The sequence below is a fragment of the Manis javanica genome, chromosome 2, assembly GCF_040802235.1.
Source record: "Manis javanica isolate MJ-LG chromosome 2, MJ_LKY, whole genome shotgun sequence".
Taxonomy (NCBI): Eukaryota; Metazoa; Chordata; class Mammalia; order Pholidota; family Manidae; genus Manis; species Manis javanica.
The window spans coordinates 142,155,269-142,227,357 of NC_133157.1; positions in this window are offsets into that span (position 1 = coordinate 142,155,269).

Below are 72,089 nucleotides of genomic sequence, written 5' to 3' on the forward strand. Positions count from 1 at the left end.
ATTTCAAATTACCTTTGCTTCATTACCTTATGAAATCTCCACCTCTGGGTGGGTTTAAGTGTCACTTTTGAACATATAGTATATATATGTAGTAACATCTTACCATGCTATGCAGACACAGGAGATACACAATTGCTAAATGTACATAAGCCTCCTCTATGGACTTTGTACTCCATCTGGAAGCAGGGACACAGATTTGAGCCCTCCCTCCTAGGTCCCTGTTAGGCCACCTGACAATAATACTTGCTCTCTGCAAAAAGATCGGTGCCTTGGTGACTGATTTTCTGATGCACACATGCAAATGGGCCCAATCTGGCTTTCTAAGGACTGGAACCATGAATCACAAGGATCCTCTTCTTGCGAAACTTGCAGGAAGTTTGATTTGAGGGACTGGAGACCTATAGGGCCTTGGGAATCACCGAGGAGAGATCATAGAAGTGCCCCTTTCAGGGTCCATATTCTACAGTGTGGGAGACTATTCTCATGGCTTTTGCTTCTCCTAGAAGCCAGCTAATTGTGTAAGGTGAGCACCAATGTTTTTATTTTTAAAAAAAAGAAGAAAATTAGAACATCAACAGCTCATGGCTAAAAACACAACAATTTGGTTTTATGTATAGAAATATATATGAAAATGATTCCTCCATTTCCCATTCTACTTCCACTTTTCTGAAATAAACACACTTAAGCTAAATATTTGATGCAGGCCCTCATACATATACTCCCAGGTTTTCTATTAATAGAGAAATAACTATAAATACAAACAGGCCTCACATGACACTTTTTGACTTGCTTTTTGCATGTTGATTATGACTATTTTACCATGGTAATATATTACATATATAATACATGTTTACATACATGCTAAACATTTATATACATTGAATATACATATATTATTTCAATAGCTATATGGGATTCTAACACATATGATATCTTCATGCCCACATTTCATTTTCTCTATTGGGAAAAAAGTAATGCATAAACTATTTGTTGTTTTGGACTGAATTGCTGCTCATTTCAGACAAACCAGTCACATACCTCTTTTCCCTATCAGTTGAATGGCTGATTAAATTATCCAAAGTGGTTCAAAATTAGGTTGTAACTTAAATATGAGGAAGTTATAACATTTGAGACTAATTTTTAAATAAGGAGACCAATGTTTTCATAGCATTTCATAGCAGACTCTAAGGGCTGTCCCGCACTTGAAAGGTCACCTGGAGAGCCACCCGCTCTTGCACAAATCTCTCCATCTTTCAAGCCAAGAGGCCAGTAAGCCTCTGTTTGCATATGACCAATGACAGGGAAGTCTCTGTTTCCGGAAGGGATAAATTGTTTTGAGACAACATGTTACAGTGGGAGAAAGTATGGGTTTGGGAGTTATACCTGGGTTTGAACTCCCTTCTTTTAAATCACTCGATTTAGACATTAGACACATTACTAAAATGTCTCTATACTGGCTACATTGTGGCTTATGTTAAAACCATGTACTCAGACTTAAAGCCCTGCTCTTGATAGGGAAAGCTTTTGGAATTTAGAAAATCCCTTTCCATCTCTACAGAGCCCAGCCGGGGATTTCAATTCTATTGCCTCACTGTAGCTCAAAAGAAGTCTAACAAGAAGCTCAGAGCCAACTCAGGGCACTTTGTGCTTGGTTGTGTTGTCCCTGTCCTGAGGAAATGAATGACATTCATGTAACGGGGGGAGCTTTAGGGCAACAGAATTTGCAGGGACTGAAAGATATTATCATCCTCCGTGCTTGGCTGAGCTGCGCTACCCATGAGCTTCAAGGACACCCATGTCTGGAAGGAGCCCAGATCATTGTTTCCTGCCCTCATCTCTTTTTCGAGGTTCAATCCTATGATGTCAGCTGTTAAAGACAGTTATCTGTATCTGTATTCGCCAATTCTACACATGTGCTGATTACCTTTTTTGTGCCAGATTGATGCTGGAGATGAAAAGATCAATAAGATACTGCCTTTTCTTAAAAGTTAAACTGAGGCATATGAAAATTTTTAAGAGTCTGGGTGAAAATCAATTATAATCAGGCAGTGGGAAACTGGAAGTGGTCAGGAGTGTTCCTATGGGGGAATGGCTCTCAGAGAGAGAAGCTGGAAGCAATGTAAGTAAATTCTGATTGGCTGCAGCCTAAGCCTGGTTGGCTGCCTGGGGCTGGTTGCCCTTCGATTTTGATTTTTTAACCTCGAGACATTTACAGGCTTAGATTTTGGGTTACATAAGCTCATGAGGCATTAGAATCACCTCAGTCTGATGGTCTCCTTGTTTAATTAATTTAACACCTGTTCTCAAGGACTTCCAGGAGAGACAGACCTGATTACAGCGAATCAGGACCATGTACGAAAGCCAGGAAATGCGGTAGCACATGACACTTAGACCAAGCCTCTGAGTTAGCAGTCAGATCTTGTGAGTGGGTGGGGTGACAGGTATCAGTAACTGAGTCTTGGATAGAAGAGAAATAAAGGAAAGAGCATCCCAGGCACAGCCATCAAATCTGGGACACTTGGGCAACATCTGTTTCTTGGAGGTCTCAGACAGTGCTGTGTGAGTCGTGTCCTGAGTATATGCAGACAGTGATGAGACGTGAAGGCAAGGCGGCTTTTACTGCTGCCATAATGAAACTACTTCACACACAGTATTTTCAAACAACAGAAGTTTTTTATCTCTCAGTTCTGTCAGTCAGAAGCCCAGCAGAGGCATCTCAGCTGTGTTCACTGCTTAGAGGCTCATGAGGCTGATACAAATTGCTGGCAGGGCTTTGTTTTTCTCTGAAGGCTCTGGAGAAAAATGTGCTTCCAAGCTCATTTAGATTGTTGGCAGAATCTAGTTTCTTCTGTGTAGGATCCAGGTCCCCATTTCCTTGCTGGCTGTCAGCTGGGGGTCACCTTTAGCTCCTGAAGGTCTCTCTCTGGTTCTTCCACATAATCTCCTACGTCTCAGAACCAGCAATGGAATATCAAATCCTTCTCATGCTTAGAAGCTCTCTGACTTCTCTGCCTTCCTCTTCTGCTTCCAGGCAGACAGCTTTCTACTTAAGGTGCTCATGTGATTAGATAGGGGCCTTCCCACATACTCCAAAATAATCTCCCCATCTTCAGGGTCCTTAATTTAGTCACATCTGCAAAGCCCCTTTTGCCATGGGGATAAGGACATGGGCATCTCTGGGACCATTATTTGGCCCACCACACAGAGAGCACCAGTACTAAGAGATACTCTCAAGGGACATATGTGAGTGTGTGTGTGTGTGTGTGTGTGTGTGTGTGTGTGTGTAGGACTTTTAGCAGGAAAGTACATTAATAAATGGATTTTAATACAAATCCTCTAGATATAGAGGACAATGAATGGTAGAGAGGGAAGAAATGTGGTAGGAGGGAGAGAGGCTGGAAGGCAGGGGTAGGATTCTAAGCAAAAAATGCCAGTAGCCTGAATTCAGGTAATTGGGTAAAATGAGAACAAGTAAAAGTATTTAAGGTTACTAATGAAGTAGAAAAACAGGTATGAAAACCCATTCATGAAATGGAAAGTTTGAGAGAAGTTAAGGATGACACATCTAGGTGTCTGAATGATGTACTTTTGATACTTTCCTTTAAATATACCCATTGGCAATGAGGCTTTAGGCTTTGGAGGGTGGATCTGATTTTTGGAAATACCTAATATTTGAGGCCAAGACAGCTTTTCTCAACCACAAAGCCATCTTAGGTCTGAGTTTGTTTATGGATGTTCCAAAGAGATCTTTCTAATAAAGATCTCAACAATGTTCACTTTAAGACTGTGTGAGCCTGGGAGCTACAAAGCAGGGACATCGTATCATGCAGTGTTGAGGTCTAAGTGCAGGAGGAGAACATGGGGTCCTTTGAGGCATGACTGCCAGAACTACGTTCCATACTACAGTTGGTTTCTCAATCCGGGAAGAGATGGCAGGTTGAGGAACTTACTTCAGGGAACATGATGTCTATGCTAGATTCAAGTTTTGCCTTTATCTCCTGGAGTAGGAATTTGCTATTCTTGGCCTAAATCTTGGGCCAAATCTCAGCCCTTCTCTAGTCAGATCAGATGATGGGATGTTTCAGGGGAAGTGATATTTTCCCATTTCTGCTTGATAATCTGCCAAAGGTGAGTGCATGAAATTCTAATGGAACAATATCTGCACTTTTCCTTTCTGATTTTTTTTCTCTCATTCCTGCAGGATTCACCTTGCAGGGATATTTAGTTCTCTGGGAAGCCTCTTGGCCCACCATGGCTAGGATAAGTGCCCCTTCTGTGTGTATCCATAGAACCCTGTATGTGCTTCCCAAATAACATCACACTATAAAGTGCTTGCTTTCTCATCTGTTTTCATGTGACACTTGAGATTCTTGAGGTCAGGGGAACTGCCCTTCATTACTGTGCTATTATCATTTATAAGAAATCTTGGTCAAATGATTAAGACACAAATTATCCCATAGACATGAGATTTAATACCCTTTATCATACTCATATCAAGATAGAGTTCTCTGAACTTCACCATTTTAAAATCAGGTTAGTTTTACCCAATATTCTGTTAGACAAATCACTAATAATGGGAATAGATACAACTCTTTTCATTTTGATTTTACTTGCAATATTACCTGTTGCCCCCCATACATCCTCCCATTATTACTCCTTAGAGAAACTACTGTAAATATTTAATATGTGTTCTTCTGTACCATTTAAGATTGGGTTTGATTCTGTGCAACACTATCATAAATAACTATAACATCTGTAGACTCTCAAAATTACACTGCCTTAAAAGAAACAGAATTCTCTTTCTCATAAAATGAATCTGGAGGTAGTCAGTGAGGACTGGAAAGGTAATCATTAATGGCTCAACAATTTTCAGGGGCTTGGGACACTTGTATCCATGTAACCTCTAATTTCAGCCATATCTTCATTCCAGCCAATGGGATGAAGAAAGAGGAGAGGAAGATTCCATCTCTTAAGTTTTAAGGAGCTCCCCTAATACCTCCCAAGCATTGCTGCTTGCATCTCATTGACCAGAAACCTGGCTAATGGCTGTGCCTGGCAACTAGGGAAACAGAGAAATATGCACTTAACTGGGTGGCAATATGCCTTGAACACAAACACTGTGTCCTTTCACTTGTTTCAGTTTTTGTTTTGTTTTGTTTTGCTTCTGAACAGCCAAGGGGAACACAGGGTGTTCAAAATACCACTCCCTGTCATATACCCTCCAATTATTTTAGATTTAAGATATTAATATTTACATTAAGCTGTTACATTAATATGTTAAATATTAGTATTTGTTTTAAATATGTTAATATGAAAGGTATTTATTTTTACACCATTAGGTCATATGATACCTTTTGCTCTGATTTTAATATTATCAGTTTAAAAAATTCTGTGACTGAATAATTTATCAAAGTCTGTAAGTGCCATTACCAAGTTAACCATTTGTATCTTTTCTGTTCATTATATGTTTGCCCTACTGGGGTAATAGCTCCAGATTTATCTTTGGGATCCACTGGTGGTTTCCAATATAAACCCACTGTTCTACCACCCACAGTCCTTGGTCCAGAAGCTGTAAGGAATGGAGTCCTGGCCAATCAGTGCCTTGGCTTCCTCTGGCCTCAGTGGTAGATCTGAGATGGTTGTGTCACCATCAAAGTCAATGAATGATGGCGAGATATTTGCTAAGGTCTCTGGAACTGAAAGGGGGTAATCCTTTCCCTTTGAAGTGTACCTGAGAACATGTCACTGAAACTCCCAGCTCCATGTGGCTGCTGTGCAAGGCATGTGAGAATGAGACCCCATGTACAGAGGACAGCAGGGATGAAAGATGAAACCAAGCCACTGTGATTTTATTCAAGTCCTGATCAAGCCTTTCCTGAAGTCAGTCCTACCTCTGGACTTTTTCATACATGGGATAATTTGTCAATAAATTTCATGTTGATTAAGCCAATTTGGTTTGGGTATTCTGTCACTTATGACATTTAATTAGAAGGAGTTGATTCAAAATTATCATTAGAAAAAGATGGTGAGAAATTACTAATGATATTTTCCCCAGTGTTTCTGATAGGAGAATGGTACCCTCTTTTATTATAAAAGCCTACACATTTCTATGAAATTGTCATCTGAATTAGAGAAGCAAAACTTTTTGTGAAAAGAATCAGAAATGCTTCAAGTGATATGAAAAGCAGTAATCATGTTGGAAATGTCTGTATGACTGGAACGGTTCCATCTTAAACTCCTAGTGTTTTTGCAATCCCAAGGGCATTTCCAAAGTCAGATAGGAGGGACTACACAATTAGAGATTTAAAGTGACCTTCTGTCTTTTAGGCACGAAGTAGATTTTCTTCCCTGCACCCCTTGCTCCTCCCTCCCCTGACAAATACCCTTAATCTCAGCACAGGCAGATTGGGGGCTTGACTTTCATCACACACTGACAGCTTTTCGTTTATCTTACATGAGAAATGGACAAAAGGAAACACAAAACAGATGAATGTACAAAAGTATGAATAAACAACTCTTGCAGCTGGGTAACAGATGGCTGCAGGGCCTTCATGACTAAACACATTGATTTGCAAGACTTCTGGAAGGAATACTTGCTAATGTTTTTCTCAAGCAAAAGTTATAGTGATAGAATAAAAATGACCTCATCACTGACTGTAGCTGTCTATAAAAAGAAAACAAAGAAAAGGTGGTTTTAAAGAAGTAAATTAGGGCATCATTGTTGTCACCCTTTACTCTCTCACTCATTTATATTATAATCCTTCCAGCAAACCTTTGGTGGGTGCCCCTGTTGCAAACAGTGGGGTGCTGGGTATGCCAAGAAAGGCGGTAATCCCTTCCCTTTGAAGTGTACCTGAGAACATGTCACTGAAACTCCCAGCTCCATGTGGCTGCTCCTTCCGCCCCAGGAAGTTCTTAGGCAAATTGGGGAGAATGTCTTGCAGATACGTAAGTGATAATTCACCCTGGAAGAGATCCACTGTGAAGGCAGAGACCCAGTAGCATGCAGAAGGCAAACATCACGAGCTGTTGAAGCAAACTAGACTTTGAATCTTGAATAGCTCTGACTTACTTAACTTTTCAGAGCTTCAGTTTTTCCTTGTAAACTTTAAAGATCATACTTACCTTTGCTTACTCAGCCAACATTTATTAAAAGCAGTTTCTGGTCTCCAGACACGTGGAATTGAATGAGAAGGCCAAAGAAGAAGCCCATGCTTCTGGTAGGAAGGTCTGAAGGCCAGCTTGCAGGGTTCAGGGGAGAGAGGCTTTGCAAGGCCCTGCTCACAGGGTTTGGCACCGGGGCTCTAGCACTGCGGGGAAGCCCAGGCCCAGGGTCTGCAGCCCCTCTCCCCACTCCCACCCCTGTGCCCACCTCCCAGCATCCCACTTTGGCCTGCTAGCTGCTCCTTCAGCTTTTATAGCACGAGAAAGACTGGGGCACTGGAGGCGGCTGGACCCTCATCTGGTGACTAGAACTCTCCCTTTGACATTGCTGTCCTTTTTCAGCTAGTTTTGGGAGAGGAGAAAGCATGGGTCACCTGCTGCCTCATGCCTTTGCCCAGGGACTTGGCATCACAGAGCTTTGCCAGGGATAGGCCCCCTCCGTGCTGCTCAGTGCAAGCAACAGCAAGGGGGAGCCCTCCTTAACCTGAAGGAATCTGACATGCAGCCAGCATGCAGTCTGGGCGAGTAAGTCCTTTGCTAAGACCACATAGAAATAGCTGTGTAATCCCCTGCCCACTGCAGCCCTCTGGCCCCTTCCCCTGCGACAGGAAATGACATCCCAACTGCTAATTCCACAGCGCCATCCGCTTGAGTGACAGGCATTATCAGGCAAGCTTTCTTCTCATATTCACTTCCAACCAAAACGTAATACCTTTCTTACTGTCCCCACTTTTTTAGATAAGAAAAATGAGAGTCCAAAGAACAAGCTCTGGCCCAAAGCCATGGCGTTCCTCAAAGGTCAGATGCAGGTTCCAACCCCTACCCCACTCTACTTACTTCCACATGTGACCTTAACCTTCTGTCACCCTGAAGGGGCTTAGTGAAACAAACCAGGAGAGGCACATACAGAGGTATTGCAAGGCAAAAAATTCATTCCAAATTTTATCTTTTTAACTTATTTATTGTTATTGTAATTTTCTATCATTGTGATTATTTGCTGTTGAATAAGCAGCTTAACAAAAGATCAAAGGAAAGGGCCCAAGGACATCCCGGCTATGAGAAACAGACCCTTGTGAGGGGCTCCACATGACTTCCTGACCCTGAAGACCTCACAGGGTCATCAGGGAAGCCAGGGCCTCTGCACCCCCATGGCCCCGTGCTCCCTGCCAGACCTGTGACCCCACTTCCCTCAGGGCCGCAAGAAGCCCACAGGAAGGGGAACTTGAGAGAGTCCACCCTTGTGCTTAGAGGGGTCACTGAGACTATTGAGGTGGCACATAGATTCAGCGACTCACGTTCAGCAGCTTCCGGTCCCATGTGTATTTCAAATTGAGCAGGAAGACAGGACTGATAAGAGCAGTCCCTCCAAATGACCCACAACAGCAGGTGAAGAAGAGCAATGTTTGTGTGCAAGGGACTTCGTCACAGAAGAAAAATATTTCCTTCCCACCCAGTGGCGAAGGACAATTAGTGAGGGACAAGTTGATTTGGGAAAACAAAAGTTAAAATGATTTAGTGTAATGATCAAGAACTTCCTTTAACCATAGACACAGAGTATGATGTAAAGACTGTCCACTGTATTTTAGGTTTGTATTTTAAAGATAGCAGATGGAAAAGCCTATTTCTTTTCTTTTGGGGTTTCCTCTCATTGATTCATTTATAGACATGCAATGAGGTCCTACTCTGTGCCAGGCCTTGTGCCATAAGGATGTAAGATTGGTTTTCCCACCTCAGTCAGGCAAGTAAGTTAATTCAGTTTATAAGAAATTTGCTGAAATGGATGCTTGGGGAACCAGAATGGGCCCACGTGCCACTAAGCGAAGACCCAAGCTCCACGCACAAGGATAGAAGCTCCTTAATTTGGGACCTTGCCCTATGTCTCTCTTCATCTGGCTGCCAACTTGTATCCTTTACAATATCTTTTACTAAACTGGTAAATGTACCTGTTTTCCTGAGTTCTGTGAGCTGCTTTAGCAAATTAATCAAACCTAAGGGGGAGATCAATGGACCCTCCCAGCTATATCCAGTTGCACAGGTCAGAAGCACACGTAACTGCCTGGGACATGTGGCTAACATCTGGAGTGGGGGGTGGAGGGCAGTCTGTAGGATGGGCCCCTTAACATGGGACATCTGATGGTGTCTCCGGTCAGAGAGCATCAGAAATAAGTTCTTCTCTTGGACACGGTGCTGGAGTTGCAGAATTGCTTGGTGTTGTACATGGGAAGACCTCCTCACTCTCTCTCTCTCTCTCCTCTCTCTCTCTCTCACACACACACACACACATGCATTGGTACTGGGTACAGGAACCTAAAAGGAGTTACACTGCACTGTGGAAAAAGACACCTTGCTTCCTGCATCTGAGCACAGGGATAGGACCAATGTTTTGAACTGCACAGCAGACATTTTGAGATGACAAGGCAACAACATGAGAAAAAATTATGCAACCATATGTACTGGTTTGCCTAAGAGTCACAGGTGAATCCTACTGTCCCATTGTAATTTTTGATAGCACACCCTTTCATATTCAAAAGTGCCCTGAATGACACAACAAATTTTTGGTTGGTTCCAGAAAAAGCTTCAGATGCTGAAGCTGATAGAGAAGAAACAACAATAACATCAATGCTGTGGAGTGGCTGGCCCAGCTCTGGATGATTTACCTCTGGATTTCTATTTTAAGTAAAGAGCAATGTCTCATGTTTAAGCCTATGTAAGTCCAGTTTTCTGTTACCTTCAACTAAAAGCTTTCTTTTCTGACAGATCTATCTTCGGTTCAGGGTTTTGGGGATATAGCTAGAACTTGACCATTACACTCAAACTAAACCCTTTCAAAGTTCTAAAAATTTTGGAAAAGCTTTTCTTTCCTGTAACTCCTGAATTGGCATGATAATTACTGAAATGTTGCACAGAAGGCTTCTTTTGTGGTATTTCCAATAGGAACCAGAAGTGGAAGTGTCAAAACTCTCACCAGAAAGCTTGTGAGATGTTCTACCCAAGCTGGCAACCCCAGGTGGCTTGGAAAGTACAAAAAAGAGGTATAAAAACTTCCCTCAGTTCATCTCATTTTCCAACTTACAGACTTTCAGCTTTTCCAAAAAGACAGTAGGCCTCTCATAAAGGCTTAAATTATAACCTTTTCCTTTATTTTGTTTTAAGTACAAACCAAATTGTCAAGGAACTGAGGACTAGGATCCTGAAGGAAAATGTAACACTGTGCTGTCTATTAAATTTGAAAAACATTTATTGGTCAGATCTGTGTATAAGGAAAAAGAAGTGTCATATCTGGAAGAAATTTTCAGGAGAGTAATAATAAGTTATTCAAAACATTTGAAAGTAAGTGATAAATCTGTAGACTTAATTGCACTATGAATTTTATCTATGCCATCTGGTATGGTGTCATATTCCAGGGGACACCCTCCCCACCTCCCCCAGCACAGCTGGACTGCAGAAGGACCCAGTCATGCCCCTCGTTCATCAGCACTGCCTGCTTATTGACCGAAAACTTTCATGTTTGTCACTTGGTTAAATTTGAGATAAATTTCTAATATGATCTAAATATACTTTTTAAATACATTTTCTCATGCTTTATTTTCCAATAGGCATCCTCCTCTCTTCATCCCATGTGTTTCTTCTTTCAGTAATCAAAATCACTGAGATCTGAACATATCTTATAATTACTCAGTCATCTTATAATCCCTTCTCCAACATTACTTCTCCTGGGAGTTCACCTGAAATGAGGTTGCTAGTCTGTTATGCTCACTAACACATAGCCTTTTACTTTTATCAGTTAGGTCACTAATGAGATGTTCGGCTGTACCTTCCTCTAATTAATTCTGCACATAGCTGCCAGAATGCCACCTCAGTCCCAACCTAACTCTGGTTGAAGCCCTCCCATGGTCCCTCATTCCTGGCAGGCAAGGTCTGACCCCACTTCCCACTTAGCAAGACCAACACATCTCTTCCTATCTGGCTCTCAGCTGCTTTTATGGATTCAGATGGCCCCACCTGAGCCATAAGGAACTCCTTTCAGTCCCTGGCTTGGGGGATGCTTCCTCTTCCCTTTCTGCCTTCCAGGTCTTTGTGCTTGGAGTTCCTTCTATCTGAACATTACCTTCATCCCAACAGCCACAGCCTCCACGGACTGGGCCTGCTTATCCTCCAGATCTCAGCTTTAGCGTTGTTTTCTCTGGAAAGCCTTTCCTAACCTGGAATCATTGCTAGGTGGCCCTTCTAGACACTCCCAGACTTTCTTTTATCGGTACTTGGCCCACTGTATAGCGGCTGCCCATTTACTTACTTAGATTCCCTACTAAACTGTAAGACCCTGAGGATGTGTGGTGAGCAGAGTAGTAAGTCCCAGAGATGTCCACATCCTGATCCTGGAAACTGTGAGTGTGTGATGTTACATAACAAAGGGAAATTAAGGTTGCAGATGGAATTAAGGCTGATAACCAGCTAATTTTCAAACAGGGAGATTCTCCTAAATGATCTAGGTGGGCCCCATGTAATCACAAGGGTCCTTAAAAGTAGAATTGTGAGGAAAAGAGGTAAGTCAGAGAAATCTGTGACTACGGAGAATGGCCAGAGAGATGCAAGGCTGCTGGCTCGGGAGGTGGAAGAAGGACTCCATGAACCAAGGAGTATGGCCAGTCTCTAGAAGCTGGAAAAGGCACAGAAATGGATTCTCCCCAGTGTTCTCAGAAGGGAATGTAGCTCTACTGACATGTTGATTTTTGCCCCCTGAGGCCTGTTTTGGACTTCTAACCCACAGAATTGAAAGATAATAAAGTTGTGTTAAGCTACAAAGTACATGGTAATTTGTAACAGCAGCACTAGAAAAAATAATACAGGAAACAAATGCTCTCTTTTTTGCTCATAGTTGTAGCCCAAGGTCTAAAATCATCCCTGGAATGTGTAAATGGCTGGAAAGCCCTTCGCTGAGTAGAACATCGGGCCCAGGAATGGCTCTTGGGGAATGATCCGTACATGTTACTAATTGTGTGCTCACTGCCTCTAGTTGTCCTTCCTGGGAAAGAGGACTCTCAGTTGTGTACTTACTTCCCTATTCCTTTTCTTGCTAAAGAGGAAGAATATTTTTTATTTGAAAGAAGTTAAGATGAACCATACTCTGCAAGTAGTGAGAGGAAGAAAGGTGAGATGTGGAACTGGAGAGAAAGCTCTAGCATCCTAAGGACAGAGTGACTGAAAGGCACAGGAGTCCAGAAGTGTGGCGTAAGGACTCCTGACTGGTGTTACTGAGGGTTATGAACCAGACCTACTTTAATGTTCTTTATCAGACAAAAATGTAAAATGGGATTATTTTAAAATCACTATGCCTATTAAACTGTATGCCTTTCAAAAAGTTTCCTGCCAAGACTGTCCCAAGGCATTCTACATTTATTATACTTTTATGTCTACATTTATTAGCGTTATACTTTTTTTGACACAATAGCACAATAATATGGACACACTGTTAAGTCCATTTTGGGTGAATGAAGTGTAAACAAACTAGGTATGTATCTTTGTCAACTGAACAATAAATATATATTTCTCCAGCTAATTGATCTATTGGGAAGCAACCTCATTATATTTATCACATTCAACATAATGTACAGCAACATGCTAGGATTTATCTGGGCACCTTTAGAATCCTTCATTCATAAGCAAACGCATCTACCCAACAGTCGCAGGGACATCAAAAAGCCCCTGTAAGAATTAGGCTCTGTCATTGTTCCACCCGCAGTTACCTTATACTTCTGTTAGTGGCTTTTCTTTCTCCTTTTTAAAAGTTTAAGTGAGAAGAGGCTTTGCTTACTTAACATAACTTTTAATAAGGAAATATTTTGTGTGTTAAATCTCTCTGCAATTTTATTCAAAATCCAGCCACAAAGAAAACCCCTAAGAATGAAAGGAAACCCTGAAGAAAAGAAATTTCCCAATATTTTGCAACTTAAGAGGAGTGAGGAAAATAAAACTTCCAAAATTCTTAGGATATAGGAAGAAAATAACTACTTTGAATTGTAAGCTTGGAGAAATGTGTGACACCCATTTTCTGTACATTTGCTAAATAGAACAAGATGATTGGAAGAATACAGATGCCAAAGGTTGACTTTTAAGGACACAGTTTGAGTGTCATCATTGTAGCAACGCTGACAGAACAATTTTGTTTCATGTGGGAAAGCCAGCAAGTCCCAGAACAAAACTGGCATCTACAGTATAAATATCTCACCAATATTTATACATGGCGATATGAATATTTAAATAGGATTCCTAAAGTTTCTCTTCCCAGAAATATTGGGCTGGGTTAATCTATTAACCCCTGAAAAGATAGCATATGTAATATGAATTTTTAAGTTCACAGACCTTAGCTCAGAAGCTAAGTCTTCTTTTGTCTCCTTCCAAGAACTTTCTGTCTGTACTAAGGAGTAAGTCAGGAACAACTTGGTTGTCTAACTCACAGATGCCTATTTTCAAAACTGCATTCATGTGTGAGGATAAAGTGTGTACATGTTCAAAGTAAAAGAGCAAAGAAAGGTTTACAACAAAAATCCTTCTTGAAATTGCAATGACAGCTTTTGTTACCATTTGTTAATGACTGGCACCACCCCTAGACTGCCCTATCCCACGGCCGGGCAGGTGATTCTCTTCAACCAGCAATGTGACAGCAGTTTCCTTAGTGTCCACAGTAGAGGTTGGCATATAATAGGATCAATAATCCTTGGTTGAAAACATTAAAGTAAACCTAAACGATCTGACAGAAGCTTGAATACACATATGAGACATGAAGTGTGTGGCATGTCTAAGAAAATGAAATGGGTTATTGCAGAAACTTTACTAGGCTACAGAATGGACACCAGGCTACATGACTCCCAGCTCAGTGCTCGTATTTCCACAGTTGATTAAAACTCTTATTTGAGGAAACTCTTCTAAAAATCTCAAAAGCAAGAGTCTCTCAGGTCAACCAGATTAAAAAGCTCCTACTCCAATCAGATGGATCCAAGGTACCTACGACTTGGCCAGGTTCTGGTGTGGAAGGTAAGGAATGAAGGACAGCTCCTCTGTTAGAAGATGAGGGATGAGTACTATGTGTGGCCTTGGTACCTCAAACAAACAAATTAATAAATAAACAGATGTGGAATGATATCTCCTAGTTACTTCTCTTCCCTTTTAAAACAGTGAGCGGGAAGTGGAGAGGGAAAACAAAATTGCTAAACCTTAAAATTTCATCCACCAACCTATCTACCAGTGGGGAAGCTATGCCACTTCTCATAAAGTTGTGGAGATTAGTGTATAAAGGGCTCACAAAACCCTCCAAATTTTTGTTTTCATTACTGATAGTATCCATAGGCCCCTCTAAATTATTAAATTTCTAGAGAGAAATTCAAGTTCAAGAAATGAAATAAATTCCCTCAAATTAAAGAAAAACTAAAGCCCAGAATTCCCCTTTCCTTGATGTCTCCTGCTCTGTCCCGGTTGGAGGGATCTCTCAAGGAGGCTGCCGGGTGTGAGCTGGCCATCCCGCTGCAGCAGCTACATCCTTGGCTTTCTTCCCAGGAAGTGAGGGGTGGGGGCTTCTTTAGCACCTACAGTTGAGTTAGTGTTAACATGAGCCCTTCGTGGATCTCAACTTCCAATGAATCAACAACTCAACGGGAGATATAGAATACTTGGTTATAGTCTCATATAAGCAAAATTAGAAGCTAGTATGCCATTCTCCAACTATACCCAATGGGTATATCAAATAGATATATGTTCTTGGAAGTAAATAAATATTTCAGTGTAGATCCATACTGCTGTGCACTGTAATGAGCCAAGAGCCATAGCAGTAAAAGAGGAGAGAGAAAGGAGGCAGTCTCCCGGATTTTAGATTTACCATGCCAGCTAATTTCTAAACATGAGCTCCATTGCTGTGAGAAATTTCCTTTCATGCCTTATGTATACCAAATTCCCAGGGAAATATTCATCTTGCAAACCGATTCTGATCTCTAGTTAGGCATTTCCAATACTCTGTCTTCTTGCAAAATTTAGGAATTTGCTACGGTGGGATCCCAGGGCATCTGGCCACCGCATCAACAGTGTTGCTCTGTCTTGGCACCCTGATGGGGAACTAACCACTGGCTCCATTAAGAGACACAGCTTCTAATTGCTCTTATGAACATTTATAACAGAGAAATTTTTCCATTCAAAATTGTTATCACCTTTCTCCACAGAGTCCATGTCTTATGGTCCTCTTTCTACTTTTCTTCATCTCCAGGAAGATCACAAGACATTATGAACTATTAACACTCTTCCTGTTTTGGAATTCCACAGACCAGACTGTGTCCAAGCAGTCTTCCCCTGATTCCTGAAGAATTATGCACAGTGATTCCCTGAACCAAAACTTGTTTGATGTTTCCCAAACCTGTGCTACAAGAGAGCCCAACAAAACAGAATCTGTTCTGTCCAAGGTACTTTTCAAAACATTGCCTTGCTTTGCTTTTTAATTGTCCAAGCCTGGACTAACTTATGTTATGAAAATGGCAATGAAATAGTTTCATTTGCCACTATTTTTTTCTTGCAGCAGAGGATATGACTATTATTCTTCCCCAACTTCTTTCAGGTATGCTCAACTGACTGTGAAAATTTACCTGCTTCCGAGTTAATTCTAAACCTACACTTACAAGTACAAGGCCAAACCAAGCCAATCTTCTTTCCTTCTTTCCTGCCTTCCTCCTTTCCCTTCTTTTCACTTTCCTTTGGAGACAGTACATCATATTCTTAACACATCATTGCAGATTCTACCTCTTAGAGCCTCCCTTAGTGAGATTCACAATGTAAGTGAGTTTGAGTGTATCAAAAGTAACTCCTTATAAAACAAATCCTGCCCACCTTGCAACTGCTAAGAAGAGTAATTCACTCAGAAGTTATTCCATTTTTGATCTAATAAATCATCCAGAACCATATTTAATTTGCTGTTCTTCTGTTACCAAACCTGTCAAACCTGGGTCAACTTGCCCAATGTGCAGTGAAGCAAACACTAATACTGGAGTTCAGTGAAGGAAAGTAGGCATTTACTCCAAGGTGCTTCTAAGTAAGGAGAATAGAGAGCTGATGCTCTAAAGTCTCAAACTCCTCATTGGCTTACAAACAAGTTTTTTTAATGGGAACATTGTGAATAAGCTTCTCAGGATGTGTGTTCAGACATCTTCTAATTGGTTGAGCACTGGATCACCAGGAGATAGTTCAGAAATCTTAACCATCAGCCTTCCGGTCCAACTAGTCTGGGGTCTCCATGCTTGCAGTGAGCCTGAGTCCATCTGGTGGGTCTCACCTCCTGTGGCACCTCTCAAGGACGTGGGTCCAGGCCTTACAGCTCTTAAGGGGAAATTGAAGTCCTATGACACTGATTTATATCTAATCTAAGCTATTATTACTCTTGCCCAACCTGCTTTTCCTCGGCTCCTGCATGTATCCATTGCCCTAATCATTGTTATCTAGTCCCATTCCCACATGCTACCTTGAGGGGCTCAGGGGCTGTAGTGGGAGAAAACGTCTGAGGGGCTTCACCAAGGAGAGGATCCCTGATCAGTTTCATTTCCTGCCTGACTCCCTCCTTTGGCATGTACCATTTTTATTGAGGCCTCCTTAAAGTTCTAATTCCATAACTCACCCTAACTCTTACAGTATGTGATATATCTCCCTCCAGAGGGAAAAATCACTGACGAGCACAAGCTTCATTTAGGCTTGAAGTGCAGGGAATATATCTGCCTCACTCACTGCTTTATACCCAGTGTCTGCAACAGTTCATGGACCATAATAAGTGCTCAGTAAATCTTTTTTGAGAGGGTAAATGAATAATTATGGCATCTTGAAATTCACCTAAGACTGAAATAGTCTATGCTTATCTTTACAGCCAGTCTTTTAATTCTGTCCAGATCTTGTATAACCTTCAAGTGTAACTGTCTTCATTTTTAAGTATTTTTTCTCAGTATTGACTCCCCATATCTGGTTTTAAAAAATAATCTCATAGTGATTCCTGTCTCTAGGTTCCAACTGGTGAAATGATTCTAATCTTCGGTCGGAGACTCCTCATTGGTAATTCAGTATCTCTGCACTATTATCACCTTCCCTGCAGCAGTAACAACTAAAATAGCACCCACTTTCACTCTTCAAGTGAATTATAATTAGGAATAGCTGCATTTTCCTACTTTATAGTTCTCTAACTTGATCTTCAATACCTCCTTTTTCCTCTAAGGGTTTTGACTAGGGTGATCAGGCACTGATCATTGAAAAAGTGATAATTTGAGGTAGACCTAGAAGAATAAATATTTCTTGGAAATATTTGACAATGGAATTTTGACAATATCTTATAAATCTTGTGATTATATCCATTAGCACAATACTTTATAATAAAACAATGAAAGAATAAGTAAATGAGTGAATCAAGGAGATAGTGAAGATAGAGGGAACTGTATGAAGTAAGGCAAACTGAGTTACAATTTGGTGATAACACTAGGAAATATTCAGTGGTCTAGTTCACAGATGGCCTTGAATGTCAGTATAAGAAGTCAGGGCTTCATTTGGTGGACAAGGGTTTTTTTCATTGCAGTGCAATATAAATTATGCTTTAGAAGTGGATGATAGTATGTAGGAAAGGTTAGAGAGAGAAAATATTGGAGGGGAGGGGACCAGCCTGTAGGTTACTTCAGACATACTAAAGAGAGGCATTGAAGACATATATTGGTAGACTAGGAAATGGCAGGAAGCTATACTGAATGCATTTAACAAAATTATAGTGCTTACAAATAATCCGATATGGTGGTATTGGAAATAGTCAAAGATTAAGCCTATGTGTTAAGTCCAAATCAAGGAAACAGGATTTTAATAACAGATAAAAAGAGGCACAAGTAATTTAAGGCAGAATTTCACACTGCCTGTGTTTCTAACCCAGCTCTACAAGTTACCTAACTATGTGATCTTGAAAAAATTATTTTTTGGCTCTGTGCCTCAGTTTTCTCATCAGTAAAATTAGGATAATGGTAGTATTTCTCTTTAAGGATTGTTTTTAGGTTTGAAAGAAAGAATATTCTGTTATATACTTAGTTGGCACATGGAAAGTGCTCAGGATCAGTATAATAAACTATATGTAATAAACTATCAGTTTATTATTAATATTATTGAATTTAAAGTCCTAGTGGCATATCCAAGCAGAGGTGTTTAAGGGAAAGTTAAAAATATATGACCAGGCTTCAGAAGTAATTGTGACTAGTGGTGTGTTAGATTTGGGGGTTAGAATTGACTCTGAAAGTGAGTGAGGTCACCCAGGCAGAGTTAGGAGTATGTGGAACAGGAGGGGACTGGACAAAGATCCCTGGACAGAAGAGTAAACAGAAAAGGAACAATAATAGCACAGATAGTGCAGGTTTATAGAAATTAATACAATGGTGAACGTTAATATAAAAGGCTTCAGAGAAGTAGGTGAAGATCAAGGCCAGGAGAACTGGTAAGTAGGAGCAGTGAGAGGGATGCTTCAGATGCACAGTGCGGCCAGAAACCAGACTTCCAGGATTCAGGGGTTGACTAAGTGGTGAAGGCATAAAGACAGGACTGAATTAGAGACTTTAAGAATTGCCAGGAGGGTACATTTCACATCAAGTTGGTTTAAACAACTGTTGTGATAGTAGCTTCATTGGAAAGGTTATGATCAATTCTACAAATTGTAGAGAATTTTCAAAGGATGCAGGAGTTCCTCAAAAGCAATTTGCTTGTGAGTGTTTTAAAAAATGGAAGAACCCAGAGTAAAGGAAGCTTCTTAGAGAGGTTTGGCATAGTCCAGAGGCTCTACATCCACTGACCTCTCAGCACATGATTAACTTGGTGGTTTATTAGAAAAAGTGCCAATGGGGCAATGAGTAAAAAAATGTATTTTGTCGCTGTGAAAATTCCTGGAAATTCTGGCAAGAGATAAATTTATTAAATGAAATATTGACCATTTTTAGCTACATTGACCAGGCAAATGGCTATACAAGCTTGAAAAGAAGGCTACATATATTACATCTCTTGAATTTGTTGATATAGAGAAAAATTGTTGACAGCTTTAAAAAAGCACACTTTCTGTGACCATGCTACAGTCGTGTCAACAATCTCCTTATTTTCTAGGATAAAAACCAACTGCCCTGTCTTTCAATTTTTACACACAATTTCAGTAACTATAAACTTGGGAAGACTTCGATATAAGTTTTATAGCCTCCTCTTAAAAGACCTAGGTTCACTAAGAAATCTGCCATAACTTATGTACTCTCTCCAGATATGTTCATATCTCTTCACTTAGTCCATGACAGCCGCTCAGTATTCTCTCCTGTATTAGTTCCCAAATGATGTCCACACTATCAAAACTTCCTGGTTCTTCACAGAAAACTACTTGCTTATTTTTCTTTACTCACCTTTTATTCATCAGTTACTTTTTTTTTACATTGATTTCTTGTATAATTTATTATTTACTTTTGTTGAGGGCTTATTACCTATAGACAAAGATTCTCATATAGAGAGATTTGCAAAAATGTCTTTTACAGAGTAAATCTATAACAAGTATGGTTGATTAATGAAAGATAGTTAAAAAAAAAACAAAGTAAACATCTTAATCTTTTTTTCCCAGGAAGTATAAGATTCAGAATGGAAAATTTGGGTTAAAAATCTCTTCGTCTAATGAGCTTAAATCAACTACTGTCACCACCACCAAAATAGCCTTATCTTGCTTGTCATCATCATCATCATATTAGTCAGAAAAACAGAGCCTGTAGGACTGACTTTTGACAAATACATTGGCTCTTTCTGGGTCTCTGTTCTTCTCAGGTCACTGGACTCAGACTGACTACATCACCAGCATTCCTGGGTCTCTAGCTTGCTGACTCACCCCACAGATATAAGGACTTGTCAACCTCCATAATCACATGACCCCATTCCTTGTAGTCAACCTTTATGTTAGATGGTGTAGTTCCAGTATGAGCACAGAGACTGAAAACCAGGAGAATTAACGGTAACATCCATGTGCGAGAAAGCCAGCAGGTTTTGAGAACCAGGAAGAGCTGATGTTCCATGTCAGCTCCAAAGGCAGAAAAAACACCAGCATCTTAGTTCAAAGGCAGTCAGACAGGAGAATCCTTCCTTACTTAGAGGAAAGTCAGACCTTTTGTTCTATTTAGGCCTTTGACTGATGGGATGAAGCCCACCCCTTAGGGAAGGCAATCTGCTTTACTCAGTCTACTTATTTAAATGTTAATCTCACCCAAAAACACCCTCACAGAATAATTTTTAACCAAATATCTGGGAACCCCAGGCCTAGTTAAGCTGACACATAAATTCAGCCATCATAACCATCATCATTACTTAATCATCAATAGCAGACATGATTTATTAAATTTCTGTAGCACACATTGAAAGACTAGTCACCACCAAGGAAACCATGCATCCTCCAGTAAATCATGACCTAAAATGGCACCACCAACAAAATACTTATATTTTGGGGAAAAAAAGTCTTGAAGAAAAAAAATATATGTGACAGGGGAGAGATTATATTCATGAACTTAATAACAAAACTCGACTAAATATTAAACAAAATGTTTGATGGAAAGAAATGCATTTAAAATTAAATCTGAAGTCTGATGAATATTAATTGCTTTCAAAACTCTTTATCTCAGAAAATTCTTATTCTGTATTAGTTATAGTTATTTCTTTGTTTAGAAGTCGGTGATATAAAACTTTATGCAAATTCCAATGCCGAAAGAGCAACACTATACAAATAATAGTGTTCTGGCTAGAACTGTACCATGAGACCATACTTTGAGTTAATGCAAAGAAAAGATGTTATATCAGGAACTATATTTTTTCCTAATGTTTGTTTTTGTTTTGTTTTTCACCCCTTTTGGTTGTGTCCTATGGTAAAGGAGAAACAATAATTTAAAGAGTTGTCAGGGGTAAAGCCTACTTTATAAAAGTATAATGACTTTTACTGGAGAAAGTATATAAACATACAATTCCAGAGATGTAAATGTCCTACTCAAATCTAGGGGCTTTGGGTGGCTAAGTAATACATACTACTATTCTGTTTCATCTGGATCAAAACATTGAAGAGCAACTTTTGAGACTGAATAGGATTAAAAGCTAGGTTTTGATAGATAATAACTGAAATCTTAGGAAGGTCGTGTAAGCTCAGATCCTGAGTTTTTCCACCTATTAAATGGGGAGGATGATGCACAGCTTTCATAAGCATCAGAAATGCAAATATGAACCCCAATGTGGTACCTGTCAGAGGCTCAGTCTTTGACAATAGTTATTCCATAAGTCTATATGCTGCCCGAGTATAAAGGTCATTTCAATATTGCTCATCATTTGTCCCAGTGTATAGCATACCATATATATGTGGTGAACATTTATTGATAAATTAATTAATAATGTTCCAGATTTGTGCAAGATTGAGTTAGGTAGGGAAGCACTCTTCACCAGTGACTGACCAGGAAATAACAACTTTTTAATATTGTAGTCTAATATAAGATCATGTAATGAATAGTTAGTTCATGAAAGTATGAGGGAAACAAACAGGCTGGGCTGCATTTGTCTCTGGGGGAAAACTAATTCTATCCAATAATAATGCATTTAATAGTTCATTTATTTGGGGAACAGTTACTGAACTCCTGCAATGTGGTGCTGGAATATACTTTGGTGGACATAGTGGACATATTTTAACATCACAAGTGTGTTACTACTTTGCATGTGTTACTAGAAATTTAATGAATTGACAGGAGTCAGGTTGATTGTTTATATAAGGCAGTACCAGCAACAGGGAAAAGGATGAGTTTCCTTCCCTGGAAATCTTCAAAACAAGGTACTTACTTGTTTTCCTAGGATAATTTCACTCTGTCTACTCAATCTAAACTAGATAAATCAAATTTACTTTTACATCAGTTGCCTAGAAAATTGAAATTAAAGCTTAATTTTATCTTACACTTTCTACAAGGACTGCTGCTATTATCCAATTCCATTCTCACAATGAAAATACAGGAACTATATATACTCCTCCCTAAAAACAGAGTTACATTCACACATGGCCAACCACACTCTCCTCTGGGGGGTTTGGAACATTTCTGGTAAATGCTGTTCAACTATAACTTTGGTGCAGCTGAAGGCCACCCTTTAACACTGTTCATTTTAATTGGGCACAAATTGAAAGCCGGCAATAATTAAATCAAGGCAACTCCAGACTCTACTTGCCTTAGGCTCCATAAGTTAATGGGAAATCTGCCAAAACTTCTGGCTGGCAAAGTATAAAAGGGTCATAAAGCTTCCCAGACCAATGTTTTTCAAAAGAGGCAATTTTTTTTCTTTACAATTTTATAGGTCTCTTGGGTGTCTTGGGAGGGTATAATTCTCTGACTACTTATAATGGAAATATTTCAGGCTGGATAAAGAAAATGAACTTAATTGGCAAGAAAACATTACACAGGTGGCTTCCCTGCACAAGTCCCTGGAGGTAGTAACAAGTGGATTTAATACTCACTACCTCAATGTTACTCTGACAAAGCAATAAGGTAAAAATGATTCAGAACCTGAAATAGGCCATAAGTTAAACTTTTTCCATATGAATTTGTAGTGTGGCAAATGTGTTTTAGGACAAGTGTTTTGGGAACAGCATATTAGAGAATGAGGAGCGAGAGAGTTTGGGAGATTTTTGGTAAGGACAGACTTGAGAAGCTAGTTTAAGGTGAGGAATGGAAGGGAGAAAAGTGGGGAGAACAGCAGAGGAGACTCCTGAACTGCCCTCCTCACATGGATGTGCTGAGCATGGATGGTGGCATAGGCCATCACAGATGTCTGAGACAGACATCATGGACCACACTGATTGGTGAGGTTCATCTTCTACACAGGACTGGTAAGTAAACACTAGGAAAAGTGATTGTTTTATCTAATGTATGGAAACCAACACAGAGAGTCAAGGAAAATGAAGAAACAGAGGAATATGTTTCAATCAAAAGAACAAGATAAACCTCTAGAAACTGATCTTAATGAAATGGAGATAAGTGACTTACCCAAAGAGAGCTAATGCTCATAAAGATCCTTACTGAAGTGAACAATGAATAACAAAATGAGTATTTCAACAAAGGTAAAATATTAAAAAATATCAAATAGAAACCATAGAGCTAAGGAACACAGTAATTGAACCGAAAATTTCAATGGAAGGATTCAAAATCATGCTAGATTAAATGGAACAAGGATCAACAAACTTGGAGACAGGATGGTGGAATTCATCCCATCAGGGGGGCAAGGGAAGACTTTAAGACATCATTATATGGACCAATATATACATTATAGGGGGTCCCAGAGGGAGAATGCAGAGAGAAAAAGAAAGAAAGCTTATTCAAAGAAATAATGGCTGAATATTTTCCTAACCTAAGGAAAGAAACAAATATCCAGACCCAAGAAAGCACAGAAAGTACCAAATAAAATGACTTTAAAGAAGCCCACATAGAGGCATATTTTAATTAAATTGTCAAAAATTAAAGAAAAAGAGAGAATTTAAAATCAATTCTTGTTATGTACAATGGGATATCCATAAGACCATCAGCAGATTTTTCAGCAAAAATTTTGCAGGTTGAAAGGAGTAGCATCATATTTTCAAAATTCTGGGTGGCAGGTGGGATAGCGCTGTCAATCAAGAATATTTTACCCAGCAAACTGTTTGTCCTTCAGAAGTGAAGGAGAGATGTGTTTTCCACACAAACAAAAGCTGAAGGAGTTCATCACTGCTAGACCAGCCTTATAAGAAATGTTACAGGGAGTTCTTCAAGCTGAAACAATTTATAACATGAAAAAAACATGGAAGTATAAAGATTTTACTTTTCTACTCTCTTTCTAGTCTCCATATCACTTATTTATGCTCTAATCTGTATTATTTCCTTCTTAGTAAAGGTAAACAAACTCAGAGCACTTTAATATTTTAATGTGGTAGGTAAATAACTTAAAATTCTGGCATAAAGCTTAAAAGAGAAACTATCTAAAATACCTACAACTAAAATAATGTACTGATTAATACACAATATAAAAAGATGATGTGAAATGTGGAGGGAGTGTAATAATGTAGAACTGTTGTATTTATTCAGTTAAATTGCTATTACCTTAAAATAGACTGTTGTAAGATGTTTATGTAAGGTTCATGGTAACCACAAAGCAGAAATCTCTTGTCTGTATAGTAGAGACACAAAAGAAAGAAGAATGAAGTCATGCCAGTGCTGAAAATCATCAAATCACCAAGGAAGGGAGCAAGTGAGAAAGAAAAGAAATAAAAAGCCACCAGATAACAATTAACAAAATGGTAATAGTAAGTCCATACCTATCAATACTTACTTTGAATGTAACTGGGTCATATTCTTCATTCAAAAGATTTTGGATGGCTGAACGAACAACAACAAAAAGGCACAACTTTATGCTGTCTACAAGAATCTCACTTAAGCTCTCAGGATGCACTGACTGGAAATGAAGGGATAGAAAAATATGGAAACTAACAGAAAGCAGGGGTAGCTGTACTTACAGCAGAGAAAATAGTCTTTCTCCCCAAAATTGTAACAGAGATAAAAAAGGGCACTATATAATGATAAAGAGGTCAATGTGTCATAGTTAGGTGCCAACATCAGAGCACTAAGTATAATAAGGTAAATATTAACCCTCATAGGGAGAAACAGACAACAATATAATAGTAGGGGCTCCAATACCCCAATTTCAGTGATGGATAAATCATCCAGATAAAAGAAGGAACAATTGGACTTAAACTAAACATCAGACCAGTTGAACCGAATAGACATACATAGAATATTCCATTGAACAGCAACAGAATATATATTCTTCTTGAGTGCATACAGAACATTCCCTAAGACAGATCATATGTTAAGCCACAAACCAGCCTTAACAAATTTAAAAGTCTGAAACAAATAAAATCATATCAAGCACCTTTTCTGACCACAGTGGCATCAAACTAGAAATCAATTACAAGAAGAAAATTGTAAAAATCATGGAAGTGTAGAGATTAAACAACACGCTGCTAAACAACCAATGGGTCAGAGAAGAAATCAATAGAGAAATCAAAAAACATCATTAGGCAAGTAAAAATGGAGACAAAATATATCACAACTTATGGGATATAACAAAAGCAGTTCTCAGAGGGAACTTTATAATAATAAATGCTTACATTAAGAAAAAAGAGATCTCAAGCAACCAAACTTCATACCTCAAGGAGATAGAAAAAGAAGAACAAATAAAGCCCAATGTTAGCAGAAGGAAGGAAATAACAAAGGTCAGAGCAGAAGTAAGTGATAATAGAGACTAAAAAAGACAATAAAAAAGATAAATTAAACTAAGAACTGATTCTTTGAAAATATATGCATATAATTTCATATGCATGAAGGTAACACAATAGAGAAGATATATTAAACTAAGAACTGATTCTTTGAAAATATATGCATATGCCAAGAAGGTTTAACAAGTTATAATCATGTTCAGATAGAATTTATTACCACCAACAAAAGCCTAAACACATCATAGAACACAATTTGGTTAACATATACAAGCTGTGTAAGATTCTACAGGACATGCCTCTAGATTGCCCAACCTCCCCAGAGGAATGTGCAAGTCTAAGCCACCTCTAATCCTTCTAACTCTGCTGCAGATCTGGAAATTGACTTTGTACACTTGCTTCAAGGGTAAGAAAAGCAGCCCACAGTTTTCATCTTTGTTTTAGTAGCCAGCATAAAAAGTCTTTCTGGAACTTGGTTCCTGAAAGTATCTGCCACCTGTATCCCTATAAAAGTCTATTTATTATTCATCTTATTTAAAGTGTATGCATTTCTGGTGACCTTTCCAAATCTGCTGTTTACCCTAGACAATTCTAATTTGAGTCAAGCTTCCAGTTTGGAAACCAATAAGCTACTTACATGGCTATTGATGAGTAATAATGTAATAGGATTCTCATTCTCAATGTAGGTATGGTTAAGAATAAAAATCTGTATCTTCTTGGCAGCTGTCATAGGTAATTTGAGTGCCTGACTTCTCAGTGAACCAGTCATCAAGGCTTCCTTTTTGTTCTTGTTATTGCTTTAATGTATCTACAAAAGATCTAAGGTTCTTCAAAGGTGTTAATTAATTCTTCAGTTCTTCCCTAAATTACTGGCAACAAGTGATATTTGTCAATATTCCTTTTCTTCAAAGCTCTGCTGGTTAATGAAACATCACTTTGAACCAAAGTCTGTCAGAGGCTTATAAATATTATTAAACAAGTATGGGCAAAAAAAAGTGCTAAGCTAAAGATTTGATATAGGAAAATGTGTTATCATGTGTGCATCTAAACTGACCTTTAATTCATTTGTGTTTATTTTTAATCTAGTGCAAAAACAATGATTCAAGTAGTTACTATCTGACTTTTAAAGTGCCAGATGAGAGGAGAGAAGTGATGAATTTGGTTTGATTTTCTTTTCCTACTATATTCCCTCCTGAGGATAAAAGTTGTATTAAAAAGAAATTATCTCAGAATAAAGTTAACCAAAGCCTTGAATATACAAAACAAAACACTGCATTTTTTTCACCAGAAAAATATTGAACTCTTTGGAAAATTCATTGCTTTCACTCATTTTTTGTGTTTATATAAGTATTAATAACAATGATAACATATTCATAGTTGAATTTAAATATTACTGTTAAGTTGCATGGAAATTATAGAAAATGTACAAAAAATTGTTCAAGAATATTCATTGCAGCAGTGTTTATAAAAGCAAAAAATAAAAACATTATCATCTTCCATCGACAAGAGACTGATTAAATTTTAAGTGCAGCTGTATGATAGAATAGCTTAATAGCTGTAAAGAGGTATGTGGTGTGCTGATATTTACGGTGACATATCTGGATATTTTGTTGAGTGGGTATGTCACAAAAATAAGATTATTGGGTATGATGTAGAACAATTGAACTTATAGTCGCATGTATATGTGAGTGAGTGTTTTTATAAAAAAGACTGAGCCTGTGGAAGATGGAGAAGTGTCAGCGGCAAAGGAAAAGGATGAAATGTTTCATTCCAGAATGTTCTAAAACAGTTCCATCTCCCAAGGCAGCAGTACCCTATTCTGCAAAACAGTATGACTTTTCCTAACTCATTTTGTTTCTTTGGCTTCAGAACCGAGCAGTGTGAGTGGTCTCCTTTTGAGATGTGTCATGGGATAGCGCATGCTGGGCTTTGCCTTTTATCAGTTAAGGAATATAAATGGTAAGTCTGTTTTCGTAAGAAGTATCTTTCTTTAAAAAATGTAAAAATTTTCCCTTCACTGAAGTATCTATCTGAACCAACACAATTATGCTTCTTAACTCAAAGTGAGTGACTCTTTTTAAGAAATTACTTTAAATTTTAAAAATCTTCATATGCACTTATTGGGAGACAATTCTCTATGGGTCTTTTGTGTTTCAGCATGTTTTGCAAGCAGAGATACTGACTTTTTGTTCCAGACTATCATTTAAATTTATTTTAATGAACAGTCTTGAAATGTAGAAATCATGGCTCCCTCCAGGCATAGGGCTGGTTTCTTAACCATCCACTAAAAGAAAGAAAATGTCTCACTCTAGGTTAAAGTTAAAACAGACTCATTGCTCATTATGAAAGATTTGGCTTTCCTGAGCTTGGAGCTCTGCAGGATGAAGTAAAGTCTTCTTCATAGCTGGAGAACTAATGAAAATACTGATACTTTGTTTACTGTTATTACTGTAGTAATAAATTATTTTTGTCTCTGATGTGGGAGTCTCGTGTCACCTGTCAACATCCATGAAACTGTCAGGCTAACCTGTTAGGCTGGCAAGAAGGGTAAAATTCCAGACCCTTTTGCAGTTATTGATTGGTCCCTGTCATGACTCAAAATTATCTAAAGTGAAAGTGTCTTTATTGTGACATTTAATCACGTATTTTGAAATAAGAAGGCTTATTTAATGTCAAACCCTAACCTTGCATTTATTGATTTCTGACATTTCTTCTTAAAAAGTAAATAATTTTGATCGAATGAATCACAAACTTATTTAAAATACCATAATATACAATAACAAAAAATACATTAAGAAATAATTGTCATTTAAAAGTTATTTCAATTATAATGTAACTGATAATTTACCAGAACAGTTCTCTGACAAAGCAATAGAAATAGACTTAGCATTAATTCATTTATTAAGGTTCATATTATCAGTGAATTCAAGGCAATTTTAAGTGAATAAAGGAGAGAACTGAGTTAATATTAGTGGTCAAATTAGATTGCATTGTATAAGTAGTAAAATAGCTTGTTTTCAAATAAATAATTAATTGTCAGAAATGGTATTTCTCAAGGTGTATCTCAGGAATGAATGGACTTTTGTTTAAAGCCTCATTTTCTTCCTTACTTTTATGTAATTTTGAGAAACAATGTTCCCTATGATTCCGTATAATCCAGTAAGTACCTCAGTCAACTAGTTTTTGAAAGGGTATCTCGCCGCGACCCTCCTCACCCAGGATGACTCAGGAGACACTGGACCAAGCAAGAGATTTTATGACCTGAAAGAGAAAGTGGCTGCCCAAGACTCACTCAGGCAAGCCCCAGGCAGGTCCAGGCATGATTCTCACTGGCTTATGTGCTTGGAACCATGGGGTAAATGGAGGATAAATTACTATATTCTTATAGTTATGTTTGTATTTAATGCCAGGCTTGTGCAGGAAACTTGACTCACCTCCATTCAAGTGCTCTGCACCATAGATTTAATACAGAAGGAAACTGCTCTGATCAGAGTACAGGTACTCAGGTGTGAGGTGTTAAGAATGGTGATTGCAGGAACATCTGAGAAGTCTTTCTGGAAAAAGTAAGACTTAACCTAGACAAGGGTCTATATAAGGATTCAACAAGTGATACATGGAGAAAAACCTAACAGAGTGAAGGCACAGGTGAAGCTGTGGAGGCTGAGATGGCAGAAGAGTTACCAGGGACACAGTAAGGAACAGGTGAGACAGCTGGAGTGTGTAAGGCTCTAGCGGTACATCCAACTTGAAAGGTGATTAGTCAAGTTGAGAGCTAGGAATGAGTGCTTGGAGGAATGTTTGTATTGAGAAGATATTTGAAGTTAAAGGAGTGGAAGAAATTACCAAGGGAGAGTGTTCAATGGGCTCATAGCTGCAGATGTGAAGAAGGCTCTCTGCGGAAAGCGCACAAAGCAAGAGGAGCCCAGGCAGGAGAGAAGGAAGACCTGACTGCCGAAGCCGGTAGCTCACTCACACACACACACAGTCATCGTGGGAGTGGGGGCCTCTCAGAAACACCGTGAGACCTCAGACAAAACATTTATTCAACCTCAGTTTCCTCGACTGTCCACTGAAAAATGAATCTCTGAGAACACCGTGGTCCCTCCCACCTCTAAATCCCTAATTTTATTTTCCACCAGTAGTAAGTAGAGAATCTGAAGCAAGACCACTGCCTTGGCAATATACAGAAACCACTGGGGTAGAGACGGCAGGCATTGGGAGCTTTGTGCCCTCACACAAATCTTTTTGTTTCTGTTTTCCCCAGTATTGCCGTGTTGGCACAGAGGCACAGCCTTAGATACACCGAACAATTAAGTGTTGCGACTGTTAAAAACAGTAGCTACTGTGACATAGTGAAATATCAATGCACAATGTGAAGTCATAAACTCTGTGTTTTGGGGAATGTTTGAAATTCATTTCTGTGCCAGATAATCTCCTAGAATGAAGGTGTATTAAGAGCAACAGTAGCATTGATAACTATGGCATTTCCACTAATAAAACCAACAGGAGGAATAACAGTTGGGTACATGTAACACCGAATGAGAAATCCAACTTGTACCCAACCCAAATCTGAATCCATGTGTTCAAGAGTTAGGATAATAATAGGCTGGAGAATTTCAAGTTTGCTTGGATAGATGAAATGTTTTCTGGAATGGCTTTAGAAAATTCAGAGCCTGCGTTGGTGTGCCAGGCAGGATCTCTCACATTATAAAAACAAAGTTTATGCCAAACTCTCTAATTCCTGGAAGTAAAGTAAACTTAAAATCCAACAATGGCAATATCTTAATTAAGGAGGAAGTATAGCACAGTTAAGGCTGTTTTCCACAATGATCTAAAATTTTTATCAACATGATTCTTAAAAACTCACCCTTATAGTTTAAGGCATGGCTTTATATATTTATCAAAATCAATTATTTGGAATATTTTACATCTCTAAAAAATGCTGATAGAAAGTATTTTTCCCTTTAAGTGAATTAACCTGGGGGAGGAAACACATGCACTAGGGCTTCACAAGCCTTATCTGATTGAGTGCGCACAGCAGCCCTGTAAGGAAGACATCACCCTTCCCAGTGCGGAAATTAATGATCAGAACTTTAAGTATGTCACCAAGTTACTTAGCAGTACAATTTGAACATCCTTCTCTATGACTCAATGGAAATCATTCTTTTTTAATGGATGGCATCTAAACACAGTATAAGAAAGCTCCAAGTGACTCCTCCATTTCTGATGGCATGTTCAGAAGAGCTCTCCTCTCTGCAATAGTCAGTAAGATGAGAGTGGATGGAGCCCAGGATGGGGGTTATAGTACCTGGCTCTTCCTTTTCCATTAGATTGGCTTTGTAACCTACTCAGGTATCCTCTCACTCCTAAATGAGGGCTTGCAGCCCATCACGTGACTCTGTCTTATTCTTATTTTTCTCCTTTGTAGCTAAACTTGCTTGACAACCTCAAAGCCTAGCTATTTTTCCCCAATTATGTTAATTATTAGAAGAGAACAGATTTTTTCTTTTTTTCTCTTCCTTCTGTTAACTGAGGATTTCTAAGCTTCAACTAATGAACTGGTTGCATAGATAATAAGGTCAGTATCCTGACTCAGTTTTAACTCATCAACCTGATTACATCCAAGTTGTAGATGAGATATTACAGTTCTGAAGTTAAACATATATGAGAGTCAAATGCAGTTTTCTCAATATGTTCCTTGCTGGTTACTGGCTTAAGTGACCTAAGAAGGCATCTCATTACTGGGGGGCTGCAAGGCTCCACCACATTTCCTTTTATCCATAACAACTACTGAAATTGTATGCATTCAGGTTTTTTGGTTGCCAGGGTTGAGTCTTCTTCCAACTTCTGTGGAGATTAGTAGAACAGAAATTACCACTGTGTAAAATCCTACTGGCTTAAATTAGTGATAATGAAGATTGACTTCTCCAGAGTAAAATTATGAGATATTGTTAGCAAATCTTGAACCAAGTTTTTCAACATGCAATTCAAGATTGGGTATAACTAGCTAAAAGCAGGAATTATCATTTTTATATGTCAAATCAAAATAACACCACTATTGATGGTCTAAATAGTTTCATAATTAGAATAGGAAGCAACTGAGTTCTGAAGAAAACGTGTGTATAATTAACCAAAGCTGAGCCCCCAGAAATTGGCCTTAGAGAAGCCACAACTGTCATGCCAGAAGGGGTGAAATTCTTGCCTCATTTATCATGTCAGGTTCCTTATACCTGCTATGGTTTATGTTACCTCACCCAATAGCTCTGAGAAATCTCCCTTCAAATTCTTTACAGTATCAACTGATCTATTCATGCATGCCATTTTCTCATACATCCATCTCATGATTTCCCCACCTTTCTAGCAAATTATTTCCTTTTCAATCTCCCTTTTGCTTGAATTCGTCTTAGCTTGCCATTTATCTGAAATGCAAAGGCCTGACTGTAGAACACACATTTTTGTGCAGTCAGTATGTCATCCCCGTCACTGTACTGATTTGGGCCCTGTCCACTGTCTCATACAAGTTCTCACCAGGCTAAGAAGTCTGAAAATCTGTTTAGTGCTCTTTTTCCAATAATGGCCTATGCCCCCAAGAATATTTAGTAACTACAATAATAACAGGGTTGATTACCACACTTAAGAGAGAATTACCCATTCTTGAGGAATGTACCACCTACGTTATTTTTGTGACAAGTTTGCACTCCTGCTTATTACTCAAGTAATTTAACAAAGCAAAATGGCAGCAACAACTTTATTCAAGTTATAGGTTAGATCATGGGGCATAGCAGTTGTTTAAATTATTTTTTGATTTACACTAATTCAAATGATTGTGTCAACCAAATACCACTTGGATTATTTAAGTCTGAGGGGTGCTTTGTCTATTGTAACTTGAATTCTGCACAACCAAATTAGTTAGATAAAAGGCTTATTTCTAAATTTCTAAAGCTTTCATCATCCACTGACTTTAGTTTGGGCAGAATTCAGATGAACTTTCATCACTTAAAGCCTATGTTTACATCACTATAACCATATCTCTCATAGAACTGAAAGTCTCACATGAATCCCATCCATCCTGAAGACAGGTTCATGATCACAGAGGCTTCACCAACTCCAAGCTGTCTCCATCCCCTTGTAGGATGTTTTTAAAGTAGGCACAGATCTGCAGCACTGCATTTGATAAACTCAGTGTCTGGAAAGCACATTTACTTTCAAAGTGGTATAAGATAATCAAAATGACTTTGGTAAACTCCTTTACTTGACTAAAATTGTTCGGGGAGGGGTCAGGATAGTTGTAGTAGGAGTGTTGTAGTCAAAGGGAGAGTATGTATGGAGGTGAGAGGCTTGGGCTGTGTACATGGTAAGACCCACAAGGCAGGAGGGTTAGTCTGGAGGGAGACTGACATGAGTACACCTGGAGGTAGAGAAAGCAGTCAGAAAATAGTTATATAAACATCTCAATAGACAAATATATGTCAATAGAATTATATGCTACAATCATATATTTTGGTAAATGTCTGCCGAGTGAAGAGGCCATAGAGATTGCAAGCTAATGAAAGAGATTTTAAGAAAAGAACAGGCAAAATGCTTTGATTTCAGATACCCACACATGGGAAACCACACAAATTAGAAGGTGTGTAGGTGGCTCATAGGCATATGTATTGCTAAGGCTTCATCTTGAGATGTCTATTTAAACTCATTAAAAAAGAAATTGGCAATATTGTCAGAGCACATATAAATAAAGCCCATAATGAGGAGGCTGGATGGCATTGTTCCTGTGAGAGCAGGAGGTACTCCGAGTGTGAGAAATGAGTCAGCTTTAGAGAACACAGCACTTGCTAGTCTTTGGGGTATAAGGAAGTCTGCATAGTAGGAGGGATGCTCTGCTGCTAAAGCACCTGAGAATAAGATGGGGCCCCAGTGCTGTGAGGCCCCCCTCTTCCTTCTTTGGAGTACTTCAGCCCAAGAAGGGCTTGGAGCACCCAGCTTTGGACTTCCTTTGTTCCTAATGTGGACTCATTCCAGGTCTGCGTGAGGCATGGGATAGCTAAGTGCTCTCAGATTTCTAGGTAACAAATTGGGTATTAAGTAGAACAAGGTAAAATAGGTCTCTGCAGTGTCTTGACTTGGATAGTAAATGGTTTTAAAGAGATGCATTACTTAGCAAACTGTCTCCTTGCTGTCGAGTGACTGTCAGTTTCTAAGAGTCGTGCTTCTGTGCTGAGGTAGTATGAAGGGCAGTGCTGACATTAGCAGATTATCCTGCTGCCAAAATATCAGGGCCACAGCCACTAAAAAGGGAGCTTCTAAGTGGAATATACTATGAAGTGTAATTCTCTGTATAGGATATTCTCTACATAGACTTGTATGGAGATCACAGACACAAACACTAAAATACTTCCCACAATATGTCCTGTAAAAGCTGCAAGTTAGTCCTGCAATAAAAGTTTTATTAATTAAAAGGAAAAAGGAAAGCTGGGCATACTCATATCCCTTCTTTGTGACTCTTGACTTTCACATTGAACATAATTATATTTAAAGCTCAGAGAGGTGCTGCAGCAGAAAAATCTGTTTCCCACAAATTCCCTGTCCCTTTTTGTTAGGAACACATTTTTTAATAGCATCTGCATCTGATTCTTCTTGGCTTATTTATAGAGGTCTACTCCTCTGAGTATCACACTCTCCACCACTCACAAATATACCCTTAAACCCAAGAATGGGCATCCAACAGTCAGTTTATACAGTGACACTAAGGAATTTGTCGAGGTTGATAGGTAAAGACAAGAAGGCAATGCTCACATCCAGAAGTATGTGCCTAAAGCCCACACCTCCAAGCTCATTCTCCATCCCTTGTTCCTCAGGTGCCTCCAGCACTCCCTCCTGCTAAGCTAAACAGAGAGAAAGAAAGTCAAAATTAACTTCTAGAAAGCCATTTGCCGAGTATGGAAAGACGAGTCTGACCACTCTGTGATCAGACCTGCTCCTGCCAGGACCACTACGTCCACAGGAAGGAGCTGGATCTAGAGGCAAACTCAACTTTTGGGTCACCTCTTGCCTCCGTTAGGGCCGCTATGTAGGAATAATGGGAGCTAGAGCCTCCCCATCTCAGCTGGTTTTCAAAGGCTTTGAGGTTCTTCCAAAGCCTTTCAGTAGTCAAGGGGCTGTTGGCAAAGACTGCAAGCATAATGCTATTGCAGCAATGAGCCAACCTCCTGCAGCCTTGAAGAATACTCCTAAGATAATGAGAGAAAAGCAGGAGCCAGGAGTTGTCAAGTCTTCTGTGACATGCCAGGGGAATAGAAAAACCTGGCCCATAGAAAGAGAAGGAAGCAGATGCTCAGAGGAGAAAAGACAAGGGGCAGAGAGAGGATCCCAGAGCGTGGTTCCAGACCCATCTTGAAGCTGTTTTCACATGCTTGTGTTCCCTGGCAGTCCTGTATCTTTTCTGTGAATCCATACAAACTCCAGCTGGTATTTGCTTCTTGGCACAATGGTTTTAACCAGTGCAACACCAGTTAATGTCACAGGGAGACCATGCTCAGTTAGAGCATATTTTTTAGACTGGCAGCCCTGGAAGCTATGGAAGAATGTAAGGGACAAATACAGAGATTTGTATACAATCTATTCTTTGTCTCGTTCACTGCACACTTAACTCTTACTACTATTCAAAATCCAGCTTCAAACAATCTCATTAGTGACCTATTATGCCTACAAAAAAATTAGGTGATGAGGTGTTAAGATATAAAGAAGGAAAGACCTGTTTTTCAAAGACAAGGGGCTCAGAGCCTTGAGATGCAGGTGGATATAATAAGAATGAAATCAGCAGGGGCAGTGTTAGAGAAAGTAAAAATCCCAAGAGGTCAGAGTCAGAATTCAGGGCCTAACTTCAAAATGTTTGGGCATGTTATTTTATCCAAATCAGGGTTGGACAAATGATTTTTAAAAATTGACTGTGCTTTTCACAGCAGTATTCCCTGTTCTGTGCAGTCATAGTCCTTCACCAATTCAAGCTCTTTTATAAGAAATAAACAGCTATTCATGCTGCAGGGATCTTCATGGACAATGTTAATCCTCACCTCTGGCAGCAATCATGGATGAGAGCATAACAACCAAGCAATTCAAACTGAGAAGGTACAGAACTGAATCCATCATTGCTGAAGGGATTAACTTCAGACACAGCCTTGAGAACAAAGAATCAAAAAGCAGAACGTTTCAGTATTCAATAATCTGAACATTATCAATAGACCCCAATGTATCTCTTTATGTTAAACTTGCCATGGCTGTTCATGGTTCCAGTTATGTACTGTTGCAGAATAAACCCCCCCAGACAGTGGATTAAATAAGAACAATCAATCAACTCATTATTATTATTTTTATTATTCTCAGGGTTTCTCACACAGTTGTAGTTAGATGGTGGTTGAGGCAGTAGTCAATCTAAAAGCTTTCTTTCTCACATATCTAGTACCGTGGTTGAGAGCTAAGGCTTTTATATAAGAAACTACCAGAGCTGTATGGCCTCTTCTAGCCCAGTGTTGGAAACCGTGCTATGTCATTTCTACCTTATTACATTCAGAGTCACAAAGGTGCATTCAGTTTGCAGAGTAGGGAACAGATATTTCATCCTGATGGGAAGGAGGGTCCATGAATTCACAGATATTTTTTAAAGTCATCACCTTTGTACTCTCTGAAAAATAGCCCATGGAATGTTCTTCTTTTAAAAGTTTTTTCTAACCATTAAGTTCTTTAATTTGAATTTTGCTTAAAACTGCTCTTTCACATCTATCTAGCTGTATGAAGAAGAATGAGTTACACTTTTTCTGAGACTCTGATTTCCTGGCACAAAAATTGGGATAATTTTTAGAAATGTTAGGAGAATTAAACAAACTAATCAAAATTAAGGGCTCAGTATATGTCTTATAGTGAGTACTTAATTAATAATTAGTAACAGATTTCAATGTCAAATCATCACTCCTAGCTTTCTCACCTACTGTAGAGTACCTTGATTCCAACACTTGATGTATGATCCATGATACTGAACCTTTTTACCTATGTGTTTAGAAATGCATAAAATAACATGACATCGATAACTGGGCCACTGGAGGGTGAAGGCTGAGGAAAGAGGAGAGACTTACCAGCAAGTACCATCATGGACATTCTGAATTTTTAACATATGCATGCATTACTTATTCTAAAAAAATAAATGTTTGGGCATGTTATTTTATCCAAATCTGGGTTAGACAAATGATTTTTTAAAATTTTAACTTCCAGAAAAATTAGCCTAATTAATAGATAGGAATACTTATTTTGTGATTTAATAAGTATCTTTAATTTCAGGAAAAATAATTGATATCATACTATTTGTTCATACTGTAAGATATTCAAACTGTAATGTTTTGTAAAGTTTGCTCTTCTCCTTTATAATTGGCTCATATTTTAACCAACAATTATTTATTTTTTATTTACATCTAGCTTCAGTTATCTTACCAAGCTTCTTATACTCTTCCCAAGTAAATATGATTGCAGAAAATGAAGCATTTTAGAATTCCTAAACTTCCCTTAATAGGTCATCAATTCCTTCGTGATTTCTACAGGTTAAGTTGTATGGATTTCCTATTAGGAGGCTCTTATTCCCATGAAAGTAATAGAGGCTGATCAACAAAATGATTTAATTTATGCATCATTGTTTTGATTTGATTATCTGTCTCTCTGATAAACCTTTTGTATAGTCATGTTTAACGCACATATGGGATGATTTCAAGTGCTGGGACTAGCTTTTGAACCTGGCAAGAGCCCTTTACAGCAGCTCTGCTCAGCTATGCTGAGGACAGTGGTATGGACACTGTCTTCATGGGCGTGTCCATGTGAATCTCATGAGGGCTCTGTGGATGGAGGTGGCAAAAGCATATTATCATTATAACTACCTTGAAAATGAAAAGAAAAACCTGGTTTGTAATAAAAACTATTAAAATTAAAGTTGGATGACTTTTTATTGGATGACTTCAATAGGCTAAGAAGCACTAGGCTAAGAACAAGGACACTTTGCCTTACTACTTCCTTCCAAAGAAGAGGTCTGGACGGCTGGACTCTCCAGAACTTTCCAGACAAACAATTCTGATACACAGCTCCCCTATTTATTTAGGCTTAGTCTGCTTTTGCCAACTGGGAAGGTCTAGAATGGTCTGAGGGTCTAGAATGGATTTCAAAAGAGCTACTGCTTTTTCTGGAAAACTGGGGCTCATGTATATGTTTCTCAGGACTGACAGCATGATGGGGGCTGGCCCCAGTGGGGGTTAGGGAGCACACACGCATTGCCTAGGAGGATCTGTGATGTGGAGGCTACACCCAGGCCTGCTGTGGGCATCAGGGGAGATGCCTAACACTGGGTGCCCTGCCCACTGCTGCCGCTGTGTGCCTCAGGAGTTCTCGGCATGCCAGACACCTCCAGAGTCTCTGAGACTAACCCACTGGGAGCCATCTACTGTGGGTCAGTGCTTGCTATATTTGCTGTCAGTAAGGCCCATGCAACAAGAGACCTCTGTACCATTCACCCTCTGCATTCAGGGAATACATTGCTGAAGTTCTTCTGTATTGACTAATTCCCCACCTACCTTCTAAACAGATTCTGCACCAGCAGGACATCAGTGGACATGGTTGTGCCGATTTTCTCACTGTAGATGTTAAAGAGGGGAGGCTATGTTTCTTCTCCAGGGTCTTGTCAGGCAGGAAATAGCCTGGACTCCTTAGACACACATTTAAAGCAGGGGCCACTGAGTTTGTCCCACCCACTAGAAAGCCTCAGAGCCACTGTCTGGGCAAGCACCCAGACAGCAGAGGTTGCTCAGAGAGGCAGTAAAAAGACACACTGTACAAAGTTCTCATCATCAAACGCACCCCAAGTCTCTAACACTCCCATTCTTACTAAATGCGGGTGTTCACTCATTAATGCATTTGTTTAACAGGCAGTTGCAACCAGCCCTGATGCAGGCATGAGAATGTGGTGGGAGGTGAGGGGACCTAGCTGCAGCCCTGCTTGGAGAGAGAACATTGTATGGCCAGCTTTTCCAGCTGCCTTAGGCATAGTCTTAACTTTTAAAATAAACTATGATTTTCTCCATCATCTAATAGAATATTCTGTGATGGCATTAGCCTTGTTTGGAGGGATGTTTTGCTAAGCCTTGCTGAGAGAAAGATAGAGACTTCAGTTCCCTGGGGTGGCACTGGAGGATGAAGTGGCTCTATCTGAGTTAAGTGGATGGGAAAAAGGGGAGAAAAGGCCCTGGGTGCCATTGTGGGATGGGATCTTTTTTATGGGAAACACACGTACGGGGAATCTGGGTGTGTGGGAAGAGGATTGCCTGGAATTTGCAGGTAGAGCTGCCTGGACCTGAGTACAAAGCTTGTGGGAGAGCTCTCTTCATGGGCTTGGCCAGAGAGGCAGATGGCATTTGGGATGCCCTTGCTGACTGGAAATATGGTTCCTCAGGGATGGATGGCAAAGCCCAAAGGCCATACCGAGCCCAGAAACAGCTGTCACCCCACTGGGTGAGAATGGGAAGGAAGGCAGCTTGGTTGAAGAGTAGCTGACAGCAGAGGGCTCCTTTCCTGTGCCTGCAGGATCAAAGCCCACTTGTGCACCTTTCCCTGACCTCAAGCCAAGGCACATCAAGGGAAGGGATTAAGGACAGAGCCTGGGGGAATGTTTGTCTATCTTTATAAAAACTAAGTGGAGCACGAATATGAGACAGTGCGGGGTGCGGGCTGTGCTGCTGCCCTCCCTGGGATGGGGGGACAGAGAAGGATAAAACCCATCTGGGATCCACTAGCCAAATCCTTCTCTAGAGAAAAGGGATCCTTATTCCAATTAGTATAAAAACACCTTCTGGACTAACACCAGCCCTGGAGGGACCCTCCTGTGATGTTTAATTTTATGTGTCAACTTGACTGGGCCACAGGATGCCAGCTCTCTGGTTAGATGTTATTTCTTGGTGTGTCTGGGTGTTCCAAGAAGAGACTGGCACCTGAATTGGAGGGCTGTGTAAAGAAATGCTCCCTCACCCCCTTGGTGGGTATCACCCAGTCCACTGAGCGTCTGAACTGAATAAAAGGCAAAGGGTAGGGAGAACTCTTTCTCTCCACCTGACTGTCAGCCAGGATGTTTATCTCCTGCCCTCAGACTGGGACTTAACCATCAGTTCTCTTGACTCTCAGGCCTTCAGACTCCAGCCGGGATGCCAGGTGCATTGGTCTCCAGCTTGCAGATGGCAGACTGTGGGAATTCTCAGCCTCCCTAATTGCATGAGCCAATTCAATTCCTCATAATAAAACAAGTATTCGCTTGTGCTCTCCCCACTGTCCCCCTGTTCCCCCATATATATTTTCTTTTGGTTCTGTTTCTCCAGAGACTCTTGACTAATACACCTCCTGCCTATTCCCCACCAGGTGTATGACAGTCCCCCCCTTATCAGTGGTTTGCGTATCTCCCCTTATCCAGTTTTAGTTACTTGGGCTCCACTGTGGTCTAGAAGCAGATGTGGTCTAGAAACAGTATGTCAGAAGGTCATTAGGAGCCCAAATCTGTATCACAATACTTACATCATTCAGCCCACTTCATTTCATCACGTGGGCATTTTATCATCTCACATCATCACAAAAAGAACAGTGAAGACAGTGAAGCTAGATATTTTGAGGGAGAGAGACCACATTCTCAAAACTTTGATTACAGTGTATTGTTATAATTGCTCTATTTTGTTATAGTTGCTGTTAATCTCTTATTGACTATTTATAAATTAATCTTTATCGTAGGTAAGTATGTATAGGAAAAAACATCATATATATAGGATTCGGTGCTCTCTGAAGTTTCAGCCATTCCCTTGGGGTCTTGGAACATATTCCCTGCACAGGAGGGGGATCTAGCCTTGGGTACAGGTCTGTGTGGGTCTAGGTTTGGGTCTGGCTACAAAGATTTGTTACCTTCATCTTCTGCATTTAGCTGCCATTTTGTAGCTAGCCTTTCTTCCTTTCCAAGAAATCCCCTAGGATTCTCAAGTTTCTATAAATGAGAGGCTTCTTTCCACATAGCATAACTTGTCATTGTGTAAACACTTGCACTCCCTCTTCCCCAAAGAAATTTCATTAAAGAATGCTTAAAATCAATCTTCTTGAAAAAAAATTCCTATTTCCCAACTCAAGGAATATTTTTGCGTTCCTGTTTCCTACAAAATTTCTTCCACTGCTTTACTCCAGGGTGAAATGAGTTTTGGCATGAACCTCAGTCCTTGATGGGCTGTCTTTAGAGAATGAATCTTCCAAAGGAATTTAATCCCAAAGGATTTTTCAAGCACAGATGTTTTAGCCATTGTGTCTAGATTAATCCAAATATCTCTTGAAATGTAAATTTATCTCCCTTCTTCTTCCTGCACTCCCCTGTTGATTTTAAATAATGAATCTTACTCTGTTTAATGGTACAGCTGGTATATTTACCAAAGGCCTCAAAATAGACTTATTTCCAGGATCTTATAAAATTAAACATTAGACACTTTGGTTACATTTTGCTGATTCCAACGTGGAAACAGAAACCGAATTCAAACATTAATCAATCTCATTCATCAGTGGTTCTTATGAACAGAGCCCATATGGCTGGCTTAAGCCCATTTAAAAATTAATTGCCCAAGGTCAAAGTCAACAGTTACCACCACCAATACCAGGAGTCCCTCTGAAATGTGTAATAAAGGATGAAAAATGATATAACCTATTTGCAAACTTCTTTGGCTAATTTGACAATGACACTTATTCAAAATCTGGAAATTAATGAAATATTCTCTGCTTTGTCCACCTGTTACTTGAGTTGTTACAAAGTACCTTAAGGGGGTGTCTTCTGTTTTTTATGTTTCCAGAGATGCTTTTATTTCTCAATTTATACTGACAATGGAACATTTGAAAATGATGTTTGTAAAGTTGAATATAAAAAGAAATAATTTAATAGATCACTTGTGAGAGAGTTTTATAGGTAATACTAGTTCTACCATGGCCCTTAGGTGGAGCAGCTAGTTCTGGGCGAATATCAACTATTACCTGGCACCCCAGCAGGAGGTGCCCTTCTCTGCAGGCATCTTTTCCCTTTCTCTCACAATGCTGTGGGGACTGCAATCCTCTGCTGGTTACAGAATTCTCCCACCCCTGCATTTTCTTCCTCCTCTAGATTCTATGGCCCAAAGTCCCAACAACCTGAGAGAACATTAGCTTCACCTCCTTTCAGCTGCCTAGTCTCTGGGGGTTTAGCCTGAGATTCAAATGTCTTCTACTATCCTCTTTCCCTCTCCTGCTCCTCCCAAAGGAAAGACCACTTTCTTGTTTTTTGTTTTTGTTTTTTCTGAGAATGAGCAAGGTGTTCACAAGGGCATCCTCCCTAACAGCAGCATTTGGCTATCTTCTGTGGCTATCAGTGACTGTCAGCCTCAAGGCCTTTCATTACTATTTGTTTGGGAAAATAAGGCAGTGGGTGTGGCCCAAAGTGAGTACTGAGCCAGTTACAAAGGTTTGAGTTCTGGGCCTAGCCAGTTACACAAATAACTCTATATTAAAACATGGATGGAGTAGAAGCACACCCAAAATAGCGGAATTAGGGTCTTTTAAAATCTGCTCCTTCAGGGAAACAGTGAGAACACCGGCTTTAAAAAATGTTAAAAATAAATTATTCAAAATCTGGAAATTAATGAAATGTTCACAAAATATAAGGGGTACTTATTCAAGAAAAGTGGCTGAACCATGGTTAGAACAAGAAGTTTGTGTTATTTTAACTTGCTGCATTCGCATTTTCTTCACCCAGTTCTGTAGCGGTCTTAAAACCAACAGCCTCCCAACCATGGTAGCTATGAAAACCATCAGGCTAGCAGCTACTGGGGATGTTGAGAACAGATTTGGGACTCCCTAAAAGCCCCATTCCCAGAGAATTGTAATTATTTGTTACTGCAAAGTAGCAGTAGTCAAGACACTGTGGTACACATAAGGATAGACATACAGATCAATAGCATAGATTTGAGAGTCCAGAAACTAGCCTGTTCATCAATGGCCAACCAATTTTCAGCCAGGGTGCCAAGACCATTCAAGGAGGGAAAGAATAGTCTCTTCACCCAACAGTGCTGGGATAATTGCATATATATATACACAAGAATGAATTTGGATTCCTACCTCACATCATACACAAAAATTAAATCAAAATGGATCAGTGACTTAAATATAAGTGCTAAAACTATAAAACTCTTAGAAGAAATGTAGGAGTAAATATCTGTGATCTTATATTGGCACTGGTTTATGAGATAAGACATTAAAACTGCAAGTGGCAAAATTAAAAGCAGACACATTGGACTTCATCAAAATGTTGAACTTTTGTGCTTTGAAGGGTACCACCAGTAATGAAAAGATAACCCACAGAAAATATTTGCAGATCACATATCTGACAAAGGATTTGTATTCAAAATATATAAAGAACACTTTCAAATCAACAATAAAAAGACAACTATCAATTGAAAAAATGGGCAAAAGATTTGAAGATACATTTCTCTAAAGAAGATATACAAATGACCCTTAAGCATATTAAAATATGTTCAACATCATTAATCATTAGGAAATGCAAACCAAAACTACAATATAACATTTCATATCTACTAGAATGGCTAGAATCAAAATGACAGACAATAGTTAATGTTGATAGGAATGTGGAGAAATTGTAACCTTCATATACAGTTGTGGGAATGCAATATGTTACAGCTTCTACAGAAAACAGTCTAGCGGGTTTTCAAAAAGTTAAATATGGAGTTACTCATGACTGAGAAATTTCACTCTTAGGCATGTGCCCAAGAGAAATGAAAACATACGTCCAGGCAAAAATGTGTACATCAAAGTTCATAGCAGCACTATTCATAGTAGCCAAAATGTGGAAGCTACTTAAAGGTTCAGTGATGAGTACAAAGAAGGTAGTATATCTATGCAGTGAAATACTATTCATCCATTAAAAACTAGATAAACCTTGAAAACTTTATGCTTAGTGAAAAACTTCAGCTGTATTTCTACATAATGTCGAGGTCAATCCAAGAAGACAGAAAGTAGATGTGTGGGTGCCAAAGGGAAATGAACACTGACTGCTACTGGGTATAGGGTGTTATTTTGGGGTGGGGCAAATGTTGTAAGATTAGATCCTGACCATGACTATACAACACCAATTACACTAGAAATGACTGAGTTTTACATTTTAAAAAGGTAAATTTTATGGCATTAAAGTGCTTTTGAAAAAGAAGTGTATTTATGAATAGGGTTTAAAAAGGGGGGATTGATAGGTTATCATGCATTTTATGTTATTTAAAAGACAAATCTATTTGACAAAGGACTTTCTTGTTATGTTTGTGGAGTTGCAAATGTATAAATTTTCATTTACATTTGTGGGGGAAACTGGTTCTCATGGTCATGTGTGCAAATTTACCTGTCATCCATTATCTCCCAGGAACTGTTAAAATTTTGTTCTATTCCCCAAAACTAAAGGAAGGCTGTTTTCACTTTCTGAGGAGATCAAAGTATACAGATGATGATGGTAAATGTAAATCTTTCTGACAGCAACATCTTCATTGTTAAGCCTGGAAAACAAATTGATTTAGAAAATAAAAGATTTATTAACAAACAGAGGGTTTATTCAGTCAATCTTTCATTCTTTCAATCTACAAGTGTTTATTAAACATCTACATGTGCAAGGCAATATTTTTAGAGCTGTGAATAAAAGTACTTGATGCCTTAAGATGCTGTTTGCCCAAAACGCTTCTAAGTCTTTACAATAGGCATTAATTCTTATTGTTATACTCTTCAGTTTTTGTAGATTTGTTGCATTTGATGGTAAAACTCGCCTGTTAAAAACAAAACAAAGTTCTTACTTTTTAGTGGAGAAAACAAACAATAAGCAAATAAATAAGTACTTAATAATAGCTCATGTAATGGTAATTTTATAATGACAAAGCAGGGTATGTGGTAGAAAGTTCTAGAGTGGAAATTCCTACTAGAATGGAAAGAAGACCTTCTGATGAGTTACTAGGTCAGGAAAGACCCACTAGAAGTGAGGAAGATCATTATATGGGAACCTACCTCTCTAATGGCAAAGGCCCTGAAGCAGGAATGGGTTTGGTATGTCTGTAGTGCTTTAAGGGCTGCAATGTAACTAGAGCCCAGAGATCATAGGAGATTATGGGCAGAGATGAGGTCAGAGAGGAACTGGGAGCAAGATCATGTAAGCCCCTGGCAAGATGTTTGAATTTTATTTTAATTCAATTGAGAAGTTAAAAGCCAAAATTTTCCTTTATTTTTTCTGCATCCCTATGCTTATGAAATGACTCAGAAGTTCAGTATTAAAAGATGATGCATGGTCCCACATTTTCCAAATTTCTGATAAATTCTGAGTTCCCATTTCTTTAACATTTGCATATACTACAAAGAAACATGAAAATTTGAACTGCCAAATTCCTTTTTCCAAAATTACATTACTGCTCAAATCCTACCAGCAATCTTGATAAAAATTTTTTTACTGTGTGAGAGTACTTCCAGTAATGGGGCATAATCAGGAGGAAATGCTTCCTGCTGACTGGTTTGCAGCAACTGTTGCTCATCTGCTCCCTTGGGCACACCAGAGGTATGCTGCTGGGCATACCAGAGGTATTCAGTTGTGTCTTCTTGACACTAAAACAATTGTTCCATTAAGCAAATAAACAAAGGCAGCTGGCGTAACAACTAGTTGATTTATCAGTGTTTTCTTTTTTAGCTGACTATTTTATTATTTTTGTTACAGGATTAGAGTTCTGGAAATATGCAGGTGATATAGTAATTCTCAGTCTAGACAATTATTTTCCCCATGGAACTAGACAGAGAACGAAAGACAATTTGGATGAAATGGTATTTTCTCCCTTCCTTGATTTTGAAAAAAATAGTAACTCATACAGGAGGGGCTCCTTAGAAAGCATTTACTTTCACCCCCACACACTTCAAAGCAGGAAGCTTGAAGCACACCACAGAGAGCTCTGCTTCCTTAGTGAACTACATAGCGAATGGACATTTTAGGAAAGATTTTGTGAAGCAATGGAGGACGGGTGGGAAAATCAAGGGCTAACTTGGATACATTAAATTTTATTCAAAAAAATACATTCTGGACCTTCACCTTTGAAGTGTCTAAAATATTTCCTCTTCTAGACCAGCTTCCCTATTCCACTGGGGTAGGAGTGGGGAGAAAGCCTAGTAGTTGGTGGACTAGAGCCTTTTACTGTTCTTCAAGCAGGTCAACTGAGATGAAAGGCAGAGTCTAAATTTCATTCTGCTATAAAATGTTTAAGCAAAATGCCTTGAAAGGAAAAAGTGTACCATATGAGACAGTAGAAGGTAACACCAGCTTAATCTTTGCTTTGGAAATCCCATCAGGTAAACATGATGACAAGGAGATCCACCAGCAGGGATCAGAGCACCAACAACAAAAGGGGGATTTGATGCAGTGGCTGAGAAGCGGAGGAATTGGGATTACTCAGTACCCATGGTTGTAGGCTAGGTTGGGTTGGGTAATGAGCCAGAGAAGAACATGTTGGTCAAAGTGATGGTGGCCCGATTCTGGGGAGGAGAACAGATGCTGATCACTCAGGGTCTGACGTTCAACAAATGGCACACTCAAAAGGGGTAAGCAAGGAGAGTTTAATGAAGAATAACTTACAAAAGAGTGGGTAGAGTTAAAGGAAATCAGCTGGGGATAGTGATGCACATCAGAGGCTAAAAATCAAACACAACACAACACACAAAAAACAAACTGCAGGGAGGTAGTACTATTGCTAGGCCTGAAAGAGCAAAAGAAGTGACTTTATAAGAAGACCACTCCATATGAGCGATGGTCTTTGGTCATGAAACAAATTGCTGATCTTTGGTCCAGTAGGGAGGGAGCTTAGGGAATAAACACTCAGATCTCTCTGTCGTTCCGAGCTGTGATTTCCTGCTGGTGCCTCCCCTTGGCCAAATTTGAAGCCAGAGGGTAAAGAATTTTAGAACATGCATGGTCCCATGTGGAACTCCTTCCTAGAGGGAGTCTCCAAGGACACTGGAAAGGTGGAAAGGGGTAGTGGATGGATCTGGAGGGCCAGACATCCAACAGGCAACACAGATCATGGGAACCAGGGTGGGTTTGAGCTTTTCCATATAGTTTTATATATATATGAATCAAATATATAATATATATAGTCCTTCTCAAGATTGCTGTCATTTGCACGACTAAATTTTATTTTTATAGTGTTCTAGAAACACTGAGGAAGAACACTTTTGGATTCAAGATACTTTTAATTATATTTCTTACAGAACAAAGCTCTACATTTTGTGTAGAATGCAGATTGATCTTTTTCACAAATCAAACTTTCAAAGTCTAGTAAATAAAATATATTTTAAGATTTCAAAACCAGATAAAACTTACTTTCTGAAATTTAAACCTGAGGACTTCAGCCATTCTTCTGTTAACTTGAACTCTACCTTGGGACACACTGACTTGATTTAACTTTGTCAGAAGAGCAATAAAGATTTGCTGTAATTCAGAGTGTGTAGAAATAGATACTGACCTCCCTTTGCAAAAGAATGTCACCACAAGAGCAACTGATCATGAGAAGGAAATCAAATCTTCTGGTTAAATTATGAATTTGCAGTGAGGAAATTGGAACACTCCATTTTTTCCCTGAATAGGTTCAGGAATCCTGTGTGCCATTCAAGGCAGAGACACACTGGATACTGCGTAGGCCAGTTAAATGACCTAAATGATAAAGTGGAAGCTGCCAGAGAAGTAAATACCAACATAAAAAACCATTTAAGAAAATAAGTACAATTCTTTCCATGGAAGTATTCTATATTTTATTCTTGCCCAGACCAGAATTAGAACAAGTATGAGACACTGAACCATGGTTGTAGGGTTGGAGTAAAGGGTGGAGAATAGTAATTTCAGAATATAAGGCTTCCTTATAGTGACAAATGGGTCCTTTTAGCAGAGTAAAATAGGGATAGGCACATAATATCTGCGTGGCATTGGGCAGGTTATATTCTATCCTGTGCTAATTTATAAAATGGGCATGGTGGGATAACACTGGCCTCAACTCACCTCCGTAAAAGAAATGCAAGTATTTCAGGGTTTCAACAGCATAATTTAGTCTGTTACTCTTTGCTGTTTGTGTTAAAGGGAAAGATAGAAAATGGCTTTTGTGAATTTCCTAGATAGGTTTCCAGGGTGGTATAAACAGGAATTGATTTGGGCCTAATTGAAGATGGGTTAGGTAAAATGATATTTATTATTACTAACAATACCATAGGAATGAGCAGTGAGTAAAGTAATGAGTCACTTGAATAATTATTTTGGCAGATGGTGAAGACAGGGCAATATTGTGTCCCTGAGAGAGACGTGCTCTCCTACAAGTGAGAGAAAATCAAAATAAAGTCCAGTTAGATAATTATGTGATGACTCATTAAGCCTGCAAGATAGACAGAAAGCATGTAAGTATGGAAGATGACCACACAAACTGAAAGACATGAAAAGAGACATAGGGTGACTCTTGTGCATTAAAGTCATTCTTAATGGCTCCATATTCTGACCCAATGCATGCTCTTCTACCCTCAGTTCTCTTCTTACCCCCAAATGTTTGCTTAATGTAAATTTTGGCTGATGCTATCAGTCCATTAACTGAGCTTTAGCAGGAGAGAATATGAAGACTGACTGCATTAGAGATTGATTTGATTTATGATTTCCTTTTTAATCTTGGGGCCCCTTTTTGAGTACCATGTGTTGTGGGAGACACTGGAGAGTCCATACAAGGACCCCTGCTTTGATCTGGGAGGGTTACTTTTGTTATCATCTGTGTCTCCCACAAGGACTCATGACCTGGGTGCTAGAGTGGTAAGAGGCAACTCCTGAGCTTTCAGGTGTTGTTTATGTCTTAGAATTGACCAATTTTTTGCAGAACTGGAGTAGCTTCTTCCATTCTTGAGGTCTTTTAGGTATGGCACAGAAACCTTTATCTGCATTTAAATTGACCTTTGAGCTTCCTAGGAGATATTTGAGCCATACTGGCTTAGTCATCCAATGCATAGAAGTGGTTGGAAGACACCACAGAGAGTTTCTTCCGATGACTCTTGAAACATTAGTTCTTAGGTCTCATGGGTCAGCAGTTCAGGGACCATACTCCATTCTTTGATTTTTCTTTCAAAATTCTGACATCCTTCAAGATATTACCTTGCACAATCCTACCATCTTTTGAATCTCCTTTTTCAATAAAATCCTTCCTCATCGCTCTAGACAAAAGGAGCATCTCTTTTCTTCCTAAATTATGTAAGACTACCCCTTTGCCAATTGTTGGATAACATTTTCTTGACTTATTTGATTACCCAACTTCTCCTTTAAACTGGAATCACCTAGAGGAAAAATGATGTCATAAATGTTTATATCCACCCACTACTATGCATAAGTTTTCAATAAACATATCTTAAAATAATTAACTTTTTAAAACTACACACTTGACTTTTAATTTATTTGATGGTAAAGGTTTTCAGTACTCTTGCCATTAAGAACATACTAGATGAAGGCATTGATAACGTCAAGGTGTATTAATGGATGACAACTCAGAATGTCCACCTTTAATCTTTATAGTAAGACAGATCAGAAATGGTAGCTTAATTTTTAGATTGTGAGTTAATTTTTCATTAAAGCATAACCATTAGGACTATACTCTGGCCTGATTAGTTTTCTCCCTGACTGACTTTACTAATACTCAGGCAGTGACCCTCAATACCAAAGCAATTTGTCACACAAGGGAGTTTTTATTGCCTCTCGTCCAGGCATAGTCAAAATTCCTTGCCAAATGTCAAAGCTGTAAATAGTAACAGATTGTGTATGTGTTCTTCTGAAATTCAAGATTGAACTATACACTATATTTGTAGGGAAAAGTTCTGGGTCTTCTGTTTTTGCCAAGTGCGAAGTGGAAAGGGCAGTTAGAGAAAAGAAGTGATGGAATGAATTTGAGGAAATTTGAGTATCCTTTCATCATCCTTCAGTGTACATCAGAATGGCAAGAAGAGAGGATTTGGAGTGGAAAAGTCTGTATTCCATTCATCCATGGTGGTTCTTTTCTTAACTTGTTACTAATTACTTGAGGCCATTTCCTTATCGTCCTCTGTATTATCTACTAAAAACCACTTTCATGAGATTCTTGAGAGTATAGAAGGGTGATAGGTTCTATTTGCCTGTAGTTCCTTCTTCAGTGTTTCCTAATATTCTACTCTTCTTCTCAGTCAGATAACAATGACAGTTTCTGTACTAAATTCCCTGAGCTTTTGATTTTCGAATTAGACTTTTGCAACCTATAGTGGAAAAAACAGTTTGAGAAAAAACGTTTATGGATTTTAAAAGCATGCATTTTGATAATAAAAACTCAGAGTCATAAGGATGCTGAGCCAATATTTAAACCATTGGACTACTATGTGGGGTTCCCAAAAGTGGAAGGCATCCTGCTCCCACTGGGTGAACCAATGGAGGGGAGGGGCATCAGAACCTCAAGACAAGTTTGGGTGTTAGTAGATTTGTGTGTCCCACTTTCTTCTGGAAATGTGAAAGGTGGGCAACTGAACATTCTTTGTACAACATAAAGCTCAGGAAGTAGGGTAGATAGAGTATTGTGTGTGGGTTTGGACAGGAGCCTGAGATAGCAGCCCCAGGTTTCACCAGAAGGGCATGAGAGACAGAATGACTATGACAAATGCTCCTTGGAAGAATGGTGACAGTATCTTTGGGGAGAGGGAGTATAATTCAAGATGGCAGCATGAATAAATGAGTGTTTCAGCATTTTCCATCAGGAAAGGATAACAACAACCAGAACTGATGATAGACATGTCGGCCAGTCTATCACATGAAGGCCAGTCTAGACACATGAAGGCCAGTAAGCAACTCCTGCGCTCCATCCCCTCCCACTTGCTCTGCTCGTATGTAACCTTCCCATCTCTTCCTCCATAAAGCTGGGGGAGGGGAAGAGGAAATTCTACATTGATTAATTAAACTCCAAATGAACTGAGAGTAACATGCAGATACTATGATTAGTTTTACTGTCACCAGGTCGAATAGTGAGTTAAGCAAGAAATTCACTTCAGTTATAAAGGATAGTGTTTGATTTTTACATACTCCAGTTTTCGGTTTATGAAATCAATGACAATTATATAATTAAATATGATATGATATGTGTGATACAGCATTTTGAATATTTGAAGCACTATTCAAAGACTTAACTAAAGATAAATAGAAACCATAAATGTGTTGACCCTTCTGAGTAACTGACATTTAAAAAACTGTATGGATGTATTGGTATTTACCAGACCGGGTTTGTTACATAAACATCAATGCATCGATATTCATTCCTCCTCTTCTTTCCTTCCTTCCTAACAGACCCCTGATTTTTTTCAGGTATCCATCCTTCACCTGTGGTCACATTTTTTTCAGGGAGGAAGGTGAATCATGATTGGTTGAAGCCAACCATGATAGACCTTTCCCCGCCCTTGCCAAGACTGGTTTCTGTGTGGGATAAGATGTGAGCATATGTCAAAGGGCTTCTGGGAAAGGCTTCTCTTGCTAATAAGGAAGCTTATGAGAGAGCACATTCATTTTTTTTTGCCTCCAGAATGTTGCCTTGCAAACATACTATTTATGAAATGATGAAACCTGGCAATATCAGAGTGGAAAGATAGGTTCTGGATATTCTGCACTAACAAGTGCTAGAGACAAATGATCTCCAGAATCTTGTGTTGAGCTGTTTATATTTGTTATTTTAAAAGCATATAGAGTCAGGGTTTTCTGTTACTTGGAGCTGAAATCATACTAAGTTTTAGTTTTAATAGCATATTTAGGGTTCATAATAATGTCTCGAGTGGGTCATTTTGCTTTTAAAATTCCAGTTTAAGATAGCCATCCTTTAGTCTGGCCAGAGGTGTGTGGCCTGAGGTAGCTAGAAGAAAAAAAAGTGTTCTGTTACATACTTTGTACTGGATTTAAAAGAATAAATCAAGACACCGAAACTTGCCTCATTTTCCAGGAAATACATTCACTCAAACATGAACCTAGAAAGCTGGGAAAACTGTCCCAATATCCTAGAAGAAGACATTCTCACTCTAAGATAGACAGGAAAAATTAAAACCTATTAAACTTAGTGTTTATCTCTGCCTGAGGGAAATTAGTTAATTGAGGGAAAGATTTCAGAAAGTACACAGTTTTAACCCAAGATGTCATTGTTAATGATTTTCTATCATCACTGTAACCTGTACTTCCATAGTAATTGCTATTCTCTGACCTACTGGTCAAACAGTATTTTTCAGTTAGGAAAAATTATGTCCCTATCATGTATTAATAAAGCATGGCTCTGTGTTCTCTTACTTACTACTAACAATTCCAGTTCTAGAACCAGGAATGAGCCACAAGAACAAAGTGTTATCAAAATTAACTGCATATGAAGTCATATTTATATGCATTGTTCTATTCTCAGAAATATTAGACAAGAAAATGAGAAAGAAAATGACAAGAATGTACAGCATAATTGAACTGGTCTCTAACACCTGACAAAATGAAAAAATAAGATTTGGCACTTCAAAGTAATCAGAGAGGTAGAGAATCTATTGCTAATTCACACTCACTTGCTAAAAGACGAAAGAAAATGACACTGGCTGGACGATAAACAGTAAATGAAAAGGGCTCCTCTGGTATCAGACTTGCGGTGGGCTAACTCTATCAGTACCAGTGAAATTTCCTTGGCCAGGAGATGTTCATTTATGTTTTTTGACTTTTTTTTCACCCCAGGATGTTTCAGGAGTTGGAATTTCACCATTCAGAACAAGCTATTTAAGCCAACTGTAGCCTGAAGCCTTTGTAAGGAATTAACCTCAAAATCTTTCCTATCATGTCTGCAATGGGAAAATCCTATAAATAGTCTGAAAACAGGAATTCCTGTGAAAGATAAAAAGTTGAAAGTAGTTACATCTGTGTCAAAGACCACAAAAGCTGATTCACTAAGTTACGGTCAGTAAAAATGGAAAGGTGATTGGAATAGGCTATTTTTCTGAGTCAATGGATGATATGCATTCCCTCCATTGATGCTTTGTATCTGCTGCTAGTATGTTCAGCTAAAAATATCATGTGAATCATTATGAAATTGTGTGTGGAGAAACTATTTAATTACTTGTAGAAGAATTTCCAAGCTTTCCTATATTGTTTCATACCACATTTTTTGCCCATCCCTGCCTCCATTTGTAGGCAATTGGTATTATTAGACAAGCAATATTAGACAAGAAGGGACTTTCATACTTCAAATTATTCCTCTTGAAGCCAAAAATTCATTTCAGTAAATCAAAATGGTTAAAGAGCATTTATGAGGAACATGATCTGTGGAAATAAATATTTACAGGATATAATGATAAATGTTGAATTTACTCAATGTGTCATGCAAACTGAAAAAAAAGGTTTCCAGTCCACATAAAGCTCTTTGAAACCACAAAAAAGGTTTTTAGCATTAAGAGTGCAACTTACTACATTGGTATAAATTTAATGGGTTAAGAACTGATAATGGGAGCTCTATAAGATGCAAAATTCTTCAGGGAAGAAAATGTTCTTACTTATTGCTCTTTCTAGCAGAAATAAGATTACTTTCGCCTAAATTAAGAACAATTTCTACTTAATTTATTACTTTTTATTGTACTTTGAGCTAAGCATAACTAAGCATGAAATCATCCTTTAAATATAAATTTGCTTCTATTCTAGTGCTCCAGATGTGACAGAGCAGAATAATGTTGACTATTTTTTGTGACAAATTTAAAAGATAGAAAAAAGACTAAAAATTGGCCATGTGTTTTACCTTTTAAATGGCAAGCTTGTCTATTTCCAAAGTTTGCAAGCATGTGAAGTAGCTAATTCCGAACTCAATTAAAGTGAAATTCCTTGTTTATACTTTGAGCAACATGTTGATGTTTCATGTTTCAATAAATTCTCTAGAGTTTCTTTTTCATTTATAACATTTGATATTCTGCCATCAATTCATACTGCTATTTAGGTTTTTTTGAAGTATCTGTACACAAATATTCACTAATCTTCCTTTGAAATGGTCAAAATGGTCCAGTGGTGAGGTCTTGAGCATGAAATACCAGGATAATTGAGAGGGAAGCTTTTGAGTAAACCACTGCAAAGTGATCTAAAACTAGGTAACTTGTTTCTCCTCTTTGAGTTTCAATGTTCTCATCAAAAGGACAGGGTTAAACCATATCTGCTCCCTGTCTGTTCCTCAGTAATGTTGGGCAGAAAATAGAACAATTCTTTTTAAAAGTGGCTAATCACTTAGTGTTACAGTGACAGACCCAGGAAACCATGAGGAAAGAATTTGGGCTTGAATGAAGTGACAATAACATGTTTTTAGAATTATAGGTGAGGAAAATATGAGAGGAATGCAGAATTAAATCAGGCAGTCAGTAGTTTAGTTGAATACAGCCAAGTGGTGAAAGAATGTATTTAGGGGCTGCAGAAATCTGTTGAAATGAAGTAGTTGATACGATTTTTAAAGGGGCTCTCTGATAAATATAAACCATGTATCATACTACATATGTAACCTCAGCTCTTCTGAGATGATAAAGTAGTTTTCTTTGTTTTGAATCTTGTACCATTACACAAGCCTAGATTAGATGTAAGACTCAATTTACCTCCCACATCAAATTGGATTCTCTTGAGTAAATACTTCATAGTCTGGAAAGACTTGAGTAAATTTTGAAATGATGAAAGTAAGGAAAATGCAGAGTATGAATACTTACGCATTAGGTTCAAAATAATTGGTAACTTTGTAATGTTTCTGAGAAGTTAGCACCTTAAGAAATTTGATTTAACTTAAAGTTGTGGTGTTAAGTTATTAAACATAAGAGATTTGACTATGTTCATAAATACTTTGAGAAAATGACTTGCTAGTCACTGTACATATATGATTGCTTCAAGAATAAGTATTTGGAAAGATTCATTTGTTAGGGTCATATGCTTGCATTGTCAACCACTTGAAATGCTTAAGAAAGGAAATCAAATCTATTAAACTGACATATGAACTTAGAATACTGAATGAGTCTTAATTACATTAAAGTGTTTAAGAAATTTTTCTGTATAATATGGATGAACCAAACATTAATCGGGGAAAGGTAACTGTACTTATTTTACTAAGTTTATAAATAAATAACATTTGTATAATGAACTTAGAGAATTGAGGAAAAATACATTTGTGATTTGTACCTTTTTGATAGATTAATAAAGTACAGTAGCTGTAAAAATCCCTTCTGTGCCTTTGTACACCGGAAGACCCTCTCTTAGAAAAAAAAAGAAAACAAAGTAACTTCAGAAATTAACACAAATAGATGTCTGTCTTAAAAAACAAGTGCTGTCTACATTTGTGATTCTATTTGAAACTGTCACTTTGCTCAAATTCTAAAGATCCTGTAATCATTTTTATTATTTATAGAATCATTAACCCTTGAAATTCACTTGTCAATTCTCTCAAAACATACTGATGATTTTCTGCAGCAAATAATAAAATATATTATATCTGAGATAATAATTTTTCTGATAGTATCAATCAGCCTATTGGATATAAATGCAATCTATATGCTAATATCTTACACATTTTAATCTCCACCTAAATATCTTTCCTCAATAGCAGCCATTTATCTATAATACCCATATATCTACTGTCCCTTGATTTCTATACTGAGCAGGCTAACAGATATTTCAAGCTTTGTAAGTCCAAAACAGAAGCCATAATTTGTTCTCCAAAACTGCCTCCTTCCTGGTATTCTCCATTTCAGGAAATTCAACTCCATTCTTCATTGTTGGCCTTTGTACATAGAATTAACTATTGCAACTGGAATTAGCTATTGGCTAATGCTTCCAAATATATCCAGAATTGGACCACTTCTCCCCAAAACTACTGTATGACTCTGGTCCAAGGACCCATAATCTCTGGCCTAGATAATTTGAATAAACTCTTTTATTTTTAAAATTTTTTTATTGAGGTATTATTGATATACACTCTTATGAAGGTTTCACATGAAAAAACAATGTGGTTACTACATTACCCAAATTATCAAGTCCCCACCCATACCCATTGCAGGCACTGTCCATCAGTGCAGTAAGATGCCCAGAGTCACTGATGTCTCTGTGCTACACTGTTTACCCCATGATCCCCTACACCATGTGTACTAAACATAATAACCCTCAAACCCCTTCTCCCTCCCTCCTCACCTACCCTCCCACACCCCTCCCCTTTGGTAACCACTAGTTCCTTCTTGGAGTCTCTGAGTCTGCTGCTATTTTGTTCCTTCAGTTTTGCTTCATTGTTATACTACAGAAATGAGGGAAATCATTTGGAACTTGTCTTTCTCCGCCTGGCTTATTTCACTGAGCATAATGTCCTCCAGCTCCATCCATGTTGTTGCAAATGGTAGGATTTGTTTCTTTCTTATGGCTGAATAGTATTCCATTGTGTATATGTACCACATATTCTTTATCCATTCATCTACTGATTGACTCTTAGGGTTTCCATATCTTGGCTATTGTAAAAAGTGCTGCAATAAACATAGGGGTGCATATGTCTTTTTGAATCAGAGAAGTTGTATTCTTTGGGTAAATCCAAGGAGTGGGATTCCAGGATCAAATGGTATTTCTATTTTTAGTTTTTTGAGGAACCTCCATATTGCTTTCCACAGTGGTTGAACTACCTTACATTCCCACCAGCAATGTAGGAGGGTTGTCCTTTCTATGCATCTTCACCAGCATTTGTTTTTCTTAGCATTTTGATGCTGGTAAGCCTTTTGATTACTGGTGTGAGGTGATATTTCATTATGGTTTTAATTTGCATTTCCCTGATGATTAGTGATGTGGAACATCTTTTCATGTGTCTGTTGGCCATCTGAATTTCTTCTTTGGAGAACTGGCATGTAAGTTCTTCATATATTTTGGGTGTTAGCCTCTTGTTGGATATGTCATTTACAAATATATTCTCCCATACTGTAGGATGCCTTTTGCACTGTTGATGCTATCCTTTGCTGTACAGAAACTTTTTACTTTGATGTAGTCCCATGAGTTCATTTTTGCTTTTGTTTCCCGTGCTCAAAGAGATTCATTCAGGAAGAAGTTGCTCATTCAGGAGATGATTGCCTATATTGTCTTCTAAGAGTTTTATGGTTTCATGACTTACATGCAGTTCTGTGATCCATTTCAAGTTTACTTTTGGTATGGGGTTAAACAATAATCCAGTTTCATTCTCTTGCATGTAGCTGTCCAGTTTTGCCAACACGAGCTGATAAAGAGGCTGTCATTTCCCCATTGTATGTCCATGGTTCCTCTGTTATATATTAATTCTCCATATATGGTTGACTTTATATCAGGGCTCTTTAGTCTGTTCCATTGGTCTATGGGTCTGTTCTTGTGCCAGTACCAAATTGTCTTGATTACTATGGCTTTGTAGTAGAGCTTGAAGTTGGGGAGCATAATCCCCCCAGCTTTACTCTTCCTTCTCAGGATTGCTTTGGCTATTCGTGGTCTTTTGTGGTTCCATATGAATTTTAGAACAATTTTTTCTAGTTCGTTGAAGAATGCTGTTGGTATTTTGATAGGAATTGCATTGAATCTGTAGATTGCTTTACGCAGGATGTCCATTTTGACAATATTAATTCTTCCTATCCATGAGCATGGAATGTGTTTCCATTTATTGGTATCTTCTTTAATTTCTCTCATGAGTGTCTTGTAGTTTTCAGGGTATAGGTCTTTCATTTCCTTGGTTAGGTTTATTCCTAGGTATTTTATTCTTTTCGATGCAAGTGTGAATGGAATTGTTTCCTGATTTCGCTCTCTGCTAGTTCACTGTTAGTGTACAGGAATGCCACAGATTTGATCGTATTAATTTTGTATCCTGCAACATTGCTGGATTCAGATATTAGATCTACTAATTTTGGAGTGGATTCTTTAGGATTTTTTATGTACAGTATCATGTTGTCTGCAAACAGGGACAGTTTAACTTCTTCCTTATAAAACTGGATGCCTTTTACTTCTTTGTGTTGTCTGATTGCCATGGCTGGGACCTCCAGAACTATGTTGAATAAAACTGGGGAGAGTGGGTATCCTTGTCTTGTTCCTGAACTTAAAGGAAAACTTTCAACTTACTGCTGTTAGGTATGATGTTGGCTATGGGTTTGTCATATATGGCCTTTATTATGTCAAGGTACTTGCCCTCTATACCATTTTGTAGAGAGTTTTTATCATGAATGGATGTTGAACTTTGTCGAATGCTTTTTCAGTATCTACAGAGATGATAATGTGGTTGTTTGTCCTTCTTTTTGTTGATGTGGTGGATGATGTTGATGTATTTTCGAATATTGAACCATCCTTGCATATGGATGATCTTTTTGATGTATTTTTGAATTCGGTGTGCTAATATTTTGTTAAATATTTTTGCATCTATGTTCATCAGGGATATTGGTTTGTAATTTTCTTTTTTTATGGCACCTTTGCCTGGTTTTGGTATTAGAGTGATGCTTGCTGCATAGAATGAGTTTGGAAGTATTCTGTCTTCTCCTACTGTTTGGAAAACTTTAAGGAGGGTGGGTATTAGGTCTTCACTAAATATTTGATAAAATTCAGTGGTGAAGCCATCTGGTCCAGGAGTTTTTTTCTTAGGTAGTTTTTGAATACCAGTTCAATTTCTTTGCTGGTAATTGGTTTATTCAGATTTTCTGTTTCTTCCTGGGTTATCCTTGGAAGGTTGTATTTTTCTAGAAGGTTGTCCATTTCTTTGAGGTTATCCAGTTTGTTAGTATATAATTTTTCATAGTATTCTCGAATAATTCTTTGTATTTCTGTGGTGTCTGTAGTTATTTTTCATTTCTCATTTCTGATTCTGTTTATGTGAGTAGACTTTCTTTTTTTCTTGATAAGTCTGGCTAGGGGTTTATCTATTTTGTTTATTTTCTTGAAGAACCAGCCCTTGTTTTCATTGATTCTTTCTACTGTTTTATTCTTCTTGACTTTATTTATTATTTAGTCTTTATTATGTCCATCCTTCTACTGACTTTGAATCTCATTTGTTCTTCTTTTTCTAGTTTTGTTACTTGTAAGTTTAGACTGCTGTCTCTATGAGATTGTTCTTCTTTCATGAGGCAGGCCTGTATTGCAATATACTTTCCTCTAAGTATGGCCTTTGCTACATCCCACAGATTTTGCAGTGTTGAATTACTGCTCTCATTTGTCTCCATATATTGCTTGATCTCTTTTTTTATGGTCATTGATCCATTGGTTATTTAGGAGCATGTTGTGAAGCCTCCATATGTTTGTGGGATTTTTCATTTTCTTTGAGTAATTTATTTCTAGTTTCATACCTTTGTGGTCTGAGAAACTGGTTGGTACAATTTCAATCTTTTTGAATTTACTGAGGCTCTTCTTGTGGCCTAGTATAAGATCTATTCTTGAAAATGTTCCATGTGGTCTTGAGAAGAATGTATATTCTGCTGCTTTTGGGTGTAGAGTTCTGTAGATGTCTGTTAGGTCCATCTGTTCTAATGTGTTGTTCAGTGTCTCTGTCTTCTTACTTATTTTCTGTCTGGTTGATCTGTCCTTTAGAGTGAGTGGAATGTTGAAGTCTCCTAGACTGAATGCATTGCATTCTATTTCCCCTTTTAATTTGATTAGTATTTGTTTCATGTATGTAGGTGCTCCTGTGTTGGTGCATAGAAGTTTATAATGGTTATATCCTCTTGTTGGATTGACCCCTTAATCTTTATGTAATGTCCTTCTGTGTCTCTTGTGACTTTCTTTGTTTTGAAGTCTTTTTTGTCTGATACAAGTGCTGCAACTCCTGCTTTTTTCTCCCTATTAGTTGCATGAAATATCTTTTTCGATCCCTTCACTTTTAGCCTGTGTATGTCTTTGGGTTTAAAGTGAGTCTCTTGTAGGCAGCTTACAGATGGGTCCTGTTTTTTATACATTCAGTGACGCTATGCCTTTTGATTGGTGCATTACAGTCCATTTACATTTACGGTGATTATTGATAGGTATGTACTTATTGCCATTGTACACTTTAGATTTGAGGTTACCAAAGGCTCAAGGTTAACTTCCTTACTATCTAAGAGTCTAACTTAACTCACTTAATATGACATCACAAACACAATCTAAAGGTTCTTTTCTTTTTCTCCTCCTCCATTCTTTATGTATTAGGTATTATATTCTGTACTCTTTGTCTATCCCTTGATTGACTTTGGGGATAGTTAATTTAATTTTGCATTTGCTTAGTAATTAGCTGTTCTACTTTCTTTACTGTGGTTTTATTACTTCTGGTAACAGCTATTAAGCCTTAGCAACACTTCCATCTATAGCAGTCACTCCAAAATATACTGTAGAGATGATTATACACTGTAGAAATGATTTATGGGAGGTACATTCTATCAGCTTTTGATTATCTGGAAATTGTTTAATCCCTCCTTCAAATTTAAATGATAATCTTGCCAGATAAAGTAATCTTGGTTCGAGGCCCTTCTGTTCCATTGCATTCAATACATCATGCCACTCCCTTCTGGCCTGTAAGGTTTCTGCTGAGAAGTCTGATGACAGCCTGATGGGCTTTCCTTTGTATGTGATCTTATTTCTCTGTCAGGCTGCTTTTAGTAGTCTGTCCTTACTTGTGACCTTTGCCATTTTAATTACTATATGTCTTGGTGTTGTCTTCCTTGGGTCCCTTATGTTGGGAGATCTGTGGATCACCATGTCCTGAGAAACTATCTTCTTCCCCAGATTGGGGAAATTTTCAGCAATTACCTCCTCAAGACACTTTCTATTCCTTTTTCTCTCTTCTTCTTCTTCTGGTACCCCTATAATGCAAATATTGTTCCATTTGGATTGGTCACACCGTTGTCTCAATATTCTTTCATTCTTAGATATCCTTTTTTCTCTCTGTGCCTCAGCTTCTTTGTATTCCTCTTCTCTAGTTTCTATTTCATTTATTGTCTCCTCCACCATATCTAATCTGCTTTTAGTTTTCTCCATTGTGCTCTTCAACAATTGGATCTCAGACCAGAATTCATTCCTGAGTTCTTGAATATCTTTCCGTACCCCATGAGCATGTTCATGATTTTTATTTTGAACTCCCTTTAAAGAAGAGTCATGAGGTCCATGTCATCTTTCTCAGGAGTTGTATTAATTTTCTTTGAATGAGGTTCCATTGTCATTTCATGTTTTTATATGGCACTCTCTAGTGTCCAGAAGCTCTACTCTCTCTCAAGCTGCTCATCCCATGAAGCAATGTTGGGGGTCACAGGGGAGTGGTATTGGTGCCTGGCGGGGAGGGAAGAGCTGTTTCCTGCTTCCTGGATACTATGCCTGTCTCCATTGCCTGAATCAGTGGGACAAGCCCACAGGTATAAGCCTCTATGCTTTACATTTGTAGTTGCTGTAGTCAGATCTTCCCTCTGGCTGGCCTAATGCCATGGTAGGGTTTGCTGGTTTGACAGCCAGGTGGGGATATCCAGGAGAAAGCCACAGTAGGCTGCCTATCATGGAGAGAGTCCTAGGAGCTGTGTAGCTAGCCAGGAAGCTGAAGCACCTGAAGATCGTGAAAGCTCCCTACCTTCTGGGCAGAATGCACCCAGACAATTTTGCCTACCTGTCCTTTCTCCAGAGCAGTAAGCTCTGTGCAATCCTTGCCCCTTTAGCATCCCTCTCACTGTTAGTAAGTCTCTCAGACTGCCTGCCTTTTTCTTGTCCCAGAGGAGCCGAATATGGATCCCTGCTTTCCACAAGTGGCTGGAATCTTAGTATCTCCAGGTATTCTGCCTGTCTTAGCTTTCCAATTCCCCTAATCATGAGAGCACCGTGAAAGCAACATGAAATGTAGGTTTCTGCTGCCAGAGCAGATCTCCAGAGCTAAGTGTTCAGCAGCCCCAGGCATCCACTCCCTCCCCACTCAATTTCTCTCCCCAACCCCCAGTGAGCTGGGGTGGGAGAAGGGCTTGTGTCCCACTAGGCCACAGCTTTGGTACATTACCCTGTTCTGTGAGGTCTGCTCTTTTCTCCAGGTGTACTCAGTCTGGCACAGTCCTCTTTCCTGTTGCTCTTTCAGGATTAGTTTTATTAATTATATTTCCATATTATATGCGGTTTTAGGAGGAAGCCTCTGTGTCATTTCTCATGCTACCATCTTTAATCCTCAATTGCAGTAAACATAGGGGTGCATATGTCTTTATAAGGATTCTTCTATCCTTGCTCCTTTGAAGTCTATTCTCAACCCAGAAGCCAGAGAGATCCACTTAGAAGTATGTAGATGTGATTCTTCCATTTAAAACCATCTAAGTGTTTTCAGTCTCCTTCAAAACAGAAAGCAAAAGACTTAATGATGATCTACAAGGTCCTATATTATTTCACTTGCCTCATCAACTAATCATCTTTTCCTATCATATTCTACTCCAGCCAACTGCCTTGAGTATGCTCAGCACTGCTCTGCTTCCATATCTTTATAATGGCTGTCCTTTCTTCCTAAAAAGCTTTTTTCAAGATAACCCCCCATAGCCAACTTCTTCATTTCCTTTAAACATGTACTTGAAGTTACCCTCCTGGGAGGCCTTCCCTGGAAGCTGTCTGACACAACCAATATTTAGACACACATCTCCTTTTATATTTCTTTTTAAAAATTTTATCAAATGTACATCACAGTGTTTCAGCAGTCCTCCTCCCTCCCTGTTCTTGCCCAGTCCCCTCCCTCTTGGCAACCACTAGTCACTTCTCAGTGTCTATGAGTCTAATACTAGTTCATTCTTTCTGTTTTACTGTTTTTATATTCCACAAATAAGTAAAATCATATGGTATTTGTCTTTCTCTGCCTGACTTATTTCATTGAGCATAATACCCTACAGACCCATCCATATTTTTGCAAATGGCAGGATTTCTTATCTTTTTATGGTTGAATAGTATTCCATTGTGTATATATGCCACATCTTCTTTATCCAGTCATCTACTGGTGGACACTTAGGTTGCTTCCATATCTTGGCTATTGTAAATAGTGCTGCAATGAACATAGGGGTGCATATGTCTTTATGAGTCAGGGATTTTGATTTCTTTGGGTAAATTCCTAGGGTGGAATTCCTGGGTCAAATGGTGTTTCTAGTTTTAGTTTTTTGAGGAATCTTAACACTGCTTTCCATAGCTGTTGCACCAATCTGCAGTCCCACCAACAGTGTAAGAGGGTTCCTATCTCTTTTCACCCTCGCCAGCATTTGTTTTTCCTTGTCTTTTGGATAGTGGCCATTCTAACTGGTGTGAGGTGATAGCACATTGTGGTTTTAATTTGTATTTCCCTGGTGATTAGTGATAAGGAGCACCTTTTCATGTGCCTGTTGGCTATTTGTATTTCTTCTTTAGAGAATTATCCGTTCAGGTCTTCTGCTCATTTTTTGATTGGGTTATTTGTTTTTTTGGTGTTGAGGTATTTAAGCTCTTCATATATTTTGGATGTTAACTCCTTATCAGATGAGTCATTTATTAATATATTCTCCCATACTGTAGGATGGCTTTTTGTTCTACTGATGGTGTCCTTTGTTGTACAGAACATTCTCAGTTTGATGTAGTCCCACTTGTTCATTTTTGCTTTTGTTTCCCCTGCCCAAGGAGAGATGTCCAGGAAAAAAAATTGCTCATATTTTTGTTCAAGAGATTTTTGTCTCTGTTTTCTTCTAAGAATTTTATGGTTTCATGACTTATATTCAGGTTTTTGATCCATTTCAAGTTTACTTTTGTATATGGAGTTAGTAATCCAGTTTCATTCTCTTACATGTAACTGTCCAGTTTTGCCAGCATCAGTTGTTGAAGGGGCTGTCTTTTCCCCATTGTATATTCATGGCTCCTTTGTCATATATTAATTGAGCATAGATGTATGGGTTTATATCTGGGCTCTCTATTCTTTTCTATTATTCTATTGGTGTGTTGTGCCAGTACCAAATTGTAGTAGAACTTGAAGTCAGGGATCATAATCCCCCAAACTTTGCTCCTCTTTCTCAGGATTGCTTTAGCCATTCAAGGTCTTTTGTGGTTCCATATGAATTTTGGAACTATTTGTTCTAGTTTATTAAAGAATGCTATTGGTATTTTGACAGGGATTGCATTGAATCTATAAATTCTTTGGATAGGATGGCCATTTTGACTATTTTAATCTTCCTATCCATGAGCATGGGATTTCTTTTTTGATGTCTTCTTTAATTTCTCTCATGAGTGTCTTGTAGTTTTTAGAGTAAGGGTTTTTCACTTCCTTGGTTAGGTTTTTTCCTAAGTATTTTATTCTTTTTGATGCAATTTTAAATGAAGTTGTTTTACTGATTTCTCTTTTGGCTGGTTCATCATTAGTATATAGGAATGCAACAGATTTCTGTGTATTAATTTTGTATCAAGCAACTTTTGCTGAGTTTAGTTATTAGTTCTAGTAGTTTTTTGGTTTAGTTTTAGGATTTTCTATGTATAATATGTCACCTGAAAATAGTGAGAGTTTAACTTCTTCCTTACCAATTTGGATGCCTTCTATAACTTTGTGTTGTCTTATGGCTGTGGCTTGGACTTCTAGTACTATGTTCAATAAAAGTGGTGAGAGTGGGCATCCTTGTCTTGTTTCTGATCTTAGAGGAAAAGCTTTCAGCTTTTCATTGTTAAATATGATGTTGGCTGTGGGTGTGTTGTATATGGCCTTTATTATGTTGAGGTATATACCCTCTATATACATTATGAATCAATGTTGAATTTTGTCAAATGCTTTTTCAGCATCTACTGAAATGATCATGTGATTCTTGTCCTTTTTGTTAATGCGGTGTATGATATTGATGGATTTTTGAATATTGTTCCATCCTTGCATCTCTGGAATAAATTCCCCTTGATCATGATGGATGAGCTTTTTAAGTATTTTTTATTTGGTTTGCTAATATTTTGTTGAGTATTTTTGCATCTATGTTCATCAGGAATATTGGTCTGTAATTTTCTTTTTTTGTGCTGTCTTTGTCTGGTTTTGGTATTAGAGTGATGCTGGCCTCGTAGAATGCGTTTGAAAGTATTCCCTCCTCTTCTACTTTTTGGAAAACTTTAAGGAGGATGGGTATTAGGTCTTCACTAAATGTTTGACAAAATTCTGTGGTGAAGCCAGCTGGTCCAAGGATTTGTTCTTAGGTAGTTTTTGATTAGCAGTTCAATTTCATTGCTCAGTCATTCTTGGAAGGTTGTATTTTTCTAGAAAGTTTTTCATTCCTTTTAGGTTATCCAATTTGTTAGCAAATAATTTTTCATTGTATTCTCTAATAATTCTTTGTATTTCTGTGGTGTCCATAATGATTTTTCCTTTCTCATTTCTGATTCTGTTTATGTATGTGTACTCTCTTTGTTTCTAGATTAGGTCTGGCTAGGGGTTTATCTTTTTTGTTTATTTTCTTAAATAAACAGCTCCTGGTTTAATTGATTTCTTCTACTCTTTTATTCTCAGGTTTATTTGTTTCTGCTCTAATCTTTGTTATGTCCCTCCTTCTACTGACTTTAGGTTTCATTTGTTCTTTTCTTTTTAGTTTCTTTTTTGTGATTTTAGAGTATTTGGGATTGTTCTTGTTTCTTGAAGTATGTCTGTATTGTTATGTACTTTCTTCTTAGAACTGCCTTTGCTACATCCCACAGATTTTGGGCTATTGTGTTTTTGTGTTCACTTGTGTCCATGTATTGCTTGATTTCTGTTTTAATTTGTTCATTGATCCATTGGTTATTTAACAGCCTGTTGTTTAGCCTCTATGTGTTTGTAAGTCATTTTGTTCTTTTGTGTGTAATTTATTTCTAATTTCATACATTGTGGTCTGAGAAGCTGCTCGATACAATTTCAATCTTTTTTAATGTGTTGAGGCTTTTATTTTGGTCTATTATGTGATCTGTTCTGGAGAACATTCCATTTACACTTGAGATAAAATGTGTATCCTCCTGCTTCTGGATTGAGTGTTCTGTAGATATCTGTTAAGTTCATTTGACCTAATGTATTGTTCAGTGCCTCTGTATCCTTATTTATTGATCTGTCTATTGGAATGAGTGGTGTGTTAAAGTCTCTTAAAATGAAGGTGTTGCAATCTATTTTCTCCTTTAATTCAGTTAGTATTTTTTTCACATATTTAGGTGCTCCTATGCTGGGCTGTTTATTTATAATGGCTATATCATCTTGTTGGACTGGTCCCTTTATCATTATGTAATGTCCTTCTTTGTATCTTGTTACTGTCTTTGTTTGAAGTCCATATTTTTTCTGATATAAGCACTTGTACTCCTGCTTTCTTTTCTGTATTATTTGCATGTAATATCTTTTTCTGTCTTCAATTTAGTCTGTGTATATCTTTGGATCTGAAATGAGTATCCTGTAGGCAGCATGTACATGGGTCTTTTTTCCTTATCCATTCTGCCACTCTGTGTCTTTTAGTGGGTGTATTCTGTCCATTTACATATAAGGTGATTATATATGAACTTATTGCCATGTTATTAATTGCTTTCTGCTGTGTTTTTATATCTCCTTTCTGTTGCTTTCTTTCTCTTATATTCTCTTGTTATTGATGATTTTCTTTACTGGTGTAATTGGATTTCTCTCTCCTTTTAAAATTTATTTATTTTTGTGTGTGTGGATTCTTGTTTATAGGTCCTTCTGTTTCAGCACATTAAATACATCATACCACTCCCTTCTGGCCTGAAGAGTTTCTTCTGAGAAATCTGCTGATAGCCTGATGGGATTTTTTTTACAAGTAATATTTTTTCTCTCTCTGGTTGCTTTCAACACTCTCTCCTTATCCTTGATCTTTGCCATTTTAAGTATTATATGTCTTGGTGTTGTCTTGCCAGGGTTCCTTTTGTTAGGAGATCTCTGTGCTTTCATGACAAGAGTGTCTCTTTCCTTCCCCAGATTGGGGGAGTTTCCAACAGCTCCTTACAGGGACTTTCTATTCCTTTGTCCTTCTTTTCTCCTTCTGGTACCCCTATTAAGTGAATATTGTTTTGTTTGAATTGGTGACATAGGTCTCTTATCATTTCATTCCTAGAGATCCTTTTTTCTCTTTGTTACTCAGCTTCTTTGTTTTCCTGTACTCTAATTTCTGTTTCACTTACCATCTCCTCTACATGATCTAATCTACTTTTAAATCCCCCCATTGTATGTTTCCTTTCAGGTACTATATTCTTTAGATTGGAATGCCTCTTTTTCAGGTTTTCAAATACTGTGTAGTTATTTGTTTATTTGTTTCTCCTCCTCTAAAGCTTAAGAATGATGAAGACAAAGTCCAGCTAGCCTTTTTCTCTGCTCATAAATATCTAACCCACAACTAGGACAGTGCCTGAGATCCAGTAGGCCCCTGGCCAATATTTTTTAAAGGAAGAATTAAATGAATGAATGAATGAGTGCAGCCATGAGCTCTCTTTTGTATTCCAGACCTGCATTTCTAAGAACTTAGTGGACACCTCTGTGGGAAGGTTTTACCTCAGAGGAAGCAGGTTTCAAGCTGAGCTCATTAATTTCCTCTTTCTCTGTTCCTTGAGTTGGTGGTAAATACCTCTAAGATTAGAAATCACACATCATTTGACTTCTCCTGCTGACCTAATTTTGATTCCATATTTTCTCAAAGTCCTCTGTATAGCCTGTCTCCTCTCTGCACCATCCTTTCTGGCCTCACCTGTTTCAAACCTTTGTCATGTTGCAGACAGGTCTGTATGGTTCCTCTAAGTCTTCAGGCTCTTTGCAATTCTTCATCTCCACTATTACCAAGGTCAGATTCCCAAACTCTGATCTTCTCAGTTATTCTTCTTAAAATCTACAAAGGCTTTTAACTGAATTTTCCTTTGAATGATTTTTGAAGCTCTTTGCAATCTAATCCCATGCAAACTTCCAGTCTGAGATTCATTTCATGCCCTGTACTGCTTTCATTAGGCCAGGGCTTATCAGAGTTGCCTGCAGGCCACCTACATCAGAACCAGCTGGGATGCTAGTCTTTGGATTCCAGACCTGTTGATCAGACTATCCAGAGAAGCAGCCCTGGAATCTACATTTTTAATAAGCTTTCCAGGCAAGTTTTAGACATGTAAACATTATTATCATACTAGATCATAACTGCCTGAAAGAGTTCTCTGCTCTTCCAGATCGCCTTGATGACACTTTTTTTTTGCTTGGACTACCTTCCCACCTCCATAGGTCAAAGTTATTAGGTTTCTTCTTCCATTTCCCTGGCTTCCATTTACAGTACCCCTTTATGGGTATTCATTCTTTCTTTCTCTATGTTCCTTTTGACATATCTTCTCCATGTTACTTATATCTTCTCCATGTGTCTATCCTCAGTCCCTAGCATGTTATTTTTCACTTAACAGATCCTCAATCACTATTTATATAATTGAATTTTTGAAGTGTTCTAAGCTATTTAAAAGCTAACACACTTTCAAGCCACAGGAGAAAATGAGATTAATTCACACTGAGTATGTCTGGCAAGGATTTCACTGGTTTTGCTTTTATCATCTTAGGTTGCAAGATAACAGAGAAGTCACCAGCTTCAATTAGCAAGAAGCTTTACTTAGGAAATGAATAGGGATGTTGATAGCCATCAAATTTCAGAAAATGGAAAGTCAACTTGGTAGTAAAGGCCTTCATATTTTCTCTTTTAATATTTCATATCTCAATGTGCAATGCAATCATTTCTTTGAATAAAACTATATGAACTTTATAAATTTGATAATGGTCATTTGCCTTGAGCTGGGCATTGAAGGTAAGAAGTATTTCAACAGACAGAATCATGATTATGCAGTCTAGACAGAGGGGAAAAAAAAGCATGGGAAAACAATGAGTCAGTTAATGCCATACTTAAAGGAATAACTTAGATAAGAGCTGGCTCCTGAATAACTGAAGTTATTCTTCCAAGGGATTGCTTAGCTTTTATATGTTTTGCCAGTGGAGTGGAGCTATATTACCTTCAAGGTGAAATATACCCCCACTTCTGGAAATCAAAATGGCCTTTACCTTTGCTTGCCAAATGGTGTTTACCCCTGGATCTGACTTTTGTTTTTGGTAATGGAGCTAGAATAGATTTGGAAGAAGGGAAGAATAACAACAAGAATGCTTCCTTTCTGCTAACTTAGGGAAACTGAACTGTCCCTTCTGGTATTCAAAAGGAAAGCAAGTCCCATCTCCATTTTGATCACCTCTACAAATGGAAGAGAGCTTTTCACAATCTCTTTGAAATAGTTTCTAAAAATTCCATTTGTAATCTATGTACTTATTTTAAGCTATAGATTTGAAGGTTTTGTTTTAGGAAAAATAAATCACATTACACACATAAAAATTATAAGTTGAATGAAGTAATGATTCCCAAATACTTCACTCTATTTCTCAAACCAGATTAACCTTAAATTCAATTTGTGTAAACTTTGGAGAGGGGAAAAATAAGCTTTTAATATCTCTTCTTATAGTCAAATTGCCATGGTTTCTGTGGCCATGATATGTATACATACATGAGAAAAATAACTATATAATATGTATCAGGTTTGTAAATGTAGGAAGAAGCAAAAACAATCTTTTTCCAATAAAAAATACAGGCAATATAGAAAGGAGAACGGTATTAATCAGTACCATATTTGGAATCAACATATGCCATGAGAATAGAAAGAATTCTATTGTTATTTTAAAGAAAATTATTTGTGACATTTGTTAAAGAATGGCAAGGCAGGCCATTGCGATAGGTGTAGGGGAGATTGGGTTTAACTTTAAATACTACAAGGAAAAGTGGGAATTTATAGCCAAGGAGCAGTATAGGGAGTCAGTGGAAAGAAAGTTACTATGAGAAAAAAAATCAGGTGTAAGGAGAGATTCTGGTTAAATCAACCTCATAGGATTCTTGCTGAAGGCAAGCAGGTGGAAATGAGAGATGGAAGGAAGGTGAAAGAGAATGAGGAAATCAATGAGATACCAAGAATGATTAGATATTAAGGATGAGGAAAATTAGTGAGAATGCTTGATTTCTTGATCTGGGTGATGATTATCTTTGTTTATAAACATCAAACTTCATCAAGCTGTACACTTTGTGTACATGTGCATGTTATTGTATGTACCTCAACTATAAAAAAGATATGGAAGATGATGGATTCTAGCTAAACTGACTTAGTAGGATTCTTGCTAGAATTGGATAATTTGGAAACCAACACAAAAATTCAAAAATAAGGGACTAGTTGAGAAAATATTTCATAGGAGCCAGACTAGAGTTTTGTCAAGGAGATAATAATTGTTGAAAATTTATAAAGATTTTCCCCTAGCTTCTCACATAATCTCTCATTTTTTCTGTCCCAGGCTTGCAAATTTTTACTTGTGAAGGAAAAGAAAATAGGATAAAATTTGTAATGATATAAAATGATAACAGCAATTTCCTTTAAAATAATATATCTATAGTCACCAACAAATATGCTTAAAAAATTCCAGACATTTCTTATAAAAAGGCTGTTGTTTTCAAACTATTTATTGTCTTTTCCTAGAGCTTTCTTTGGAAAACAATTTTGTAGTTTTCTGCCCATGTTTGGTTTAAAGGTTAGTTCATCATAAATTAATAGTTGAGATTGCAATGTCTGAATATATTAGAAGAAACAAAATTCCTCACATCCAAGGTATGAATCTGATCAGAATAGATAACAGATTTTGTTCTTTCACTGGCTGGTAGAGTTATTCAATATATATATTTTTGAGCACTTAAACGTTTGTGTCAGGCACTGTGTTAGGTCCTAAAATCACAAGACATGAGATACAGAAGCTAATATCATTGTGTTTAAAAGGTGGTTCCCAAAGATGGTTCACTATTTCTTCCTAGAAGTACATGAAATATTCATGGCTTTTTGGGTTATCATGACATTTCTGTTTTTAAAAAAGCAATAAATACATAAAATAAGTGTTTTTCCCTTTAAAAGAATGCAGTCTGAGAGTATATGCTGGGCTGGTGTAGGGAGTCATAGAAAGTACATAATGTGTACATGACTCACTAGTTTTTTTTTAACTACCCAACTCAGGACAGGTTTTGAATATTGTATAGCCTTGAGTTATGTTTATTCATTGTATAAATTTTTAGTAAGTATTGAAGTATAACATATACAATAAAAAATCCATTTTAATTAAAGATGGTAGCATGAGAGGAGAGACAGAGGCTTCCTCCTAAATCTGGATACAATTAGAAAATATAGTTGGCACAACTAATCCTAAGAGACCAGAAGGAAAGAGGATGGTGTCAGACTGCATACACCTGGAGAAAAGAGCAGACCTCACCAAACAGGGTAAGGTGGGACCCAAGCACTTCCCCCACCCCAGCTTACCGGCAGGAGGAAGACAAATGGAGCAGGGAGCGAGTGGAAGGCTTTGGACTGCTGAATACCTAGCTCAAGAGATCTGCTCTGGGAGCACAAACCTACAATTCATTGTGCTTTCATGAGACTCGCATTACTACAGGGTTGGAAAGTTAATACAGGCAGAGTTCCTGGGGAGACAGGGATTCCAGCCACTTGTGGAAAGCAGGGATCCATATCTGGCTGCTCTGGGACAAAAACTTATACCTGTGTGACAGACCCACTGCCTCAGGCAGTGGAGACAGGCACAGCAGCCAGGAGTTGGGGAACAGCTCTTTCCTCCCCCCCAGGCACCAGTACCGCTCTCCTGTGACCCCCGACATTACTTCAGGGGCTAAGCAGCTCCAGAATAGAGCCTCTGGACACTAGAGGGCTCCAGATACAAACATGAAATGCCAAAGGAACCTTGTCTAGAGTAAAATTATTAATACAACTCCTGAGAAAGATTCAAATGATATGGACTTTGTGACTCTTCCTGAAAGGGAGTTCAAAATAAAAATCATCAACATTCTAACGAAGGTACAGAAAGACATCCAAGAACTCAGGAATGAATTCAGGTCGGAGATCCAATTGTTGAAGAGCACAATGGAGGGTATTAAAAGCAGGTTGGATATGGTGGGGGAGACAATAAATGAAATAGAAACTAGAGAAGAGGAATAAAAAGAAGCTGAGGCACAGAGAGAAAAAAGAATTCCTAAGAATGAAAGAATATTGAGAGAACTGTGTGACCAATCCAAGCAGAACAATATTCACATTATAGGGATACCAGAAGAAGAGAGAGAGAAAGGGATAGAAAGTGTCTTTGAGGAGGTAGTTGCTGAAAACTTCCCCAAGCTGGGGAAGGACATAGTCTCTCAGGCCATGGAGGTCCACAGATCTCCCAACACAAGGGACACAAGGAAGACAACACCAAGACACATAGTAATTAAAATGGTAAAGATCAAGGATAAGGACAGACTGTTAAAAGTGACTAGAGAAAGAAATAGGATCACATACAAAGGAAAGCCCATCAGGCTAACATCAGACTTCCCAGCAGAAACCTTACAGGCCAGAAGGGAGTGGCATGATGTATTTAATGCCATGAATCAGAAGGGCCTGGAACCAAGATTACTTTATCTGGCAAGATTATCATTTAAAATT